This window comes from Chroicocephalus ridibundus, chromosome 2 (genome assembly GCF_963924245.1).
Source record: "Chroicocephalus ridibundus chromosome 2, bChrRid1.1, whole genome shotgun sequence".
Classification (NCBI taxonomy): domain Eukaryota; kingdom Metazoa; phylum Chordata; class Aves; order Charadriiformes; family Laridae; genus Chroicocephalus; species Chroicocephalus ridibundus.
Window position 1 is genome coordinate 34536481 of NC_086285.1, and position 72089 is coordinate 34608569.

Here is a 72089-nt window from a genome sequence, read left to right on the forward strand (position 1 = left end):
AGTGGGTGGGGAGGGAGACACAAAAAACCAAACAAAGCAAAAAAAAAACATGAGAAGAAGGAGTAAAAAATTAATTTTAGTGCAGGTGAGAAGGGAGGTAGAATGGGAGTAACAGTCTTCAATGAAAGCAAAAAGAGGAAAAAATAAATTTTGAGGAAGGAGAAAATGAAAAAACATGGGGTGTAACATGGTCACTTGATTGGCACCTAAGCAGGCTCTCGGCAGTAAGAGGAGATTACATACCTTTCTCAAGTACCAGAGAGAAAGGTAGGAGAGAGGCAACAAGAACAAAAGGAAATGGGTGGAGGTAAAGCAAAGAAAAACACGTGGAGTGCCAGTGTAATGTGGATAGTTTCAGCTCGCAATAATACAAAAAACATCTGATAAAAGTGCATGACAGTTGCTGAACTTCACAGTGGCTGTTGCTCCTCTGTAGAAATGAAAATGCTATTTGTTTATGTCACAAACTATACTTTGAAATGTATATTTTCAGAGGAGTTCAGCAGCCTTAGCGTCAGTGGATCTACACCTGCATCTCTCAAGAGGAAACCTGGCCTTGACCCATCCTCCATGGAGCTGGAACACCATACAGTTAGCATCAAAATTGTAATGACTGTTTTGGGGTGGGCTGCAGTCCTTTGTGAATATAAAGCTAAGCAAAACAATACACTCTCTGTTCTCTGTTAGTCAGTGAAGGAAAACAGTAAAAGGGCCCATAGATTAGTAACACAGGATCTGATCTTCAGGCTAAAGTCCCACTGAAATAAGGTTAATAAAATAACTTGTCTGCCTCACTGCCCTTCTATCCTATCCCTTCCAGAAATCAAGCCACAGTGCTTGTAAATCTATGATGTAATATCTGGAAAATATTAATGACAGCATTTAGAAGAACCCCAGGTAAATTTTATACTTCAAAGACAGGCCACAGGGGAGCTCTTCTGTCTGAAATCAGAAAGGCTGTCACAGCACACCACATGTTTATTTGTCAAAAGGAAGAAAACACTTCTATCTGAAATACCAGTTCCGTCACATAAAAAAGCATAGTGGAAGTACCAAAAGATCTTAGTGTAACAGTGTTCTTTAAAACTTTGCATGTGACAACAATTAAAGTGTTCTTCTTTCAGAACAGATTTGTTCAACTGAATATACTGGTGGGGTTTTTTTTAAGTAAATACTTCCAGAAAGAGATTATTCGAGCATTTCAATAAACAATCCTAAGCTTTGACCACTTGTTGCAACACATGTTTTTATGCTTTTGAGCATCTGAGTTGGACTATATTGACAATTTCTTCTGCTTGCTCGTTTCTAGAAAGATCATCCTACTCTTTCTTAAACAGAAGACAAGCGCACCTTCACCGAGCCCCCCCTCAATGCTAATTTACAGATCAGCTGTCTGTACTACAGATGTCCTAGGAAATGAGCGCCTCTATAGAGCTTAAAGCATTGGTTTTGACCTCGTAAACCCTAAACAGGCTGATACCTCCTCACCCAAGAAGCCACTGCTGTCTCCGTCTCAAACGGTGTAAGATGAGACCACAAGCTCATGCTGATCATTTCAGTTGAGAATCCATCTGAATGGCAATTTTTTTTCTTGCAATGGTGTGAAATATCTCAGGTTTTTTGTCTTACAACACACACTTCTTCAGTGGGCTTCTGGCAAGCACTGAAGCACACAAGATCAAGATCGGGGATTTCTAGAGGACCACGTGCTCTGTTTTTAATATCCAAATTTTAGAAATTTATTGGTTATATAAGAAAGGAAGAGAATTGTACCATTGGGGTTTTGCAAGTTCTGCACAGAAAAGCAGAAGGGAGGGAATATTGCTGGCATGTAGACCAGAAAAATCTTCATCTTCCATTTAAACCAATACAAATAAATGGTGAATAAGAACAACAGTTAGACACAATATACACAAATGTCACTAGGCTGAAATGTATGGAAAATAGAAGATGTTATTCCACCTGTCTCTGCATAACATTGACCAAACTGTTAAGAGTCAAGAAGGTAAATGATAAAAGATAATGCTTCAGACGTTGCCAGATTGTTTCATGCAGGCCTGCTGAAGCCACTGAAGTTGCAAACCCACCCAAGATTTCTAAGCCCAAATGAAACTTCCATGGGAAATCAATGAAAAACTTTATGAAAAGCTCTATTTAGAGTATTGGTCATTTTGGATTATTGTTTTTCCTTAAAATGCATCGTTTTCTCTTTATGCCATGAGCATCAGGAAGTTCAGTAGCGTGGACTGATAACTAAGGTTAATGAAATTAATGAAAAAAATAACGAAAAAAATAATGGAAAATACTATTTTGGGGAGTAAATATTCTATTTTGAAAGCTGACATTACTACTTTTCACAGTGAGTACTGAGCCTAGAAATGAGAAAGAGTGTACATAGTTTTAATATCTTATATGGAAATACATCACAACTTTGTCAAAATTACATTTGCTTAAAAATGTTGTGTATTGCATTGGACAGTTGGAATTTTATATAGAATTTTACTGGATATAAAAACAGCATAGGTAGATTGTTCATAGTCCGCACTGGTGGGGGAGAGGCCTATGACTCCTTGGCAATCTGTTTCTTGGGAACAGCTATTGAATTTGAATTGTTCCATCATTTAAAATTGATGGGTTATGAAAGATTTGCAAAATACACTGACTTCTTTATATGAAACAGATGCAGTTTAGATTCAAATGTTGTGTAAAAAAAAGAAACCAAGCTATAGCAAATGCAATTGTATCTGACAGACAAGCATGTGATCCTTTTATTTAGTTATATAGCAAAGAAACACAATTTGCATGTCAGTGGGATCAAGTGAAACTACCAAATCCCAGACAATTACCGTACTCCAGCAAGATTTTAAATTATTAAAATAGGAAAGTTGGAGGAACGTGTAATCAATTTAAGTATACCAAAATGCTTTTTATGGGGATTTTAATTGTGTCTAAGATGGCAAGGTAATGTAAGAAATCACGTGAAAGACTAATGAACAGATAATGCATTTTTCATTTGAAAAAAGTTTTGATATTAACAGTTGTAAACCACCATCACTCTTCCCTCTGCAATCTTGGTTTGGACTCTCCCCCATGAAATGGCACATCAAAGATGGTTGGAAATATTCGACCAAAAAAGGAACATGTTTTTTTGTAAGAAATGCTTTGGGGTTTTTGACCGGCTCTAGTGAGCATTCACTGCAGATGCAACATTTTCAAAACTGTTTCCTGAAAAGAGAGGCTATTCACCAACACTGTGATAGGCAATTATATTTTATTTTCAATAAAGCAAATGTAAATACTGGAAGGGATCCACAGTTATAACACTTCAAGAAATTTAGTACACATGTAATATAAGAACAGAGAATTACTTTCCACCATAAAAATTCATAGAATAACTTAGGTTGGAAAAAGCCCCCCAAGGCCCAACCAGCCCTCTGCTCAAAACAGGTCCAATTAGATCAGACTGCTCAGGGACTTGTTCAGCTGAGTTTCAAATATCTCCAAGGACCACCAATGGACTGGGACTTAAATCCAGTTCCAGTCGTCTTAAACTCCTCATTACAAGTCTCTTATGTGACCTTAGATGATTCAGTTTCTCCATTTGCAAAACCAGAATTAGTATTCAAATCTCCTGCATAGTGTTCTTTGTCAATTTATTCAAAGATGCTATCACTACAAAGTAAGTATTTTTAAGTCTTTGGATACCACCATGGGAGGAATGAAGCTAAAGAAATAGGGGGAAGCTGCTTTTTACATAAACCAGCAGAATAATTTGAACAGTTAGTGGCCTCTACTGATAGAAGCCACAACTAGTGGCACCTTCAGCTCTTGGCTTCTTTGTTACTGGTGACTATTACTGTTCAGGGTGCGCAGTTCTCACCCAATACTGGCATCCTTCTCATTATGCTCTCGGTATTTAAATTAATGACTAGAGTATGGTCATTTTGGTTACCTTATTCTCAGATTTTATGTGAAATTATTCATTTTTTTTCTGTACTGTAGATATTGTCTTTCTGCCCAGAATGCCAAATCCTTGGACATCATTCTCATCAGCCTGTAAGGACGCTGTTTCCTATTTGTATGGTGAACAGCCTACGCTTAGAAATTCGGAAGATAATTCATGCTGTTGAGGACAGAGCTATTTTCTTTATGATGCTTATGATAATTTAAGTTCTGATCTGATAAAGAGATTCATACAGAATATATGCATATGGAGTATTAGCTGTATTCTTCCTCCCATCAGCACTACTTAGACTATGCAGGTGAAAATCCCAAAGCAGAGAGATCTCAGTTTCAGTGACTTTTACTTCTGCTGGGATTTTATTCAAAGATATTCCCTTTAATTTCTTTATGTCTCATCCTGGACTCTTTTTTCCAGATACATTTGAATCAACATGAATTTGCAAAATCATGACCCAGGAGGTAGACACTATAGTCTCAAATAGGAGTAAATTGAGTTTAGTTTACCTGTCACAAGTGCATCTCATTTCAAAGAACAGCATCCAACTGAGCTCTCATGGGACATGTAGCTCACCACTTACATAGTTTGAAATTGTGACTTCTGAAATCATAGAGCTTTTAGGTCAAGAACGCCAAAATATTTGAAGTCATGTAGATGCTACCCTTTTATGTTACCATCACTGCACAGGACTTTCTCACATCCCGTATCCCTATTTGGGCCGTGGCTGCCTAAGGAATGACACTCAAATGTCCGAAACAGGTGATTTTTCCAAGATGAAGCAAAAAGATAATACAGTGTTTAAAAACTCCCAAGAGTGGGAGTATAGGACTGCTCCATTGCTGTTTCTTCCTCAGCAACCTTGAACAAACCCAGTGTGTGTTCAGTTTCTGACCTTTGACGTGCAGATGATAACCCATCCTTATCTCAGCTCCGCGAGGCAGAGCACAGGGCCTGAAAATGCTTCAGCAGCCTTTCATTCGTAAAGACTGTGAAACAGCACAGTATTTACACTGCTTGAGTTTGCCTTATCTATTAACGTTGTAGCCTGCAGAGGCAGGCTTGGGCGCCGCGTCGAGATGCTATTTTAGGATCCTGTGCCCACTGACTTCTGTTAGGTAGTAACAGAAATGAAGTGATGTCACCGTGATGGCTATGGCTGGCTCTGTGCTCAGCCCAGAGGCCCCAAGGCCTGAGGCCGGCACATCTACCCCCGCGGTGGGGCTTGTAACCCGGTGTGACAGGACCAGGTGCCCCAGGTGTGTTTCACCTACCAGGAAAATGCCACCCACCACCTCCTCTGGGAGTGGAGCCCTCATAGAATCATAGAATTCTCTAGGTTGGAAGGGACCTTTAAGATCATCGAGCCAAATCATAAACCTAACACTGACAAAACCACCACAAAACCATGTCCCTAAGCACCACATCTACCCGTCTTTTAAATACCTCCAGGGATGGTCACTCAACCACTTCCCCTGTGGTAGCCTGTTCCAATGCTTGATAACCCTTTCTGTGAAGAAATTTTTCCTAATACCCATACTAAACCTCCCCTGGTACAACCTGAGGCCGTTTCCTCTTGTCCTATCACCTTTTACTTGGGAGAAGAGATGGACCCCCACCTCTCTACAACCTCCTTTCAGGTAGTTGTAGAGAGCGATAAGGTCTCCCCTCAGCCTCCTTTTTCCCTCAGCCGCTCCTCATAAGACTTGTTCTCCAGACCCCTCAGCAGCTCTGTTGCCCTTCTCCGGACACGTTCCAGCACCTCAATGTCTTTCTTGCAGTGAGGGGCCCAAAACTGAACCCAGTATTCAAGGTGCGGCCTCGCCGGTGCTGAGTACAGGGGGACAACCGCTTCCCTAGTCCTGCTGGCCACACTATTCCTGATATAGGCCAGGATGCTGTTGGCCTTCTTGGCCACCTGGGCACACTGCTGGCTCATACTCAGACGGCTGTCCACCAACACCCACAGGTCCTTTTCTGCCGGGCTGCAAGGGGTTGTTGTGACCCAAGTGCGCTGAAACTAACAGCAGGAGAGGCGGGACGCGGAGCGGAGCGGGGCTGGGCGGGCAGGAGAGCGCACCTAGGCCCGGCGGGGCTTTCCTGGCCCGCACGGCGAGGTACTTTCCGCCCGGGCACGGTTAACCTTTGCGTTACTCCCACTTGGCCCCAAGGGGTGGAAACTCCGCGCAGAAATTACTCGGGGAGGGCGATAGGAGTGATAAAAGGAGGGGAGGTATTTTTAGGTAACGTGAAGTAACCGGCGGCGGCCGGGTGGGGGGGATGAGGGGGTGCGCCGTGGGAGGGCGGTTTGCCGGCCCGCACCGGAGGCCGGTCGCGCTGCCGGCAGCGGGGCGGAGGGGCGCCCCGGGAGGGTACATGGGCGTGTTTCTGAGGTCGGGGGCAGCGACGGGGAGGGTGAGGAGGTGGCGGGCGTGAGAGTGGCAAGAGCGCCCGGTAGCGGCGACCGGCTTTACACGGACCCACAACTGCCGGCAGGGCGCGGGGCTGCTGACAGGGCCGCCCGCAGCGGCGGCCGAGGGGCGGCGGGGCAGGACGGGCGGCGCAGCGCCGTGCCCGCGGCCTTCGCCCGCCTCCCCGCGGCGGCCGCTGGCGCGGCCGGGGGGGGCAGCGGCGGTGCGAACAATGGGCGCCGGCAGCCGCCGAACAAAGGCGCGGGCGGGCGCAGTGACTTCACCGCCGGGCCCGCCCCCGCCCGCCCGCCCGCGGAACCTGCCCCGCTGCCGTCTCCTAGCAACCGAGCGCGGACCCGCCGGCCCCGCGCGCACCGACCGCGGCGGGGCCCGACGGCTCTGCGGGCGGCCTGGGCGGCCTCCCGGCCCCGCGGCGCGGAGAGGCGGCCACGGCGGCGGCGGGTCGGGACGGCGGCGGGCAGTGCCCACCTGGCGGCGCGGCGGCGGCGGCGGACGGGGGGCGGCAGACGGGGTGGGGGGAGGCGGGGACAGCTGCCGGGCGGTTGTTTCCCTGAGGGAGGTGCGGTGCCGCCGCCGCTCCCCGCGCGGTGCCAAGTGCTTCCCCGCGGCCGGGCAGGGCGGGCGGCGGGGCTCCCCTTGTGCGCCGGGCTGGAGGCGGATGGAGGGAGCCGCTCTCCGCTCTCGGCCGGGGCCCCGCCGCTGCCGCCGGGGGGCCGCCCCTCGCGGGGCGCGGGGGCGCGGCGGGCGCTGCCCCTGAGATGCAGCGGCCCGCGCCCGCCCCGCCGCCGCCGAGCGCCCTACCTGTGCCGGGCCCGCCGCCGCCCCTCCCCCGGCCCCGCCGCCGCCGCCGCCCCCGCGGGGGCCGGGACTGAACGCGCCGCGGCGCCGAGACGCGGCCCCGAGAAGAGGGCGAGGGAGCGGGAGCGGGAGCGGTGCCGCCCGCGGCGCATGATGTGGGTGCCGCTGCTGGCGTGCCTCACCGCGGGGATCGTCTCCGTGCCCAAGTGCCAGCGCGGCCCCGGACCCCTCCTGGGGGCGGCCCGGCTGCTGGCGGCCGTGCCGGGACTCTGCCAGCGCCGTAAGTTACCGGGTCCCCTCGGGCTGCTCGCCTGGTTGGGGTTGGGGTTGGGGTTGGGGTTGGTTTTCGCGCGGGGGCCGTGCCGGGGCAGAGGGCATGCCCAGGTTCAGCGGCAGCCCACCGGGGCACGGCCCTGACAGCTGGGGCCGCCCGGTGCCGCGGGCACACACCGCCCCGGCCGGCCGGGCGGAGCTGGCGGGCGGAGGGTACCTGCGGGGAGAGCCCGTCTGGAGCGGCCGGCCCCCGCCCGAACTTCACGCTCCTCGAGTAGCGCTAGTGCCAGCCCGTGGTTTGCCCGTCCCGGGGGCGTCCAGCCTCTACCGAGCCCTGGCAGCTCCCCGGGAGCCCGCGGGGAGTGTCGAGGTCCAGGGTGCGGCGGGGTCCTGAAGTGCCCGGTCACCCTCTGCAATCCTCCGAGAAGCGGCACACAGACACCCCGGTGGGTGACAGGCTACGGATGGACAGTTCTTAGGGATGAAAACACTGTTTTTTACATCGTCTATATGGCATATGGTGACAGGGTTTAAAAAATTGATAGACTTATGGAAAAATAGTTGTCTCTCTACCTTGGACTAACGTGTATCCTGACAGTTCCCTGCTAGCCGTGGTACTGGTGGTGGCAAAGGCTCTGGTAATTGTGGGCAACACCTCAAATCGTGGAAGGGCTTCCCAAAACCCCCTGGCATCAGTTCTGATGCATGCAGGCTGAGGGCAGTCTGTGCAAATGCACCTTAGATCGTACTGCAGTTGATCAGCCAGAGCTATCAGGTTAGTCAAGTATTTCATGAAGGATCTTATTTAACTAGTAGTGGTCAGAAAAGCAGATCAAGTTGTCAATCACCTTTCCCTTTTTTTTTTTTTTGTTTCCTTTGTGGAATAAATGGATATTCCAAGTTTAAGCCTGGAGTTAATTTAAAATGTTAACATGTAACCTCTAAAAATAAGATTTACAATGGGAACAATGTATTAGTCTTAAGTTCCTTATTGCATATGTGACAAATTCATGCCTAATTCACTGGGATTTGCCCAGTGCTATTAAAAACAATGGAATAATTTGTTAACTTTCATAGGATAATTTATTTTGCTTTTTTGGCTTCATATTTTGAATTCAAAACCAAACTAAATGTCAATAGGAAAAAATAAAATATAATATTATTAAATTTCTTATGAAACATGACATCTTGTGTTTAGTATCCCAGATTCTTTTTTGTGCAGTGTAATTGAGTTGAAAGGCTAATTGAAACTTTATGGAGAGGATAGTTCTGTGCCTGAGTGCAGTGCTGTACTTGCTCATGAGTGTAACTCCTGGGTGCACACCAGTGCAAATAATGCGTGAGAACAGAATGCCATCGGGGAAGATTGTGCATGAGACTTTTGGTCCAGAGGATGCTTGCTCTCTTCATTGTGCTCAATAGTGAAAATATACATGGATGATATGTCATGGGTTATGTGTTTATTGTAACAACAGCTCCCAGATTGGGCAGCGTGTTAACTCAGATAGACCTTGTTTTTTCCTCTTCATTTGAAACCTCTGCTAATTCATGAAAGCTGAAAGTCACACTGAATTCTTTCCTTCATACATAATCACTTTACAGGCTAGAGCCACAGTTGAAGCAAGAAGAGTGTTTTGTGTTGTTTTTCCGTGAATGAATGCATGAATTTTTTCATTATTATTATTATTATTAGTGTGTGCTTTTTCCTTTGGTTGTGATAGCTCTATCAGCCAGTGCAGCACCACCTGGATTCTTTGAACTTCTGTGGACTGCTCTGAGAGGGACTCTGGGCAGTAGCTCCATGCACAGCTATTTGGCAGTGCAGCTTTGTTGAAGCAGCCACTCCTTTTTGCTTCTGCCATGACAGTGCTGGGCATGGAGAATAGCATCATGCTGTTCCCGTGCCATCAGCGAGTTCAGTTTATTTATATGCAGAGTTGTCAGAACCTGTGTATCTCTTGCACTGAATCTCCAGTTCTAAAAGAGACTGGAATTAATATGAAATGTACATGGGACTCCAGTTTATTCATTCTTATTGGAGCACTTGTGGCTCTTCTGATTGAAAAATGGACCGTTTGATGCTACCTGAGGTATTTGTTCTGCAAACTGCAGTTTGAGATGTGAGTTATTGCTTGGGGATAAGTGAAGGTAGAATTTGACCCTGGATTTGGAGTTACGAGGAGCGCAAAAGGAAATCTCACAATACTGTAAAGTTGCAAGTCCCAAATTGAAGGTTCTGTAAGCTCAGATAAAAAGGTTAGTGTTGCCGCCTTCTACAAAGGGTGCCTTGTTCAGCAAGTTTCACCAAAGGAAATTTGCAGTTCACTAAGCCAACTAAAACAAATACCTGACATAAGAATGGAGCTAGTTCCATAGTGATTTATGCAGATCCCAAATTTATGTTTGAACGCTAAAACCCGACAAACTCCTAAAGATGTAAACCAGCGAACTGAGTAAATGCTGGGTTCTACAGCAAGAGCACGTGTATGCATTGTGTTAATCAGTTGTGTAAGTGCTCACTTCAGTGAGACACGCTTGCCTTGTTCAGAAACTGAGCTGTTGAAACTCTTTTAGTTTTTATCTGCTGTATAAGCACATGGAATATGTAGGGCTTAAATACTGAGGAATGACTGATTGGTCAAGGATAACAGAAGCCATTGGTACAAAACTCAGCAGTGTCTCAAAACCAGTTTTTACATATATTAAAGTTTGAAAACTAAGGTGTTCGGTGCTTTCAAAACTATCTAGGTAGTCATTCCTGTATGAAGCTCATGTAAGCAGGCTTTGCTTGTAATGTGCACACAGGGACAGAATGGCATGAAAATCTTTATCCCTAATTTAGGAGCTGGAGAACTGTCACACAACAGTTCTGTTACATAGTCGTGGTTGCCAAATCTCTTGACCTTTTAAAATTTGGTATTGTCAGTCTTTTTTAGAGTATCATTTGGAAAGACTGGTTAGGGGTTTTAGGCAAGTAGAGGATATGTGATCATAGCAGGGACAATTGTTAATGGATTTATCCCAATAAGCATGACTTCTGATGCTAAACATAATTCGTTGATGTTCCCTCATCTGAGTCTTTGGTGCTTTTCCAGTCTCGTTACATCAGATTCCTATGTGTGTTCCCTCTAGTTAGAAAGTTTCATAAATCATTACTGTGTCACTTCTTAAAGGAATAGACAAAGTCATTCAAACCACCCATGGAAGAACATTTTTGAAGAGAGGTGGTGCAGGTCTGTCCCTGGACACAAAAAAAAAGTCAAATAAATGGAACATCATGGTAGCTTTAACTGGTGTTTGTCTGTTGATTTCTCTTCTGTGCTTGCCCATTTCCTTTTGGGGCTCAGTGGAAGAAGCTGTATTGTATGGGATACTCAACAATGAGACAGTTCTGCTTTTCCTAAGGCTTAAAACAACCCAAGAAGAGAAAAATCCATTTTTAATTTCCTGAGTCTGCGTGGGTGGTCTGTTCCCTAGAGGTATTGGACCATCGTCGGGAAAGCCAACCTGGGTGTTTGAGAGAGCGCATGGTTGTAGGTTGCAGTTCTGAGGAATAGCAAAGGGGAGGTTTGCTTATCTGCAGATTGCCCAAGGAGCATATTATGCCAATGGTATGCATAAATTTCCTTTGCAGATTTTACGCTTATCATCATCTGTTGCAATTTCATGTCTCTTCAGGGGTTTTATATGGTAGGGTTGTTTTTTTTATTTTATGGTTCTTGCAAGTTGAATGATACTGGTGGTTGCCTGTATAGTATTTACAATATTTCCATGCTACAGGTGTTTAAGATGTGGCGAGACTGGGAAAAGAGAGAAGATGGGCAGTTCACCAACTAGAAGAGCAATAAGCAAATAAGCATATTCTTGGTGCTCTGGGAAGGTTGTCTCTATGTCATTTAGGATGTGCAGTTGCTGAAGGAAGTTGTGAAGGCAGCCTAAAGATTGCATAAAGCAGGAATACTCTGTATAGCAGCTTGAAGAGGCAGTAGCTTCTTTTCTGGTCCTTAAACTTCTGAGGGCTGGAACTGCAACAACTAAGTAAGCAGGAATCATACCCCATTAGTCAAGAGGCCGGAATGAATATATTTGATTTTCCATTAAAGTACAATCTAAGTTTAATTTACCTCCCCAGACTGACAGAACTATGTCAGAGTGTGAGCTTTATGGAAGCTTAAGGAAATCTTCATCAAATAAGCCCTCATCTGGTTGTATGTTCAACAAGAGGACATTAAAATGGCAAATTATAATCTCCTTTATACTTCACAAAGTGCATGAATGCTGGTAATATTTTTCAAGTCCCTAGAAAGAACTCATGATGACATGTCCACTTTAATCGTGTCTTGAATTTGGGACAATTTGTATCAGTTACTAATCTACAGTAGGAGGTATGAGAAGAGAAACAAAAGATTTTATATTTACAAATTGTGTAAGTTGACATGTGCTGCTGGTATTTATCAGGACTGTTTCAGAAAGTCAAATTCATTATTATTTTTGGGAGTAAGTCCTTAGAAGCTAGGGATCTCCCTTCTTTAGAATAGGCCTGACGTAAGAAACATTAGCATTATTGTACAAACAATATGTACACTACATACAGGAATTATTTTTTTTATTGCCAATATACATTTTAAAAACTGCATATAGCATACTCATACTTCTTTGGTTTTGGGACAGGTGTATCTTAGGCAGTGATTGGGATTTAATGAGTTCTGTCAGGGTAAGAAGGACAAGCAGAATGGCTTTGTTTCCTGAGCTTTAATATATTAATCACACTAAGATCGTATGTTAATATTTTCGAGAATCATATATGTGAACTTATGAATTCTTATGGCCTAGGTGTTTCTCTTGCTTCTTGTGTCCTCCTTTCCAGCAAAATCTGTCTTCAAAGCTCTTGTGCATATCCATTACTAATTGCTGACTTCTGCCTAACCAGTGGAAAGATGTAATACTTCTTTCTGATCTGCTTAAATAGGCATAATTTATGATGGACAAAATAGGATATGGTCTGTTATTCTTTCCTAAGCACTTGAACTTTATTAAAAGATAATTTTTTTTTCTTTTGGCAGTTTACATAAATGGACTTGGGCTATTTAGTTTAGCTTTTGGGAAGGAAGTAGGGCTCTAATGAATTAGTTCACTGTCCACTGTAATGGAACCTTTCTTCAAGAAGAAAAGTAAGCTTCTTGCCAGCCATTCAGGATTCCCCCTTGTTCTGGTGGCAGAACAAGAATAACCCCTTGAGCGAAATGTAAGTGTTTCAGGATGATTGGAATTTACAGCATTAGAAAGCTGCCAAAAAAGCAACTTTTAGCTGAGGCTATATTTGTTTGAATTGAAAAGTTTGCAAAGCTCATAATTGACTTTTTTCTTCGTATGTTTTTATGCTTCCCATGACTTCATTGTCATATGCCTGCGGTGACTTCTTCCTGCTATTACCCATGGTGACAGTATTGAGTCTGAAGTATTTATAATTATCAGAAGATACTAAGACAGAGATTTTAACTACAGTTATTGGAGGAGGAAAATTCTGTAGTTTCAGGCAGGTGGAATGATGTTCCTTGATGCTTGATTTTTATTTTTTTTCATGCCCCTTCTCTGCCCACTGACTTGGGAACTAAGTTGTTAGCAACAGTATTTCATTGGGTTCAAATCTCGAAACCTTAGGTATTTTTGGTATTTTGCTGTTGTTGTATCTGTGTTATGAATACAGCTGCATGATGTATGGTGGCATCACAAAAGTAGTCCAAGTGTGATTAAACCAGTAACTGCCCTTTCCAAAATAAATTCTGTTCCTTCTCGGTGTTCAAGGGAATTAGGCTAAGTGAATTCCACTTGTTCTACTGTACTTAAGAGTACAATTTATTTCCATTTCACCTCTTCAGGATGACAGGGGTTAGTATTGTGCTGAGGACAGCTTGCTTCTCTCAGATGGGAGCTTCTTGCTGGAAAGCTGAACCGAGATCCCTTGTGCAAACAGGACTCCCAGGAAATAAGAAGAGTTGAGACAATCTACACTCTGGCACAAATGATGCGAAATTACCTAAATAAAACTAATGACATCAGCAAGCATGATCTTCCAATCTAAGCAAAACCATTGGGTTGCATTTTGCTGTCAAAAATGCTGTGGCATTACTTCAGAGCATTAAACCAACCACTACGTGTTTGAAATCTAGACTTTGCATGTTTGAAGGCTGTCCTTTCCAGAGCCTTGAAGCTGCACCTGCAGACCGTACGCATGTGGGAATACTTATTTGCAGAAGCACAAGCAGAAGCTTGAATTCAAACAGTGTATGTGCACCAGTAGTTATAGTGAGTATGCGAGTCTGCATATTTTAGAGCCTGCGGTCATGTTTTGTGCAATCTTCGCCCCCAAATTAGAAAAAACTAACAGGCTTATATAAACCTAAAATGGAGTTTGGCCAATGTCTGTTCCTAGACAGGTATGTTGAGTTTGGGGGGTGGTTTTTTTGAATGTTTGTGAGCAATGCATGTATCTCATATTTGAGAAACTAATTTCTCAGTATTCTCTTAGAAGACCCTTGTGTTCTTCCATTTTTTATCTATATATTCAGAAAAACACTGTAGTTTAACTCACCTTTGAAGGACTCATAATTCAGCTGTTAATCTTCAAATGGGATCATAAGAGTCTTTTGTGCTGTTATCACACAGTTAATTCAAATATGACATCTGTTGCTGCATTCAAAGAGTATAAAAGTAAGAAAAATAATTTAGAAGAAAATCCCAAAAGTTTTTACCACATTCCATTTGCCTCAGGGCCAATAACTATGTTTAAAGATTGAAAACCCTATTGAAAAGCAAATTACTGAAATAAATGCCAAACACTTTGTATTCCAGAAGGCAATAACATTTTTAAAATAGCCCTGCTGAATAACTGCTCCTCCCAAACTTGTGCATTAAATATTAAAAGTCGTTGAAGAGTGGTTGCTATCCTCTCTGATACCAGTCTTAGCTTTTTCTTAATATTCTTGAGGTTTCTTATTGTGAATGTAAACTATGTATTATGTGTTCAACGTTTTGTTTAATCGTGACATGTCTTCTTAATATACACATGCACACAGTTTTTGGTTTTTGGTTTGTTTCAGGAAAAACTTCTGTAAAAGCACAGTTCGGTTATCATTTTGTGTTTAGAATTGGAGGACTGGTTCCATTAGGTTTTGAGCTTTGATGATTATGATCTGAAATACAGAGTAGGTTTGTTTCAACTCCCAATGTATGCAGAGAAAAGTAAGTGAATTGAGCTGTTTGCATTGCTATGGACTAAGAACCTGTGGATCAGGCGGTCTATGATGACACTGACACTCTATATGGAAGAAATAGCTCTGAGCTGTTGTCCATCCTCTGCGCTGCTTCTGGGTTTGTGAAGGAAAGCACAGCGGCAAGAAGCAAGAACTTGGAGAAGACTAGATATGTGATAGAAAGGTAGATTAGGGAGGCAACTGGGAGGTTGAGGGCCAGGTTTGAGGAGGTGGAGCTATATGAGATGGTGGGAGATACAGCTTGGACTTGTCTTTTCTTCAAAGCTGAACTTCTTAAGGAGGCCAAAAATAGTCATTTGTGTCTGCTTTATATTCATCATGACCTCATATTTAGGTAAAGACTTTATAATATTCAACAACCATTCTAGGTGGTTGATGTGTTACTTGCTTACTAATACACTAGAAAATAAATTAGCAATGAAATATGGCAGTAGGCGTTCCAGGCTTTGCTCAAGCAGCATGACTGTATACAAGCTGGCCAACTCCGAGGGAGATTCTAGCAGCTGGAAATGACTAGAATCTAATGATTCCCATGCCCATGTTCCCTCCTTGGAAACAAGGGAATTAACACAGCTCCGACCATCCTGAAGTTCCCTTTAAATCAAGGGATTTAATAAAAAATGATTTAAGCTCTCCAGTTCCATATGCTTTGCATTTTTCTTGGTGCAAAGCTGTGCAAACAGGACCATCAAACCTGTACCATAAAAGCTAATGGCTGTGGGAAATGAGTCTCTTCTAACGATATAATCAGAGTAAATTGTCCTGTATGTTTTTATTTTTGAGAGACAGAATATGTTGGTTTCAGAAACTAAATAGTCTTTGACTTATTGTTTGCAGGCGTAGATTATATCAACAAAATTTAACCATCTCCCGTAAAAGCAGGAAGTTTCATAGAAAGGAGAGGCTGCAAGTAAAGTTGGCCAAGGAACAAAAATTGCGTGTTGTGAAAAATTTCAAGGTTACATTGCTTGTTTTCATTCTGTATTGCAGCTTGGGAACAAAGTCAGTCTGGAGTAGTCAATAGCTCTGTCTCCCACAGTCAAGGTCATGTTTGAGGCTGTGGTTTGAATGTTGTGTTTGTGAGTCCTAACTGCTATACCAGTAGCTATTTTAGGTAGCACCTTTTCCAAAATGCTGCTACATGCATATTTCTGACGAAATTTAAAAATCCTCTAAATTTATATATATACATGAAAATCTTGAGTTTGTATGCATCTGTGTGAGGCTTCTGTTTTCTAAGCTTTCCTCCTGAATGATGTGCAATATTCATATAAGTGATGGAACTTTTCAGAGAGATGAGGCTAAGGAAGACACGTGTAGGCCCAGAAGGGTGTCAAGAGTATCTCCTTGAGGCCTGGGATCTGTATCATTCCCTAATTATGGAAGTGTCCAAAGTGTCCATACACTGCTTGGGAACTCCATCTCCATGTGCCATTACACACCAGGCATTTGCTGTCCTCCAGCATCAGCTACGACTGTCCTTTTCTGCCAGGGTTTTCCTAGTGCTGTCTTGGTGGAGGTCTCCCCCTTTTCCTCCTTGCCTTTTGCCTTTGCCTTGTTCAGCTGATACCCAGCATCAGTTCTCTTGAGTGTTGTCACTCATAGCTTGCACCATGTGCAAAGAAGGAGGATCTTGGTTATTTTTGCCGCATAGTTTGCAAAGGCACGAAGTCTCACACAATGAGGCAGACTGCTGCATTACTTTGCATTTTGATGGCTTTTTGAATTATTTGTGTAGGTCTCAGTAATGCCCCTCGTTCATAGGGTACTGTGGTCACACGGTAATGCAGATTAATTGGGGAACCCCAAAAATATCAGGGAGGTATTGGCAGAATTAGGAATGGGAGCCCATATCTTCCATCAGGACTCGTTCACTAGTGGTGCTTTTCACTGCTTTTATCCAGATGTGCACATATACTTCTTATTTATGTCTCGTTTATATCTCTTATCTCCTCTGAAACCACATGATAGTTTCTGTCTTCCAGTATATTCCATTTTTCTTTTTAGGAACACTTGGTTTTTTATTTATTTATTTTTTAAATAACTAGTACAAAAAGGTCAGGGGTATTTTTTGGTTTGAGGTTTTTCTTGTTTGTTTGCTTGGTTTTTCTAATGGAAGGGTGCTTTTAGCCACTTGCCGTGTTTACAGAAGTATTTTTCCTTTTACACACTTGCCAGGTTTACAGAAGTATTTTTCCAGGGCTCAGGATTTAACAGCGCCAGTCATGTTTTACACCTTTCTTTTATATGTCTTCTTTTTTTAAGAAAACACACGTGTCTCTGACATGCTGAGTTTTAGTCTACTGCTGCTTCTCTTGCTGGTAAACGATATTTGCAAATCCCTGTGCAGCTTAGCTCCTGTCTGAATAGTGAAACTAAAGTGGGCAACCATTAATAGAGAAGTGAAATCAATTAACAAATCCATGTAATAGAAAAAAGGGAGAGGGAAGAAAAGTTGTCTGGTATTTTTTCTCAAGTAATCTTAGGAATTTATTATAAAGCATAATAGAGGTACGGTATTCGAGTTGAAATCTCCATTTCCGGGCAAGGGTGAGTACCTCTTAAAGCTGATTTTGAGGCAGACCTTGTAACCCTCTTAGGAAAACTGGTGGTGACGGAGTGTTTTTAAAGCATGGCCTTGTGCACAAAGGGTAGAGAGAATTATTGCTTGTTTGGAAAAAAAGGGGGGAAAAAACCCTAATTCCAGGTTTTAGGATTGGCAGTTAAAGCACAGGCATTCATTTTTTCCTTGTAATCTGAGCAAGTAAGTGTCAGACACAATAATCATGGAAAAAAAATCCCCCTCTGTAGCATTTTTACAATGCTTTTCATTGTATCTGCACATTCAGCCAAAGTGAATTGGGAAGCTGTGTGTTAGCTGGGGCAGTTACTGGCTGTCCCCTCTGCAGGAGTCCCCTTGCTTGGCTCCCCAAGACAGAAAGGTGAAGGTAACTGCAGTGTACTGCATAAAAGCTGCAGCTTCCCTCAGTCGTGATGCCACACACGAGTTACTGAAGGTCACATTATCAGTGGAGAGGGACAGCCTGGCTGATTGCTGCCCTAGAACAAGACTGGATGCAGAATTTAAGGAAAATAAGCTCTGCAGAGGCTAGGTAATTTTGGATCTTCTTGCCTTAACTAGTGTTCAACAGTCTGAGGACCATGATCAGGGAGTGTAAGCTGCTAGTTATATTTTGGCTTTCTCTTTTAAGAAAGCAAATGGTACATCCTCCAAAAACAGCACAAACGTGTACCAACAATGAAGTTGATATAAATCCGAATTCTTGGCTGTACTTGAACAAAGTGCTGTCTGTTTGAAAACCTGTTTAACATCTCTTCTCAAACGTCAGTATGTGTTATTGTTATTCCATCTCTGAGATAAATACCCTGATTGTGATAAAGTTATTTTCATAATAGGGAGGCAGGATATGATTATAACATATATGATATTTGTCTTGCCTTGATCCCTCTTGTTCCTGAGAGTTTAGGCTTGCCACACCTGTGATCACTGTAAATAGCTGCAGTTGTTGGAGCACAGTTGTATTTTGTGGAGGAGGCTAGAAAAGTGCGGTTTAACCTGCTGCACTCACTTTTTATTATATGCATATGCCTGCGCAGTTCCCAGCACAAAATTTGGCCCTTGTTGAAAATACCTTTTGGCATACATCAGTTATAACTAAGCCAGTAGAAACTTGCCCTTAGCTTTGGCTGAACTGTAACTCAGTCTTGTCTGGACTCTGTTTTTGGTGAAGTGGCAGGAAAAATCTCAGTTCTTCTTCGAGCCAACTCATAAAAAAAATTTCTTGCTTTAGCATATGATTTTTAAAAGAAACTGAAAAGTTTATGCTAAATCAGTTACAGTTTTAGAGTAGGCTTGTAAGTAAATATTTGGTGAATGAAAGCATGTCCGTAAATGTTACTGTTTTAAGGGACTATGTACTTGGGACCTACAGTAGTGATGGAGCCAGAATGTGTTTTGGGCATTAATAAACCTTTTTCAAGTTTCTCTTTATTCCAAAAAAATCAACTTTTTGAGCCAGTGGTACCAAGCTTGTCAATTGCCAATCCATGACTTCATGTTGCGAAAATGGAGCTCTTGAGACTGGCGAGTTATCAGCAAAGAGATTTGCATCCAGCAATACTGTGTATCTCATTTGTTAAAGCATTTCGTCTGCCATGATCACATTGAAAACCCAAACTGGATTTCAAGATCTTTTCTTCTGCTTTAGCAGTTTATAGAGACAACCTCCTCCCCCTGCCAATGTTTTACCAGACAGGCTGTATTGAGAAACTAAATCAAGCTTCAATAGATTCAATAAGACAACCATACAGAAAAAAAAAAAAGAAAAAAAAAGGGACAATTATGTTTTCAGTCAGTTTTCCAATGCATCATAGACACATACTTTTCTTTTTTTAGCAAGTGCATATTACAATAGATGTTAAAGTTTTGTTACATGGTCAATGCCATTTGATTTGGGAAATGTTTGTTATGCAGATAGGATTATATGTTTTAGGAAAGGAGTTTCAGACATTAATGCAGGAAATTAATTAGGCCAATCTCATTATTTAGTTTACTTTAGTTTACTGATTATAGCGACCAGGAATTAATTTGACTTACTACTTATCTGTATAACAAGAAGCACAGATCTCTCATTTCTTTCTGTCAACTATTTATTCTTATCAGAACAGCTCAGTGTCTTACAGTGGATGTTAACTTGATTGGTAACTTCAAAGTTTATGTCATCTCCTCCCTGTTTTGGCCCATGGTGGTCTTTAGCCACTATTATGCTGCAAATCAGCAATTCATATCTTTCCTTGTCCTTTGACAGTTTTACTAAATCCATCACCTTACTCACTTTTTCTTATAATGCCTTTCATCTCTGCTGTCTTTGGTATCCAGTGGAAGATGGGAGCGATGTTTCCGTGCCAAGAACAATTACATTCCTTTTATTTTTTCTCCTTCAACAACTTTTCATCCTGTGTCTTTGCGCTTTACCAATACTGTCTAGAAAGGGTTCTGTGGCAAGTTCTGTAACCCTGCGCATGTCGGTACCTACCTGGAATCCTCATACTTGGTCTCCTCTCCTGCAGTAACTTTTTCTATGGCCTCCAGGTCTGCTCTTTCAGACTGCAGAACGTAAAGTGCTGTTGCCATCTTCTTATAAATGCAAAGAAGTTATATTGTTTCAATGCCGAATGAGCTTGCTCTCATTTCACATCCAAGTCAAACTTGCTGTGTTTGTTTTTATAACAAACAAACAAAAACCTTTTGGGATTTTGTCTTGTTCTTTTCTCCCTCCTTAGTGACTCCTCCTTTATTTATCCCTGCCCACCTCTCCCACCGTTTCATCAGTTTTCCCTCTGTTCCTGGGCTGCTTTTCAGCTTATTGTTTCTATTGTATCTGTAAGAGTTTCTCTCCCTTTCGTATACATTTCTTTTCTCACATCCCTGCATGGTAAAAATTGAAAACAGCCATTTATATGAAATAGAATATAGGTCTGACCTTTGAAATTAATGAAATTGCCAATAACCTATATATTACCAGTATAATTCTGCAGTTGTGTTGTATTAGGCTTTTCTATCTTGTTAATACTGATAATGGTATATCTGTTGTTGATACTAATAACTTGCAAGCTGTGATTAGTTCCTTGGATCATCAGTTATTCAAAGTGACCGGTTGAGGACTAGCTATTCACGTGATACGGGATCTCATCTTTGAATTCACAGCTGAAAGCAGTTAAAGACAAAATAGATACTTTAGTACATGTTTTCCTAAGATAGCTTTTCACTGTGAGAAGTTGTTCTCATTACTCTAAAAAGAGAGATGGTTTCGCTATTGCAGATTGGAAAGAAATAATCTGAGAGGCAGTACATGTAGCCAAAACTTTGGATGAAAACCAAACCTTCGAAGTGTTTTGGTATGATGATAGGCGCATTATCACTATGGACAAACTAACAGATGTAGCCTTTCCGGTATACAGTAACTAATTTTATTTTGTTTCTAGTATATTTTATAGTATGCCATGCTGAATATGCCACAAAGCGGTGTTGTTAAACAGCACTACTACTGTGCACTGAAGAGTCATATTGTGCACCTTCCGCGTAAGTCTCGGCAGGTGGCTTCTGTCTGGTGTAGAGGCACGCTGGTCCTCAAGAGACTTGGGCTGAACGTGCTGAAAAGATACGCTAATGCTGACATTCAGGTTGAGCTGACTGAGTCCCTTGAAAAGGCCATCTCTTCTTCTCAATTCCAACTGCCAGAGTTCCATAGCAAAGAGTAGCTATGACCTATAAAACGAAGGTGTGAAAAGGGTATAAAGGACTTTGCTGATAGACCTGTTAGGCACCATTTTTGCAGTTGTTAGAACAGAATGATGTGTCTTCAATCTGTGACACACTAATGTTGGATACATTTGTATTTGCTTCTGGAAAAACAAAAAGAAGTCTGCCTCTTCTGGGAAACTATTCATTCCAGAAAATGCAGAGGGGGAATATTTATAGAAGGTGAGAAAATATCTTGGGTTCCATGCAGAGTGAATAATGAATAACTCAGTCAAGTGTAAATGACTTAAAAGGAAAATGTCTATGAAAAGATAAGCTACCTGGTAAATTTTTTCTGTTAGGCAGTAAATCAGCAAGGTACATGCCAAAGATAAACTTTCACTTCAAAATTATTCTAAATCAGGATCTTAAAAATTTGGCCTTGAGAATGGAGTTTATTCAATCTGTACATATAGTTCTAAACTGTAGATAAAAAAAATGCTGCGAGTATTCCCTCACCGGGCTGCCTTTGTTCTGTTTTACTTCTGTTTGGATACGTTGTCATCACTTTTAATCTGGTGAAGTAATTTTTGAAATCTTGGTTTAAAATTAGGTATTTTACAATTCCCACATATCATCATAAATCACAAATGTTTGGTTTTATATTTCATTGCAGCGGAAAACAGATGTGCCACTTCAAATGCAGGAACATGCACAAAGTGTCTTGCTTTGGGTCCAGAGTGTGGATGGTGTGCTCAAGAGGTATGGCATTTTGCTTATTTACTTGTGACTGTATATTTTAGCTGCTTCTGATCTTTATAAAGATAAAAGACTTCTAAACTGTGAAAATTATGGTGAGAAATGGCAAGAAAGTCTTTAAATGGCCTCTGGAGACAGAACCTGAGAAATCATGTGAAATATATTTTGTTTCCAAAGGAGAAAATACAACCTTTTATTTGGAAAATTGCAGTAATTTTAAATAAAGTGAGAACTTTTTAATGCGTTCCATCTGCTTTGTAGACAGCTTTGGCAGACTTATAGTAACTTTGAGAGTTCAACAGTTTTTGGCTTCAAAAGCAAAATTACTTATCAGTAATTTATAATAAGTCCTCATTATATATCAGAGCATGTCTATACGTATATGCCTATTGCATTTAGCAATTTTACTAACAGTGGAGTTAACTTTGACTTCACCATATATTATGACCCTGTCACAAATGGAAAAAATGATACTTTTCTTATTTTGACACTTGAAACTATTAGTTCTGAGACTTACACAGAAGATAGACCTTAGGTAGCAAGAATTATTCTGAAATTGTTATTGCTTTGCGAACTGTAGGAGTACAGGAATTTCTGGGGTTGTTTGACAGAAAAAAACCAGTTGATTACATGATTCGAGTAAGGCTGGACCATTTTGAGTGCTTCAGAGGAGCAAGGTTTTTAAGAATATCACTGGCAATTACAAACTCATACGCTCTTGAAGGTCACATGCAAATTACCTGTAGTAGCTCTCATTAGCAGAGAAGGTAGATAAATTCCTAGGGTGTGCCTGGAAGAGATAAGGAGTGTAAGGCACCTGAGTAACTTTATCCAAGATACTGTGTCTTGGAATGATTAACTTAGTCTGAAACAAATATAAGGAAAAGTAATGCAGTAGAGACATGGAGGGCTTGTTTTCCAAGAGGAGCCTTAGAGCACGTGTAGATGGCACAATGGATTGCAATGTGGAGTGGTCCATTATTGTGGCCTGATGTCCTATCTTACAAAGAGAACAATTTTTTCCTGCTACGTCTGTATTTATCATGGAACAGCCCTTCTTAGCTTTCCAGTGCCATGGAGCTGCAGTAGGTCTCCTTCTAACTAGGCGCTCAGATTTGACCAGGTTTCACTTCTGCCCTTCTTCGCATGCTTCACTTCTGATGTCTATCCTGAGAGTTGTTCATGGAAGCCAGGGGTTTGTCAAACCCTCCTAGACCATGCTTTGATAGCCGGTTCACCTATGCACCCGTCCATGGTTGTAGAATGCAAACCTGTATTAATGCAGGTAGAAATTTTCCAGAGTAAAGTTACAGGAGCGGTTTTCAGCTTGGCATGCCTGCTTTGCTAAACAATGTTTTTAATGAGAAAATCATCCCAACACTTGAGATGCTTTGACGTCGTACCCACAGACAGCAAATGCAGAAAATGCTACGTATCTATCAGTCATTAGTGTTAGCAATGAGAGTAGCGAAGTTCTTTATACATTTAAAAATCTACCTTTTCGAAATGTATATGCATCAAAAAGGCTATATAAATTGCAGTAACCTAAAAAAGTTGTCTCTGCTGTCTACATTAAAGAAGGTTATGGAAAAAATATATCAGAGATAGACTACAAAAATGAGTTGGAACTTGGAAAGCAAGGTACATGACTGTTGAATCTCATTCTTCAGGGGCTTTCTCTGGTCTTTTCAGGGTCTTGAGGACTATTCTCTAATACACAGTTGGCTGTATGCACTTTATGATTGTTTATTTTCCCCATCTGCCTCTGAAATATCAAAGACTGTCCATTGTTTGGTCTCCAGCTGTGGCTGGGATGGACCAATGCTTTGAAAGAGTACAAAGGATCTTGTCTTTTTTTTTTCCTTGCATGATCGGGATCATGTTAATCATCAGATTTGTGGTCAGGAAGGAATTTTGCATTGGATCATGTTGGCACAATTTTGGCAGCTTTGCCCTTTCACTGCAACAAAGGATGTGCCGCTTCTGAGATCATCCGGCTACTAATCACTTTTCTGTTGTTAAAGGGGCTTTTTTATGTTGGTGGCATCTTAAACTGTCCAGTCTTGTACTACATAGTTTCCTCTTTCTGGGGATTGAAATTATATTGGATCTGGTCTAGGGTATGGAGTAAAACTTAAATATCTGTGATAGACAAATTCAGGTTAGATAAATCTAAAGCTGACTTCTGCTGCTTTAAATACTAGCTTTAAATTCTTTAAATTCTGTACTTTTTTTTTTTATTAAAGCAGCTTTAAATTCTGCTTTAAATACTAGCCTGAGTAACGTTAGTAGTGGATTTCTCTGAAAACTAACTTTCGTGGTATAACTAACTCATAGCATAGCACAGAACTTTTTTTAGTGACATAGTGACAGTACATGGTTTCCTTTTTCTCCAAAGTCAGCTTGTTCAGATTGTGCAAGATCCTCTTTCTCATACAAAAGTTTTGTCCTTTGTAGAAAAAAGTCATTGTGGCTCTTAGGTTTACGTTCTAATGTAAATATTTGTCATTGCACTTATTAAAAACATATGGCTTCCATGAACTCATTCTACAATTTATGCAATTATAGTAGCATAGTTTATTGTTTCAAAGTCTATTATTTTGTTTTTCTCTTTCCTTTGAAGATATTACAGTTGTTTTTTTCAGCTCAGATTGTTTTGTACTTTTTGTCTCTTATAAAACAGGATTTCATGGCCGATGCAACACAGAAAGGACGCTGTGACACTGTTTTCAACTTAATGAAAAGAGGCTGTCAATCAGATTTTGTGGAAAATCCCACAGTTCATGTTAAAATACCCAGTGACCATGAAACAAATACACAAGTGACACCAGGAAAAGTTTCAGTCCAGCTGCGTCCAGGTTGGGTTGTCTCTAACACATTGATATTATAGTCAATTTAAACTAAATAAAGTACTACTCAGTACAGATATTTTGTGAAGAAGCCACTGGAATAATTATTTTAAAGAATGGTGCTATAACTTTATATCATAGGACTACGATGATTCAAGTACGGTCTTCAGCAAGAAGTGTTTCTGTCAAACACAGCTGAAGGTCAGAATAATGCAAGTAGTAAATGGAAAAGAAAAAATGCAAGTAGTTAGTCTTTTCTGTTTTCTGTTGTGGTTTCTTTGTTCTTTTTCTTTAGCCACTTACACAAATAGTTTTCCCTTACATGCATATAAACTGTATTCCTTACTGAACGTAAATCGGGCTAGAATTCCTAAATTCATGATTTGATAAGCTTCTTAATTATTTGGTTACTTTTAAGTGCATTGACTAGACAAGTATGAAGACATCAAAGCCAATATATAAGAAAGGACTGGATTCCTAAAGGACACTTAGGTATATTCACTGCCTAACATTTCATTTATAAAATGTGAGACACTTGGCCCTGATAAAATCTGCAAGTCCTTTTATGGATCTGAGATTTTCTAGTACATCTCTATTTGCCCTCAACTGAACTTGAGTTAAATCAATGTATGTTCTCTGTCTCTAAAATAGCTGTAGCTAACAGCAGAAGTGGAAGGTGATACAAAGGGGTGTGGGGTATGTTTCCTATCATAAAATTTAACTTATTTCTTTCTTTTGCAAACTATAGTTGGAGAAAGAAATATGTCATTTAAGAGGGATCAGTCTTTGGTAGAAAAACTTAAAGTGAATAGGAAAAGTATCTTGCTGATCTTCACTGTATAAAAGAGAATTTTCTGTCAATTATAGGGGAAAAAGGAAGGGTCTGCATGGGTGTAAAACACAAAGGAACTCTGGTTTTCAGTCTTTATAATAATAAAACTGAGAAAGCAACATCAGCACTTCTCCTTTCCTCACTCTCTTTCCAAATAAATGACAGATACTCTGCTTTGCACTGAGAAATGGTCTCAGGAGCTGAGGTAGCTCTAGAAGTGGTTGTAATCACATTTACTTCCAAAGGCATACTGGATTCACAGAAAAGACTTAATTTTCTAAATTTTGGTTTAATGAACCTTTTTGCCAGCAAATAGTGAAATTAAATTTGGGGTTCTGTATGCTTTGTGGAAGTTCTTGCATCAGGGAGGCAGAAGAATGAAATTCTGAGGGCTCCAGAATAATAACTTTTGATATATAGGCATCCTGCCCTTATTTTATTCCCCAGGGAAATAAACAGATATACAGCTATAGTTGTGCCTCAAAACAGAAATTTGATACAGTATAATCATGCAGACAAAGATGTTTTTTGTTTTGATACTGTTTTTTTTTGTCATTGTTTACATATACCCAACTGTCAGGATTTACATGGGAAAAAATAAGAGCTGCACTCAGCAGCTTGCCATATGCAAACTGGAAACCTGCAAGGGTCATTTACAAAAAGTCATTCAATTTACACTGGCAAAGAGGAAACACATAAATTACAGCACACTGAAATTCTGGTTTTTTTGTGCAAGACCTGATACAGACAAATCCTGACATTTTCAGGTGGATTACGTTCAAAGGCCACTGGAAGAAAGTACTTCGCATGTTTAACTTTTCTGGGTCAGATCTTTGTTATGTGTACCTTAATTATGCTATCTAGCAATGTCATATGCATCAGTAAATGTCATTAACAGATAAGTCACATTTCAGGTGGGGTTTCTTTAGGGAATCTCTTTTTGTATGTGTTTGGATAGCTTTTATTGAAAACCTGCATAATTCTTCTATAATGTCTCCCTTCCTCCTGTCCTTTGCTGTATTGCATAATACTGAATTACATTCTGCCCTCATCATGGAAAGATCTTCCTCCCTCATTTCTTTGTGAGCTCACACTTTGAGTGACGTAGAATAAAGAACAATTTGAAGTCATGCATTACTGTACCTATGCTGCCCATACTCCAGTCACTTCACTCTTTTTGCTGGCTTTGCAGAGTATTTGGCAAGCAAAAATGTAGGGACTATTTTTAGTGGCTGCCAAAGCATTAACATTTTTATTACATATGAGAACGTGATGGGGTTCTGTAGGAGAGACAGACATTCATCATCCTGAAATAAAAGATGATTGTATACACCAAAAGATGGATTTTTTTAATATTAAAACCTGGGGTTTTTTTTAATATTTTGATCCTACTGAGTTTTTTCATCGAATCTTTGGAAATAGATTGGTATAAACTTGAAGCATAATTTACATGAGTTTTTCAGGCTGTGCTGTCTGTATGGTACACATGAAGTTTTCGACTCACATGACAAACTGTTTGCAGGATACACTATGCCGTTAATTTCAGAGTGTGCAGGTAGTTAGAAGAGACCTTAAAATTAAAAAATTGCTGAACAGAAAATTGATTCTGTTTTACCTTAAACCAGGACACACTTACATACTTAGAAGTGTCAACCTTGAAGTGACTGACCACAATTTGTATGCAGATCTGTGTCCTTAGTGAGTCATAACTGCTTTTGGTGTAGTGCCAAAGGGATTGCATAACCAGGAATTTAAAAGAAAATAGGGAGAAGGAAGAATTTTACAATAAATTGCACAGTGCTCTTGCAAGAAAAAAAAAACACAACAAGATGTTTTATAAAGAGACCCTTTATAGCTTATTTTTGAACGATGCTTCAAGGTTTCATTTGCTCTTGGGAGGTTTTCTTGTTTGTTTTTCTGTTTGCTGACACAAACAACTTTGTGCTGAGGTTGCTACAAAGATAAACATATTTTTAAGAGTGTCCATTCAAAAATAGTAAATAAACTGATTTGTTTCCTTTGAATCAGGAAGTGAAGCAAACTTTATGTTAAAAGTTCGTCCTCTAGAGAAATACCCTGTGGATCTTTATTATTTAGTTGATGTCTCAGCCTCTATGCACAACAATATAGAAAAACTAAACTCCGTTGGATTTGCTTTATCTAAAAAGATGGAGAATATTTCTCTTGATTTTCGACTTGGATTTGGATCCTATGTGGATAAAACTGTGTCACCCTATATCAGCATTCATCCAGGTAGAATCCATAACCAATGCAGGTACGTAGTCTTTGCATATCTACTCTACCACTGAAAAATTATTTAATTACACAAATATGCATTATGAATGTTTATTTTTAAACCTCTTCAGAACCTGTCTTTGTTTCATTATAACTTGATTCGCCAACAAAGTTCCTAAGAAAATGCTGACAATTATTATACAATGATTACTTATGAAATGTCTGGGGAGTGACTTCAGAAAAAATGTGCTGTATTTTCTTTAGCAAAACAAGCCAAACAACATGCTGCTTTTGCATATTTGACTATGTTCTGCACTCAATTTTATAGCGCACTGTTGTGTTCTTAGTTATTTTGGATATATGTTGCCTAGATTCATCACAAATCTTTGTACTTTCTGACCTAGGCCTTCTCTTCTGGTGTCTGGTTGTGTATGCATTAACTCTTTTCTTAAAACTATTTTTGTTGATGTGATGCAGTTTCTTTCAGCTCATTTAATGTACAAAAGCGATCCTCTGATCTAATTCCACAGTTGTAATACGAAGGAACTCCCATTTTAAATAAGAAAGGTGTTCTGGCTTGCATTTCCTTTTTCATACCATGTCTTTTATACCTTGCGTTCAACACTTACTTAAAGTGAGGGATCACTTCCAAAACCCTCCGGAGAACGATTATTCACAATAAATTCCGATCTGTATAAACCATAATACTTGGAAAAGTGAAGATTATCTGTTCATACCTTCTTGCTTGTTGTTATCTTTCCTGGGAATACATGATCCAAAGTTCTATGAAGTCCATAAGCATCTTTTTTTGATTTCAGCGGTTTTTGAATTGGGCACTAGTAGGGGAATTTATTAGATAGATATAAATGTTTATGTATACAGCAATCATCTAAACTGTCTATATAGCGAGTGGAGATTAATTAGCACTTCTAGGACACTATTCTTTTTGCCTAAAAGTAGACATCTGGAGAGGTATTAATCCTTACAGTGCCGGTTTCTCTTCATTGACTGCCAGCTGAGTTGGGGGCGGGCAGGTTGTAGTCTGGATGCCTACACTGTATGCAACAGAAGTGAGCTGAAACCTGCTCGGCATCTCTGAATCAGGGGAGCACTTCAGCTTCTGCCATAAATGGGTCGCAGAGCAACGACTTGTATAAGTGCTGTGGCATTAGCTTACTTATATCAAACTTCATGCTTTCTCCCTTATGCATGATTTCAAAAAGTATCATTTAGAACTAAGATGTTACTGAAAATGGAGTTTCCCGTCCTTTTAATCACCTGTCACTAATCTCAACATTAATTTCATGTACATTTACTTACTGCTAGTAGGTGTACGAAGTTAGATTTTATTTTAGTTTTGATCCAGTAGCCTGTGTATCGAGCTGTTAAAGAATCTTAATGTTGCAGTGCGATAACCCCTTCTCAGGATAATGAAAAGCAAAGCTGTACCGCTCCGTAGACATTCCAAAAGGGATCATATACTCTCAGAATTTTATGGGTTAATAGGGATGTGGTATTTACATCTCCTTCAAATGGAAAATATGGAATGTCTTAGATTTCTGTTTTGTTTTGTTTTTGTACAGTGATTATAATTTAGATTGTATGCCTCCTCACGGTTATATTCACGTGCTATCCCTGACTGACAATATAGCAGAATTCAAAAATGCAGTGAATAAACAAAAAATTTCTGGGAATATTGATACACCTGAAGGGGGTTTTGATGCAATGCTCCAAGCAGCTGTGTGCCAGGTAAGGAGCTTATTAACAAAACACTAAATAGAAGTTCAGACATGGATATATATGTATAGGTACAACGGCACTCAGTGTTACTGAATTCAAAATGTCAGTTCTAGGACTGATAATAGTAAGATTTCTTCCTCCTTTTGCATTATTTCCCCCTTAGCTATACATATCTGTTTCCTGTTGAAACTGAAAAAGATCATAAGGATATATTTTTCAGTATTGGTTAATGATGTCCTTCAAATTCTGGCTGTGACCAGCCTAACCAACATAGCATGGACGATGAAAGCAACTGCTTCTTGCTTGAAACAACACATGTATTAATTTCGGTCGATTTCAAAAAAAGTTTCAAAATATTAAAGCCCTCTTTGTGTTCCTAAGTGAAGACGCCATTTGACATTTCTTCTACTTAAGAATGTATTTGACAATTGAAGGTTGAGTTACATTTCTGCTTGTGTAGATAAAGAAAACAAACGCACTCCAATGTTATCTCGGCTTTTAAAGAATCTATATCAAAAACAATACAAATCAATTAAAAAATAACTTTTTTATATCAATAAAATTTCATCAGCATCTCTCCCATGCAGAAGAGGATGGAAAAGATCTCCATCAGTGGTTCCCAAGCTATAGGCATATTTAATAATAAGAATTTTTTTCTTCTGAAGGGCTATTTTGCATGTTTTTCTTCTATGCATAGTACTGCAATAGAAAATTTGAAAGTTGGCTGATTCATGGGTTTGCTAACGCTCTACAAGATACTCTTTCTGGTCCTCTTAAAGAAAGTATTGTAACTCCTGTCCAAATCACATCTGTGTTCCACATCACATGTGTTTCTCATCTCTTGGGATGATGTCAGGGCAATTCTTTTATCTTGTCCATCTTCATATTCTTTTGTTTTTGAGCAGTAGAATGAGTCAAGGACAAAAAGTAATCCAAACTATGCTAAAAATTAATAGTTTGGACCAATTTTATTTTCAAATTTTGATGAGCTGTAAAACAGGTGAATAAAAGCCACTCTTCATAGACACCGTGATCACAGCTGTTATAAAAAAATTATTCTGGAGCTTTGGAAAAATTCTTTAAAATTCGGTGTTTCTCATTGGACACATTCCACACTTAAGACATGTGAACTGTAGAATAATATATGCTTCCGAAAACAATAGAATGGAAACATTCATGAGAACGAGGAGGCTTTCCTGCTAATTGAATTGTGAACCAAAATGGATGAGAACAATGTGCAATTCATAACAACCATCATGAACTCTGATTTACATTAATGTTCACTCATTTTGCCTACAACAGAACTTTATAACGTGCTGCATCTTGCTTTAACCAATACATCCCTGTTGCAAGCAGTAGCAGGTTAGGGCATGAAGCACTTTAAAATTTTGGTTGCTGTGACGTATGTAGGTAGGAGTCTTGAGGCGACAAAGTGAAATGATGGAGTCTTAGGAGCAAGAAGTTTCTGCGGTGCTGGAGGAGAATTTGGAACTATTAAGATAAAAACTGTTTATAAATAAAACTTAAAATACCCCTTCTTTAGGGGAATGCTGTCTAGGATTGTCTGAGAGAGGCTGATGCCTAACGTGTAAGCTGGAAAAGAGACCACACCTCTCTGTATTTATTATCCCTACTGTTATGGGATACTTAATCCCCATTCAGAGCTAGCAGGGAATGAACCTGAGAAGGGAGGTAAATCGCTCTCTGCAAGGCGAAGAAAGGAAGATAGACAGTAAGCCACAAAGCCTGGTTGAGTACATGGACTGTATTGCAGGTACACATTTCACATGAGATGAAAGATACCTGGTAGTGTTAAGGGCAATTAGGTAGAGATGAGACAGCGTTGTAGAAAGGGAAGCAAGGAAAGGGAAAAAAGGCATAAAAAATGAATTAACGAAGAAGAAGATGTAATAATTGGGAGGGGAAATAAGGAAAAAGATTACGAGGCAATTCATGCGTGCCTCTAAAGTTTGATTTAAAGCAGCCGTTTATTCCTTGCAGGGAAATAAATGTTATGGAAATATAAATTGGCACCTAACCCAATTTAGATATAAGTTTGCCCTGCTACCTCCTTGGCATCACTGAATTCCTAAAACACATTTAATTCACCCTTGCGGATGCCACTTTGCTATTAATCCCTTAAAATGGTGGATAGATGTAGTATTTTGCTGCATAATAAGGAATTTCTCAACTTGCAAGTGCATGAAGACACTCAAATTTTAGTGTATTGATTTGTTGATCATATGCCAATGTCCTTTCTGGAAAGCTGTGTAGGAAAAAGAAATTATGGAATTATGAGAATATAACGTGAATAAATAAAAAGTAAAAATAGAAGAGGGCACCAAATACCAATACAAATGAATGCATATTTATCAGTTGTAGTGCTTTTTGGATCCCAAAGAATTTTACAAATGCTATGCATTTGCATACACACACAACATGGCAGCTGTTACCCAAGCCCGCTATATAATGCATAACTTGTGTATATTTTGAGAGATCTTCCTCTAAAAAACAAAGTGGTAACTGGATCTCTAACTCGCAGTGGTAGTTTTCAGACGTAGTACATGATATATTATTTCCACACAAAATGCTTTAAATAGGCTGCTTTAAACTCAGTGCTGCTAAGCAGTGTAATATCTGAAAGTAGACTTCCACATTAATTTTTCATTTTGTTATTTATTATTTTAGAAAATAGGTAGTTCCTGCTTTCTTATGCTTAATTTTGGTTGGTTTTTTTTTAGAGCCATATTGGATGGCGTAAAGAAGCGAAGCGACTGCTTCTCGTGATGACAGATCAAACTTCCCACCTGGCCCTTGATAGTAAATTAGCGGGGATCGTAATTCCCCATGATGGAAACTGTCATTTGAAAGATAATGTGTACGTCAAAGCTACGAGTATGGTAAGGTATATGTCATAGATTCTGTGTTCAGAGAAGCAGTGTAAAACTGTGTAAAGGAGGTTTTTAGGTTGCTGCCAAAGCGTTGCTTTTATTTCAGTTATTAGAATAGTATTTTTCCAGGTAGGCAAGTCGTGAAATGACGAATTAATCACCTGGAAATGCTGACATTCTTTTTGTCTGGGATAAAGTATTTTGGAGTCTGGGACAACAATGCACAGCAGAGGAGGATGTGTTGCTGAGTTTGATGTGTTTTTTTATTACCACCTCATACAAATCACACACATTCTGTATAAAATATAAGTAGGAAGTGTCTAGCATGGTATTTTGCACACGAAGAAGCTGGTAATACGTAAGAATTGCACAATCCTGTTTATAAGGCAAAGGTAGTGGTCATGGTTTATGGTCAGAAGATGGAGAGATGCATTGATTGATTGAGAAGGCTTGGTAAAACAGAAGACGTACAACAGCAATGAGCTGATTCAACCATGATGGACTAGAAAATATTCTTGTGCCACAAAGCTTTGCTGTGGTAATGGAGCATGAAATACATTTGAATCTCACAGTATAAAGCCAGTGTGTGGTAATACATACCTGTGCAAAAAGTTGCATCAAATCTGCTGTAGCAAAATAATACCCCTTCAGCTGACATTCTTAGCTTTCCAAGTAATTTCTTCAAGAATATATAAAGTAGTCATGAGTGACTGAAGAAAGGAATTTTTTTGCTAAGATTTGTAATTTTTAATTGCTTTGGCTATTTCCTTAAATAAATATGAATCATTTCTTTAAGAAACATGAATCACTGCTTAATTGCCCTGTATTCACCAGAAAACAGAAATATGAACTGTGGTATCATTAGAGCATATTACAGTTTTAGCGCTAGCTGCAATTAGTTAAAGTATATAGCCTGTGTTCGAGCCAGCAATGTGCTGGTGAAGTCAGTGAGGGCTACGTGTAAGTCAGGCTGGACCTGAATTCAATCCCAGCAACTGGTATTTACGAGGATGGTGGGCCAGCAGAAAGTGGCTGCCGTATGATGTGTGATCATGGAATACAGGAGGTTTCTGGGAATCAGTGGGTGTTCGGGACCTTGTAGAGCAGAGGAGGGAGCTGAGCATGTGCTAACAGGAAGGTTGTTTGGATTTCCGATTATCTGATGTTCTTGCATTCATATACTCCCTCTGTCACCTCTTGGATATTCCCTCACAGATGTCAGGATTATTTATTTCTCTGTAGCCAGTCTGTTCAGTTTCAGTATTTCTACAGTGTCCCTGGGATAAAAACAACCCCTTCCTTTATTCTGCTTAAAGCAAACAATCCTGAAACTTTCCTTTCCCAAAGCAGAGCGTACTTACAGACTATGGTGTCCCTATCTCTCTTTTTCTTTCTTTCTCCTCCCCCGCCAGTTTCAGTGCTATAAATGAGAGGAATTTTGCTCTGCTTATTAACAATTGATGAAGGTAAAAATCTTATTCTGGTGTGCAGGATTCCTTTGGTAATAAAGATATTGTCTTTTTCAGAAAAAAAAAAAATTAATCTCTAAGGAACTATGACAGATTGATGGCTGACTGAAGAAAGTGTTTTCTGGATTCTGGGCTGAAAGATGATGATTTTACTGTCCCATATAGAATAAGAAATCTCCCAGATTATTGCAATTGATGCCTTTTGTGAAATAAGGTGGTCTTTTTAGCTACCCAAATGAAATGACCTTGAAAGATGCTTAGATCTGTGGTGGCACATTTTGGTTGGCCCCTGTGTTTTCTAGCCCATATCTTTTTCAACCACGGGCTAATTCTTGCATGCCCACGTGTAATAGTGGGCATGCACTTAGTCATAGAAAAGGGGTAGAACGGAAATCTTTCCCAGCATTGGATATTTTCTGGAGTAGATTTGACATGATAACACAATAGTGTCTGTAAGGGTAGGTGTACTGGTTTCCTGCTTTTTTTTCTTCTCAGTAGTATATAGCCTGTGATTATTTTTGTCATAGAGATCCATAAGGAAACTTCAAATGAACAAGTAAAATGGGGGCGGGGGGGAAGGCTATTTGATATTTAAATGAAATGTCAAGAAAGGCTGTCAGCTTTTTAAAAATTATATCGTCTGAAACATATTTTTGCTTTTTTTTTTCCTTATCAATGCAATTTTGTTGTGCTGTGCTAAATTGAAGAGCTGTCTGTAATCACATTGTTTTCCTACTTTGATTCTTAGCTTCTGGTACTCTTGGGAAGATTGCATTTTGGCATATATTTATTTCCTCCTTGTGCCAGTTAAGAGGACTTTGCTTTATTTATTGGCAGAAGCTTAACCTTTAGATCAGGAGTCTTTCCAGTTAGTCACTTTTCTGTCTGTTTCTTTCTAACTTTTGCTAAGCAGTCACACAGAGGCCAGCAAAAAAGCATAAGGCAGGAAAGAAATCTAGTCCATTTTAATTAGATCTGTGCTTGGTTAACTGCCTTTCTGAAATACTTACCATCTGTATTAGTTATCTTCTCAGCTTAACACAGTAGGTTAAAATAATAAAATGAGTGATGTGATTGGAACCAGAAAGATGATCTAAAATGAAAGTACATTCGCCTGAGCAGTAGTGGGAAGAGATAAGATAAAAAAACATAAAGTACAGCAAGGTTTTTACAGCAAGCAAAATGAGGCTCCATGAGTGACCAACCGTTCTTTATGTCACCTCTTTACATGCTTAAAATGAAAAAGATAGTGTGAGTCTATGGACGCTTTTTTTAAAAAAAAGTCTCTTCTAATAAAAACAATTTATTTCTAATCTGAAGTGAGACTTTAATGTACTACTAACTCAGCTGGACACTAGTGAGTTTGAGCTGGCAAGTATACTTGTAAGCAGACTTGGTAGTTGGGGATCTAGTCCCTGCAGCCCTTGCACATCATCTTGCATGTCATCTCTTGATTTCAGTAAGCTCCATCTGAATAAGTTTTTGTTTCACGAGGGCTTGGAAACCCATTTCTGATACCACTGATCCCAGAGTTTTGCCCTTAGTTGCAGAGATGCTGAAGGGCCACTTTGCTGGAATTCAGACAAGTCATGTGTTAAGCAGAAGACTTCACCACCACCTCGTGATGTCTCAACACTACCCCCATCTTTCACACATTTATAGTGCAGGAGGTATTTACAGAATGTCTGGCTTCACTCGCCTGTGTCCTGGGACCACTTAGTGTGTCTGTGTTCTGCCAGCCAGTTGCCTGTGGCTTGTAGGGCTGTGCAGCACAATGGAGGCCCCACCATTGTGGTCTGTGGTCATAGAGAAGGCAGGAGGCTGTAGTACTGTGTTGCAGGCTACTGAGAATGGCAACAAAGCCACTGCTGCTGCACTTCACCCACAACTGCTGTGTAGTGGGATGCATGCTTACTGGACCCTTGCATGTGGCACACTCCCCAGCTGCAGCTGTAAGAAGGTCCGTTTATTGCTGCCTTTCATCACTTATCTTAAGGAATATAATCTCTTATCAAAGGGTAGAAAAGATGAGAGAGGCCTGGACCCTGGCTAAGATCAAACCACAGCAAGAAACTCCTTTGTTCTTTCTATATGAGGCGCTTTATAATGGTGCGATATGATGGAAAATGGATTTTGCCCCCTTGCATAACTTTGTCTCAGCTGTCTTGGCATTCAGATTGCTGTTAGGAGAGCAGTTGACTTGCGGGTTGCCTTGAGTAACAAGTGGCACTCTGCGGAGAAATGAATTGTGCCAGGAAACAGAGTGTGTTAGTGCAAAAGAGAGACAATATGGGGCAGATGGTAAAAAAGATCAGGAAGAGAAAGACAGCAGAAGTATAAGGGGGAAAGACGTTGAAGGACCTGACGTAAATGGAGGTGTCCAGATGAAATCTCTGTAAGGGGAAACACAGGTCAAAGCCCTAGTCACTTCTCTATGTTTATTCATCAAATTAAAGTGTTGAATTTGCTTCTTGAGAAGTATTCACAGATGTATGGTAAATAAGCAGTGCCTTTCAGATACAGTTGGTTTTAGAGTATTGGAGCTGGAGGGATTTCACATAGCCCAGGTGTACAAAGCCCTCTGGGACAACACAGACACCCTTGTGCTTCCCCAGATCTTCGATGAAGGGATAGCGACACACCTCTTGTTCTCAAATCCATGTCAGATCTCTCAATGAGAAGTGTAGAAGGGCAGGTCACTGGCAGAGGACATGCTGTCATAGGTACTTCACCAAATAGAGCAATGTCATTACTGGGGAGAGAAGTGAAACTTCTTCAAGCACAAGCATGGTTAAAAAAATGTAGCAGGTCATCGCGGTGCAGGCTGGAAGCATCACTTCTAAGGCAGGTCTTGGACATACAAAGGAGAAAGCTGTCAGCCGTAAGTAAGATTTGTAGAGAATACTGACATTGCTAGAATCTGACCTAGTGGCGGCATTTAGCTGATGTGTCTGATCCCTGGTGCCAAAATACACATTTCTGAGAAAGAAAACCTTTAATTACTCACCTTGCTGTTCCCAAAAGCACACCTTATCTTGGTGTCCTCATGTTGTACTTTCTGACTTTTGCACAAGAACCCACTTGTCATTTTCAGGAATCTTGTTATTCTTCTAGATGGACCATGGACAACATCATATCCATATTTCTTAAGCATTTCTTAAGCAGACTCAAACAAACTAAATCGTACTGTATGAGTTAGGCCTCCCACCGTGTAGCACCCCTGCATAGTTGGCAACAGATAAGCCTGTCACAGTCTGGCTGATGCCCTGATGACTTTTTTTTCATAATCTGTTTATTTGGTTGGTCCCACTTCCCTTTGGATGTAGGCCTAGCATTGCTCTGTGCATTTAGAAATAAGGATTGGGGTGGTTTTGAAATCCTGTATTGCATCATGTGTGAAATACAAGGTTTTTCCCTGCTAATTTGCAGTCTTCTCTTTTGTGTTGTATTTTGCAGGAGCATCCGTCTCTTGGGCAGCTCTCTGAAAAACTGATTGACAATAACATCAATGTTATTTTTGCAGTTCAAGGAAGCCAGTTCCATTGGTATAAAGTAGGTTAGAAACCTGATTTCTTTTTCCAATTTTGAAAGCACAATATTTATATTAAAAATTAAAACTGCATAAATGATTGTATTTTTTGTAGGATCTGTTACCTCTATTGCCTGGTACTGTTGCAAGACAGATAGAATCACAAGCAGCAAATCTCAATGATTTGGTGGTAGAAGCCTATCAGGTATGATGACAGTGACAATGTTGTATGCCATATTTGTAGGGGTATTTTTCACCTTTCATAATCTCAATTTAGAATTTCCAGGATCTTGGCTTCTATCTGAAGTCCATGAGGATAAGTTCCCTACTTTTCTGAATGTCCAGGTTGCTGGGTGACACTATCCCACAATAGTTCTCAAATTCCCAGGCTGTTGGTGTCTCAAAGGCAAGAGCTAGCACTTATTCCTTTCTGAGGACGCTTCTAAATATGCTGTTTGATTCTCTGCACCTGTTGCTATGTAACTTCAAAAGAAATGTCTGACTTATTTGAATTTTGGCATCTCAGATCTTTAGTTACAGACCAGACACCATTGTCTAGGCACCATATAAATTCCGAGCAAAAAGATAGTGCAGTATCTAGAGGGTTTTACAGCGTAATTCTTAGAAAATGGACAACAAGTGGGAATTTAGAAGGAGGTAGTTTTACAACATTGGGTATAGTGGGAAGCGGGATTTACACTGCACAAAGCAGTGTAATGACTCAGGGTTTTGAGGCATGGCAGTGAGGAAGAGTTTTGATAGAGATTTGTGAGAGAACAATGGAAATGGCTTTGTGAACTCTTTCCTGGAGTTCTCAACTGAAAGTAATAGTATGGGAAAGAGAAAGTAATAGTATGGTAAAGAGCATAAAGTTGTTTTCCACACGATTGACAGAGAATGGCAGCTTGAAAGTGGAAATGGGCATCTTGATAGCGAATGAAAGATAGCCTGGTAAGAGGGGGCATAAACAGCTTTGAAAATGAAGCCAAGTAGTGTACATTTGATGTACTAGAGCATCGGGAGCAGCATCAAAATTAACGTCATGGGTTAGATGGCTGAATGCTGTTAAGGTGTGCAAGTTACACAAACACGCAAGTTCCCAAAGTTGAAAATTCAGTTATAAACTATATGCAAGGTTTCAGGATATATCACATTATTTTTCATCAGTTGTACATGGGAGGCTGAATTTATCCATTGTACTAGGTTAATCATCCAAATAGGGCTATTTGCTTTCAGAAAATTGGCTATAATGAAGAGGGAAGTCCCATGTCTGTTCCTAGTCAATAGCATGGGTTTGTGCACGTTTTCCTCACTGTCATGTTGGAAATGTGCAGAAGGCAAAGACATTCAAAAGCAGAGGAGATTAGGTGGAATCAAATTGCAGAGAAATTCTCACTATATTGTACTTTCTGTTATAAAATTGAGAAATCTAATTTTGAATATGGAGGTTTGCAGAAAATTGCTGGCAAAAAATTTTGTAGATCATAGTCCTTTTGTGTGCCACTTTTACACTGTCCATCCTAGATTGTGTCCGGTTTTTTAGAGCACAGTGCAGGGCAAACATTCAAGGAGAGGAAACGAAAATTTACAAAATAATGATTTAGTTCAATGAAAGATTCTGTGGGACTTTCCTGCTCCAGCCACCCCCAGTTTGCTCTTGCTTTATTTTCATTTTTTACACAGTATCTTCCTTCCCATCCTAAACTTCATTGGATTTGATACTTTGAGATTTTTATCATACTTTTAGGGGCTTGTAATATACAAACACACAGTGAACAGGGCTTGAATGTTTTGCTTTCTTGAAAGCAAAAGTACTTAGATAAGAAAATAAATTTAGTGTTGATGTTTGATGACAGTGGGCCTCTTGCACTCTTGTTCTAAGCAGGGAAACCTTAGGCTTATTTGTGGAAAACCCTGGCTGAAAATCCCTGGCTAAAAAGCCAAAGATGAGTCACTAATTTTCAAAAAGTTACTAAGATAAACATGTGTTTAGATTCATGTAATTAAATTTCCATTTGTAGCAGTAAAAATACCCACTGAACTAATTTTTTATATACTAATATGCCAGGAATTTTAATAATCTCTTTGTGCAATTTTCAGCTTGTCGGTTTGTACAGCTTTAATACATTTTTACAAATTTTTAAAAATTTAAATTTTAAAAGCAATATTCCTTCTTGGAAGGAAGTAGGATTTTAGAGCATGCAGTAAATACAACTTACAAAGTAGCTGGCTTTTTCGTTATTTTATATCGTAAAAAAGCCCTAATGGGAATCAACCAGTTGTTGATTTATATAGTCCTATCTGACCCAAATAAATCAGTAAGAGTAATCCCAATAGCCTTTATATCACCCTAAGAAAACGTCTAGTTTTCAGAGAAAAGTTTTCAGAGAGGATTTTTCCAAGACAGGTGCAAAATAGCAGAAGTTTATAAAGTGTCAAGTCAATTAGGAACCTTTTCTGCTGGATAGCAATAGTTGTATGTATGTTTACTGTTTTATTTTAAATGTGTGTCTAAAAGGCAGTGTAGTCTCCCAAACAATAAGCAGTTTTTGTTGTGTGCGGTTGTTAGAATAGATTTTCAAATTGCGAAAAGTACAGTCTCAAAACCATTTTAGAAAAGCTGAAAATGTTTTTATCTGGAAAACGTAATCCTCTTTATCAGAATTACCAGTTCACTGGTTGTGTATATTTGGAACGTAATCGGGTCTTTATATGGGAAACAATGCTTTAATTCATTCCTTTATTCACACAGACAAGCTTTCTTCATTTTCAGTCAGATACAGTAGCCGTACTTGGTGTTAGTCACTAATGCACATGCTATGTTGAGAGGCAAAGCGACTAAAACTTTTTTTCTGGTTACAGAAACTAATCTCGGAAGTGAAAATTCAAGTCGATAACCAGATGCAAGGTCTTCATTTCAATATCACTGCAATCTGTCCTGATGGAAGTAAAAAAACTGGCATGGAAGGATGTAAAAATGTGCGATATAATGAAGAAGTATGTTGATAGTTCTCGTTCTTCAAGGAAGTGGAATACTTGTTTTTCTGTTCGGTTGGGTTTCAATGGTGTGAAATCTTCTAGGGATTTACTTAAACTGAAAATGGATTTATGCGATTAATGACTACAGACTCTCTATTATTCTCCGGTTTTATTTTTCCTGAATCTTATTTTAATTCTCACTAATCTCATGGAACTAAGGCTCAAAGCTTTTCCTGAAAGCTAACGTCCATTAAAACTCTCCTCCTTTGTCCTCCACTGGGCACAATAGCCATGTTCATTGTGATGAAATCTGTACCTAAAGAGGCTGAAAGGTAATCACCCAGTTGAAAAGAATCACTGGAATTTGTGTTCCTTGGGTCTGTACTAAGACACCACCTTTCCCGGTCCTTTCTCTAGTAGTCTTCATGCACAATCAGGGTTGTGGTTAATTAGTTTATTTTATAAATCAAATTAATAAAATGATTTATCCCCTTTTGGATTGGTGCCATCTACTGAATGAAACGGATTGTAAAACTGGAGCATCATGCACCGTGAAAATGCGGGGGAAGATGTCTGGCTAATATAAGGAACATGATTTTCTTCCCAGAACAACTTCTCTGTGCCTTGATATATTTATTTAATTGCTTGGACTAGTAGAGTAATTAATTTAGCTTGCCAGGAAGAGGTCTGTGTTTCTGGAGTGCAGGGTCAAGGAGTTCTTTCCTTCTTGACATGTACACACATCTCAGCTGGTGTGATTTTACTTGTGCCTGTGTGTAGAAATAGCAAAACAAATCAGTAGATTAAATGTGTGAATTTTAAATATATTCATTTAGATGCGTTTTATGTTCTTCTGAATTTTGTCTGCATGCCCTGCTGATGATTAGCTTGTACAGTTTAAGGGAGGTTTTCTATGTTTTTCTTAACTCATCTCTTCTCCAGTGTTATTCCCTGTGCATGTCAGAAGAAATAGGACTGGAATTTGTTCTGTTTAATGAAAAGAAAAATATTTATATCTGTTTCTTTTTAATAAAAAGCCAAGCCAGCTGATTATAACAGATTGCATGTGGTCCTAACCCTCTACTGCTGTTGAAAATGAGCCATCCTCAAGAGATTAATTTATTTTAACCATAAATCCTTCTTTCAGTATTTGTTTACAGGCAAAATGCTTTTCCTTAATTCTCACATTCCTCGTATTGTCTAATCCTTCTTCCTTCCTTTTCTTACCAAAACACAAAGTGTGTTATATTCTGGAAGAATCCTATGGTTTCTTCAGAGTGCAAAACTAACTTTGGCTATCAATCAGCAAGTGTCAGTGTTCATGGTGTATTGTTTAGTTGCAATACATTTAATCTTTCTGCTGCTGTGTTCAGACCCATCAAATTTCATGACATGATTTGGCCTTCCCTCCCATTTCCCTGCCATTCCTCCAGTGGTGTATTGTACATGAAGATGGTGTTTTCTAGAAGGGCTCTGTCTTGAATAAAAAGCACATTCTGTAGCTGCAGCCTGTCCTCCCCATGTGATACGCACCTGCCGTATGAATTAATTAGAGCATAGCCACACTTCTGCCCCGTAACCAGAGGGAAGAAGTCTCATGCGCAGAGACCGTAGGCAACTGAGGGGTTATGTGTGTAGTGGCGCATTTGAGAAACAAGAAGAAGAAAAGCAAAGGGCGAGATAAAGCCTGTGTGCCCCCTCAATACAACATTAAGAAGCGCATGCTTCTGCACAGCATTCTTCTCCTGTTGTCCGTGTAGGCAGCCGCAGCCCCACTCGCCACAAAGCCACCATTGTCCCCAAGGGCTCGGCTGTTCTCGTGTGGGGGCGCAGCGGGAGGGGGAGACAGCGATGAGAAATGAATGGTCTTAGTCTTTGCGGGTAGTTTCCACCTCGTATGCAATCAGTTTCTTTGGGTTTCTGGGTTTCTTTTTTTTTTTTTTTTAATTTAGAAATCTTTGGTGGTAAAGAGTAAAGGTTGGGCTCCTTTCTCACCTTTTCCTCTTCATTATATTTTCTCTGTGAGGAGACAAGGAAGAGTCGTTTTCTGTCAGCATGCTAAATAGCCTTAGTGAGAATACCCTGTCAGAAACCTACTGGTCAAAATAAAAACCCAAAAAACAATTGTGAAATACAAGACTGCTATCCAGTGAAAGTATCACAGATGTCAGAGCTGTCAAAGAGTTTTGGTAGAGACTGACGCAAACTCTATGGCAGACATCTAATCACCAAAATGATCCAGGGTCCTGGGCCCGGACTCTGGAAAGCCACGGCGGCTGCTGCTGCTGCAGGGGGTACTGCTGGGGTGAGCACCTGGGGCATGGTGGTGATGGCCATGACATGGCCAGGAGCTAGGCACTTGGGTCCACTCTGAAGCAGTGCTTCATCTGGCCAGGACCACAGCAAGAGCAGCAAGACTCTCTTGCTTCATACGCATTGTAGGAATTGAGAAAAAAAAGCTGATACTAAGGTGTGAGCCATTTTAGTAGGAGTAGAGCCATCCAAAAAAACCTTTATGGTTTCTATTTGCACAGACCATTTCTGCACCAAGAACATTCATTATAGGTTCTTTTTATGAAGAGCATCTCTGTTTCTGTTTGTGTATTGTCTTGCTCAATCTAGTCCCAGTTCTCATCAGAGTATTTCTGTAATATAACAGAATGTGCGCATTAAATAAGATCAGGAGGATGATGAAAGTAATTGTGTTACTATTTAATTTGTATTAAACTTGTCTTCTGCAACTATGCTTTCTTAACATGAAAAGTAGATTGCTGTCAATCTTCTATTGTTAGGATTTAAACAAAAGGATTTGTGATGCTTGTCATTGCAAATATATCCTGTTTGACAAATGGCCACTGTGCATTTTGTTATTATTAGTGAGTGCACACTCGTATACAATGTAAGATTCTGCTTTATTTATGTGTTAAAATGTTAAGCAATTTATAGGAAATAATAATGATGTAAAATCTGTCTTTATTTCTTCTTAGGTACTTTTCAATGTATCCGTTACAATGAAAGGATGCGATACAACTGGAGGAAGAAAATATGCAATACTAAAGCCTATTGGTTTCAATGAAACCGCCATCGTTAACGTGGAGAAAAGCTGTGCCTGTCAGTATGGAGACAGTGCAAAGCACAAAAGAATATGGGCTGATGAAACTTTTTCTGATGGCCAACAGTCCCATTGCAGGGAAAACAATTGTAATTCTAATAAAGATACACTTCCTTCTGAGAGGTGCAGACGACACCAGGACCAGCCCATCTGCAGTGGCCAAGGAAATTGCATAGATGGGAAATGTTTCTGCTACAAAAGCAAGCTAGGCACGGTGTATGGCAAATACTGTGAAATGGATGATTTTTCTTGCCCGTATCACCAGGGAAACTTATGTTCTGGTAAGCTGCGGAGTTTATGTCTGTATTTTGTTTTCATTTTGGTTTGGTTTGGTTTGGTTTGGTTTTCTGAAGCTTATATACATGATGCAGCTGAAAACAATGACATAAGGCTGTCAAATACAAGAATTGTGTGTGCAGAATTAGTGTGTGAAATGTCCAGAACAGCCTGGTAGGAATTCACGCTCCTGGGCTTTCTTCACCACAGAGGTATGCACTGTCTTCGAAACTTTAGCACTGCTTTTCAGGAGATTTATTGAGCTTTTTCTAAATTTAGCTGTTGTAAGATTTAAATCTAAAACTTCTTCAGAGGTAATGATACTGATATCTTTGATAAAACAGTAACGTTATTTGAGAAAGTAAGTTGATACATTTCAGTCTAATGGAAATATGAGATACTCAGAGGTTAGCAGGAATCATAACTTCCAGATGCGGTTCCAGTTTTGTAACACCCTAAATCAGTCTTGTCAGAGATATGTGAGTGAAATGTGATTTCAAATACTGATATATATGCTAGCACTGTTCAGAACACCTGCTCCAAAAAGGAGAGTGGAAGTGAAACATAAACAGGGAGAGTTGTCAGAAATTCTTATTCTTTTTGTGGCCTACTTTATGTTTTTTAAAGAAAGCATATGAACAAAATACAAAACATGTACTTTTAAATTAGAGTTACTAAGGAAAAATGGGATTGAATCGGTTTCATTACTGTATCTCTACCCGAATTATTTTTTTCCCCTCAGAAGTAATGAAATATTTTAAAATCCACACTGCTGTCCTGTATCAAGTATACTGAACAATGAGTGAATTGAGGCACCAATTTTTTCAACCGCAGATGGATAAATTTTGAGTAATAATATGGACTTTAGCAGAGCTATTTTGGTTTTGCTCTGCTGATGGCTGTGAACTTTATGTAAAATGAAGAGAAATAATGTCACCTAATCCTTTAAATACTTTATTCCAACACAAAGAATTACCGTTCGTCTTCTCACTCCTCTCCCCTCCCCTCAGCCAACTTTTCAAATTTACTATTTCTTAACTTAAGGAGACCTTTGAAACTTAGAAGCTCCTAAAGCCTGTGGTGTGGTGCCCTGGTCAGCAGAGGAGACAGGGAGGTCTTTATCTCCCTGTTGTGTTGGAGATTGTCACATGCGATGGAGTCCTGCCCTAGGGTACCACAAGGGGAACCTGCCACCTGGGGCCGTGGCTGAGCAGTGTGCCTCTTCGTGGGATATTTTCCAGTGCAGAGCCTTGCTCTGAGATGTTCTATGATCCACTGCCCTATGATCCCCCCTCTATCTTGCCCAGCCCAGACAAAAAAAGGGGCAGCCTATACCTTGGCCTCACTCCCATTTAGGGGATCCCATCTGTTCCATGGGACTGTCTCCCTGCAGCTGCTCTGTGGATCTCTGGAGCACAAGAGGGCCGTCGCACTTTGTGTGAAACTTAGGTACTGCTGAGGCATAGCTGAGGAGACCTCATGAGATTTGCCTGTGCTTTATGCGCTTTCTATTTCTATATTTCCTAAAGATGCTTTCCCATGCTGTAATAATGTGGCTAGACATTACCAGCATGTCAGTTGTACAGCTGCCTAAACGTGCTACAACATGGAAAACAGATGGATTTTGCCCTACAGTTCCCACTGCTTTGCCTGGAAAATTGTAAAGGCCACCAGAGGTTCCTCATAGCCTTTGAATCTTTGAGGCTTTGCATTTTAAGTTCTTGTTAAACAACCTACGTTTCATAAGCACAGCATACCCACCTGTGCAGCTCAGTCATCTGCCCTTTAGAAAGGCAGAAAAGCAGCACTATCATGCGTGCTTCCGAAAAGAAAAGAAAAAAAAACAAACCACCTGGCATGTGGACATGAACTTGATACTTCTTCCTCCACTAAATTGCGCTGTTTATTTGAACTGAATGCTTTCTTGGCAAAGAGAAGTTTGTTTAGTTTGCCTGAAGACTGTTTTCCTGGTCGTTGTATAATTTTTAATCCCCACTACTTTGATAACGTTTGAGGATGACATCAAGGTAGCAGCTTTTGCTGAACTTAACAACAAACAGCAGCCATAAATATGTAACATGGTTTTAATTTCAGCCCAAATTGTTAACCTAAAAACTTAAAGCAAGCCAAGGTCTACATTAGCTCTGCTTAATGTAAAGCACCAGCAATACAAATGTATGCATATAAAAATGGGTTTTCTATGTTTTCATAAAAGCACAATGACTCAAGCCTGTCTGATGTTGTAGGTAACGGTGAATGTGAAGCTGGTAGATGCAAATGCTTTCCTGGCTGGGAAGGTGACCGTTGCCAGTGCGCATTACAATCAGCAAAGCACTGCCTGAATTCAAAGGGCCAGATTTGCAGTGGAAGAGGAAAATGTGTATGTGGAAAGTGTGAGTGCACAGATCCAAGAAGCTTTGGCCGTTTGTGTGAATATTGCCCAACTTGCAACAAAGCCTGTGAAGAAAACTGGTACGTTTCTTGTGATAGACTTGACTTTTTAACTCTGTAGTGTTGAAACAAGGAGAAGTATTTCTGCTTGGCTAGTTATGTGCTATATTTTTTAGATATTTAGATTGTAGGAAATTGGAACAATTCGTACTTGAGACTTTTCTCTATGTAGCTGAGGGGTTCACACTGGCAATTAAGAGAATTGTATGTCCATCTGTGTGTTCAGCAGTCTGTGTCCAACTTTCAGCTTTCTGAAGTCAAAGGAGGTGTGTCCTATGAGTATCTTTTTTTTCATGTATTTATTAAAAGATGGTTCTTCATGTGAAATCTTCTAGGTAGGAAATAAAGCCCATAAATTAGGAGTTCTAAAAATGGACAGTAGATCCTACTCTTGAATGCCACCAACTCCAGTTCTCCAAGTTTGTTTCTGCGCACTCCTTGTGCTTCTCAGCTGAAAGAAGGAGATGTGGAACAGGAGTGGTGCCTGCACATTATCGCTGCTGTCGGTCAGCAGAGCAGAGCTGGTCTTACCCAGAGAACAACGTTTTCTGTTACTCAGTTTTAAACCACTTAGTCTTTGCTGTGCTAGTTTTAAAGCATGCCGTTTTTCCTTACCCGTGTAAAGGAAGGGACAGCGTGGAGGTTTAAATGAGCAGCCCAAGGAGGAGAGAAGCTAGACCAAGCTGTCAGTGGCACGCTGGCTGGTGCTGGCTTAAAGAGTCAATGAAACCCTGTCTTTGGGCACGGCTCTTCTGCACCCTTCTGTCAGCACGTGTAACCTTCTGCATCCCACTGCGTCAGAGAGGGTGAGAGAGCAGCCTTTAGTTGAAAAGGGAATTGTCATCAAACCAGAATTGTTTTTTATTCAGTTTCATTTGAATTATAGCTCGTTTGGTGAATATACTGGAGAGACAAGCTGGGCCATGTCTGAAAAGATGACTGCTAAGACTTCACTAGATAAAATACAGTTAGCCTTGCTGGCTTACACTTGCTGAAAGTTGCTGTGAAATGCGCACCATTAATAAATTCAGAAGATAGCATAGCTTAGTTTAAAAACTCAGTCACGGCATTTTCAGGATCACTTGTGACGTCCATCTTCTGCAAAGCTGAAAAGTGAAGACCGCAAGACTGACAGCACTGCCTCCCACTGTGCTGATGACCCTCTGAACTGCCCAGCAGCGGCACCTTACGTAGCTTTGTCTTAAGAGTTTTTTGGATGCTGTGTTAACAAAGCTGTGTTTCCTACACCTATCCCTTCCCTTCAGTCCCAGCGTGTATGCCAATGACATTGATTAAGAAAGAAAGACTAGGGCCAAACTAGAGGCTGACAGCTGGAGAAAGGGTGCTGGACCCTTAGCTACACCCCCTGAAGAGTACACATCACAAAAGACAGAGCAGGGGCTGGAGGAAGGTGGTTCGAAGCCAAAAAGACATCTTTTACTTTACGACTTCTGCCTGGTTGGTTCTGAGAAGCATCAAGGGGATAAAATGCTGAGAGGCATCACATTTCAGAAAAAAATAAATAAATGTCGCAATGTTTTTACTAGCAACAGGAAAGCATTATGTGCAAGCGATACGTCAGCAAATCTCTTTAAGGAGCGCGCGGAGAAAGACATGGGATTTTAGTTAAATTTTTATTTTACAGGAACTGTGTTCAGTGCCATCATTCTAACAATGCATCTCAGGCTAAACTTGACCAGTGCACGACCTCATGCGCTTACCTGCTGCATTATATTGACCAGACTTCAGGTATGTGACATATTATAGGTAATTTCAATAAAAGATGAAAATCTGTTCAGATTAATAATTGAATTCACCGCTGTTACAGTGTCTTTCAAAAGGGTGTCATGTTATTAAAATAACAAAGAAAGCAGGAAAAAGAGAAAAATCACTCATAGCTTCAGGGAAAGTAAAAGATAAATAATAACAGGAAATGTGATTGGCGAGCATTGCTAAATCAGATTTCCGAGCTCCTTGAGAAGTCACATCTAATAATAATGAATCCTGCCTGAGCAACGCTTAAAGAAATATTTATAATATGGCATCTGCATGTTTTATTACTTTGGATATGCTTACATTATTTGACATTACCAGAAATGAGGAAGAATGAAGGAGAATGCTTACCTCACATTCAGTAATGTTTAAATATTCCTTTCAAGTATAAAAAACTGCACAGTTATGAGGGTACGGAAGAATAACATCTTTTTAAATAGAATCTCATAAAGCTTAATCAGTCCACGCTGCAACAAAAATGGAGGTAAATGGTTACCTTTTGTCACTTCACATTTTTATACGTCTTTTTATCTTACAGTTGTTCATAAATGAGAAAAATAACTGTGAATACTTTTCTCATAACTTCAGTATTAATTAAAGCGAAGCTTGCTGTGTGAGAGAGGTTTACCAGTGAGGAGAGCACTGGACAAAGATTCAAGAAACCACATTTTCTTTCACATTTTGCCAATGACCTGTACTGTAATCTTGTGAGGATTAAACTGTATTGGACCCATACATCTCTAACTACTCATCCTCTCTATTTCAGCTATAAAGTCACCAGTTTACAGAGAATTTATGGCGGCCAACACAGTGAAGCTTTAGTCTTAGTTCTGTAGATTAAAGGAATAATAGTTTCACCATTTTTCTACAGTGGATCTTGATCAGAATTGCCTTTCCTGACATGCCCTACTTTAAAAGCTTGCATATGGCAACTGTTACCCTTTAACTTCCCTTAAGTTATTTTCCCTTAAGTTTTATCAGGCTCCTGTTATATTTATGTGACATTACTATGCAGTGGTAGTTATAACTGTGTTTCAGGGGTGTGCCTATTCCATACGTTAGGCTTTACACTTGTGTTTTCCTTTCGTTGCAGAATGTTTCTCTGGCCGAAGCTACTTTAGAGTCTTTTCCATAATCTTTATAGTTACCTTTCTGATCGGGTTGCTTGTTGTCCTTATCATCAGGCAGATAATTCTGCAGGGGAGCAGCAATAAAGTTAAATCTTCAGCTGATTACAGAATATCTGCAACAAAGAAGGTAATTGATTTCAGAGCCATCGTATTCAGTAATCTTTTTCTTTCACATAAAAGTTAGCTAATCATTGATAAAAATTGTGTCTTCTCCTTCAAGGATAAGATGTTTTTGCCTACTGTTTGTACAAGAACAGTAACATACAGACGAGACAAACCAGAGGAAATAAATATCGACATCAGCAAGTTACGATTAAATGAAACTTTCAAGTGTGAGTTCTGAAGACGGTGTGTTTTCTGCAAATGTCTATTTCCATCATGCTCGACTTTTAAAAAGTTACCTTTCGTACTCTGTCGGACTCTTGACTGTTGCCGTTCGGTTTTGTGTCGTGCATTTTGGTGAATACTGTTAACAAAGTGACATGTAAGCATATTCACATAATGTGACTATGTTTGAAACTATAGCTGCTGTATTATTTTTTTTTTTTTTGAAAGAGAAATGTGCGTTACTACTGTTCAGGAACGTTAGTGTTGATGTAGCACTTTAGTGTATTCTAATTTATTTAGTTACGGCCTAGAATGTAGATATGAACCGGTCTGACAAAGCACTGATCTCACTCTACATGTAGCTAGTACTGATGTGCTCTGTGGGAATGGACAAAAACTGTGACTGAAATATTAACATTGCTGTATATTATAGCAATAGATAAAACTATTCAAATGCTCTTAAATAGAGTAAACGGTACTTTTACAGTTCTCTCAGTTGACTAAATTCCACTGATTTGTCTGCTTTAGCCTCTTAGCTTCTCCTCATTACTTAATAGAAATGACTGGATTAAATGAGTGCTTAGATACTGGTGTGAGTGTATAGTTGTGCGTGCATATGCACACACATGCGTGCACACACACACAGGTAAATTATATATATAGTTTTTTATACATTGTGATGTCACTTAAAGATAATTTATATCTGATAAAGAGTAATTTTTAGCTTTTTTACTTGTTTCAACATATAAATCTATATACGAATTTTATGGTATTTGGAAACTGATTGGCTACACAAAACAGGAGAGTTCCTCTGTCCAACAGCGTAGTCTACACGATGATCGCTGCTGGCTGACCTCACCTTTGGAGTCAGCAGCATCAACTCCATTGCAAGCAGATAAATTACACCAGAGCTGTGTTTGGTTTGCTAGCTACATGTCAGTGTTTTGCCAAATAAGGGCTTTGTTCTTTTTGTATGATGTGAGACGTAAGTCTGATTTTACATGCATGCTCTTTTTTCCTATGTAAATGAGTTGACAGGATTAGATTTCCTGAGTCCTTACGTAACCACTTCAATTTTTGTGACTGTATGACTGTACATTGAGAAATGTGTCCAGTGTGATGTGGAAAAGAACCTGCAATTTGGAAGAAGGTGAGGAAAACAGGAGTCTTTTTCTCAAGAGAACACGTTCATTGACAGCATAAATGTGGGATCAAATTCTGCCTTTAGAAATGGGCAAAACTCTTCTAAACTCAGCGGGACCAATATGAGCTTATCTGAGAGCAGAATTTGAGCTACAAGGTCAAGCAGAAGCATTTTCTTATCCCCGAACCTGGCTATAGTGGTAGAAGATGTGTTATTGTTATATACTAGTTGGAAGAGTCAGCCAACAGTCTGATTTACTAACTTTATGCTGCCAAAACCCTACGAAAATATGATCAGCCTCTAATGCACTAAGATCTTGCTGGCAAAAAGAAAAAATCATCTCAGAAAGTATGCAGTGTATCATTTTAGCAACGTTAATTACTGATACTAAATATTGAATCATAGAATCAGAGAATCGTAGATTACCAGGTTGAAAGGGACCTCAAGGATCATGTGGTCCAACCTTTCATGGCAAAAGCATGGTCTGGACAAGATGGCCCAGCACCCTGTCCCGCTGAATCTTGAAAGTGTCCATTGGTCTGTACTTGTCATAGGTAAGAGTTATAGAAACAAAGCAGGGCCTCTTTATATGCAGTTTTTAGAAATTAGTATATATACATATTTCCTATTCTGTATTTCTTCTGTAAATTCCCACTGGAATCTGAGGAGTACACATGTGAAAGGAAGGCAGGACAAATGATAAGTGTTATGTGAGTTTGGGTCATGGATCAAGTGGGACTGAGAAAAAATAATTTAAAGACAGCCGGCCTTCCATTAAACTGCCATAAAAGCTTTAGATTTTAGAGATTGGGGGTTTTTTTAATATAAAAAATGGACTATTAAGTGTTTCTAAAGCAGTCTTCAAAGTAGTCCCTGAGCTTTCTACAATATAGGTAAAAGTGCCTCATTTAAAGAAAGGGGGGTTTCCTTACACTCACCCTGATTTTAGTGATAGCTTCATTGTAGTATCTTAATTATAGACTAATTCTGTAATCTGGCAAGTGTACCTTGAACTTTCATTTTCTTTTAAAACACATAGAACCATTTTCCTCCTATGTAAATTAACACATTCTAAACCATTGATTTCAGTGGTATCAAGATGAAAAGTCGATAAAAGTTTACCTCCTACTGCCCTTGTCACAATTTGTTGGTATTAGTAAGTGAGTAGGAAACAAAGTCTCTGATTATCTGTTTCACTTAAAACAAACAAAGAAAATCAAAAGCTCAGCGGAGATTATCTGAGTATATAACAAAAGATGTGATTATGTTCTTTAAACAGTGCGCGAAATTTTTTTAACAAAAAAGGTTCCTCAGATGTATTCCCATAATGGCCTTTAAAGCATTTACTGAAGTGATAGCTAATGTTTTTTTTTTTCCCTTAGAAATTACTTTTCATTGTTAGAGGGAGTTAAATTATGTGGGTAGGGGATAATGGAGCTGGGTTCTTTGTGGAAGAACAATTTGAGCTGTAACACCCATCTTCCAGACACATCACACTGCTGCTACTTTTCTTCTGCAGTGCTGCCTGTGAAGGGGCACGGCCAGTATTTCCTTAGCAGACACCTGCCTGAATGTTTAAAACGCCCTGATCAAATAGAGCAGGCTCACAGGACAAATGGCACTGGAAGATGCTTGCTGTCCTGAGGTTAAAAAAAAGTGTATTTAAAAAAAAAAAAGTTTTGTCAGGAAAAAAAAAAAAAAAGAAAAAAAAAAGCTTTTCTTGCATCTCCCTCATGGCTTTGCTGTATTGTGGAGGAGGCTAGTGAAAAAGAATAAGCTGCTGCTAATGTGACAGGTCAAGGCTTTTAGAAAGCCCATGGGGAGCTTATACAGAGCAGGATCCTCGGGAGGAGGCTTTGTTTCTAGGGATGGAATCTATCCATGAGAAACTCTGGCTTTGCTTGGTACTTGTTTCCCTCTGCCTTTGACCATGTTTTTCAGAAGAGCTGCTGCAGGAGATGAATAGCCCAACAAAAGCCTCACTATTTAGGGAGCTGTGTTCCCTTAGCACATGACCTTAAATGAGAAAGCAGCCTGTAATTCACAAGGAATTTCCTCAGCCATTGCAGAAGGACTCTGCTTCCTATAGTGCTTAATGTGGGAGATATTAAAGACGAATTAGTTCATATTAGTTTTCAATGCATTGTGCGTCAAAGATGCTCGTAAAAATAGATGAAAAAATATCTAGCCTCAGAATAGAATGTTCCAAACTTATTAAATAAAACTTCTTATACTGGGCTTCTTCAAAAAATGAAAAAAAAAAAAGTCAATAATTCGACTGCATTCCTATACCCCAAAATACAACAGCAGATATTGTTGCATCTCATCATTGGGTTTGGGAGTTGTTTTTAGATTTGCTTCCCCAAACAGCACGTGCATGACTTTTCACAGCAGATTTCTTACTGTTAAAATCCATTTGTATAATTTTCAAATTCTGATCCTACTTTTTTTACCTGTAATTGTTTATTTGTCTAACATTTCAGAAATTACGTGTTTATGCAATTAAAAAGCATGCATTTTACTTCAGATTCTTCCAAAGTGAAGAAATACTATGAACTGATTATTTCCAACCATCATGAGTACGTTAATAACATTGCTACAGAAGCGTGTGGGAAAATAACTGTTTCATCCAGAAAACGTGTGCATGGTATGCGAGGAATTTTCATTGTGCCCAACTGAAATTCCCTTACGTTCACAAGGAATGTTGAAAGTGAACCTTAAAAAGGAAGGACGTTTGTACAGGCATAGTTTACATTTTATCCATTATTTATCAACTGGATTTATTTTTTCCTCTCCACGGTGTCATGAAAACCTGCTATGTCAAGTATTCTTCAGACCGCAATGGAAAAAATTATTTTCCCAGTCTGATCATATGTATTTGTTTCCTGCTTAGCGTGCATACCTAAATGTACACGTGTTGCGAACAGCGGGAGTGAACGTGTGAAGCAGCTTCAGGCAACCCTTAGTCCTGGAAGTAGCCATAAGGCCTAGTGATGGCCAAGGCAGAGAGATGGAAGGGCACTGCTGCTTGTGCAGGGATTTGAAGAGGGATGGCATCCTGAGCAGGCACAACGCGTCCTACAGTTCCCAGAGTTGGGAATGATCCTGCAGAGACGGTGCTCTGAGACCACACTTCTCCATTTCTCGGGGCAGGAAGCATCTTCAGAGTGGGTTGGCTTGGCAGAGATGGGGCAGTTTCTGTCTTTGGTGCTTGGCCACACACTGTCCTCAGCACTGCGGGCTTTTCGCATCTTTACTCATCAAAAAATGCTTGCGTGTAACATAGCAAGGCACCACCGGTGCCAGTACGTACTGTAAACCTGGATGCTGCAGGCTTCCACTAAAGCTTCTGGGAAGTCTTTGGGCATCTGCCCACTGACTTCCCACCAGCCCCAGGATTTCCACCAGCCAGCCTTAAGGAATGTAAGCTGTAGCTGGGAAAGGGCACTTCTCATAGAGTCATTCGTGCTGAGTCAGTGCTGGGTGACACTTACTCTGCTCTGGCTGTGAGCGAAGCGTAGTGCCAGTGTTCTGGCTGTCCGTTTGCAAGAGAGGGGGAAGATTTATTTGCTAAGCAGAAATGGAGCAATAGTTAAGAAGAACACTACTTTTTAATGATGATCTTGACACTGCTGCGACACAGAGGCATCTCATGGATCTTACAGAGAACTGAAATTTGTGGAAAGGGAAAAGAGGTTAAAATTAGCCAGCGTGAATGCATTTCTATAGCGAGCCAAATCAGTGGGGTTTCACTGAGTGCGAGCCAGCTCAGAATAGTTGGCCTTTCGGGGGGGAGGGGCAGGAAGGGGGAGAAGAAAAAAGAAAAAAAACTAAAATTAGTAGATTCAAGCCTTAGAAATGCTGCTTTGGATTGCATGTTCTCTTTGTTTCCTTTTCTGCGCACTCTCTTAAAAAAAAAAGGTACCTACTTATTAAAAAAAATAAAATTAAAATGTCTGGCATTCGTTAAAATAATGGCTTCTACCCAAATCCTAACGTTTCATCCTGATACCTGTATCGTGTTCGGGCTCTTTCAGTTGTATTTTGAAGGGAGATGTTGGAAAGATGAAAGATTCTTTTGAGAAGACATTAATGTTGGATGAATTCACTGTGCTAACGTCTTCTTCACTTTTGCCTACTACTGCTTCAAAAAGTAAAAGCTACTTTAAAGTGTCTTATTTAGCAATGGTGTGACAGCTATTAATACTACAGTTTTTAACTTCCTATTTAACATATACTACCTTTTGTAAAAAAAGTATATACAGATAAATAATGTTTCTCTAGATTTTTTTGCATAGAGAATGTTAGTAAGGGAAGAGGTTTTAAATAAATTTATAACTTCTTACTGTTCATTTTACATTTTAAATGATACTTTTAAATCACTACTTTTGTTTGTCTGGAAATATACTGAATATTTTATTATTTAAAATAGTATACTTTTATAGCTGTTTATTAATTTCAGTTGACTACTAACTTCTATTTTGATATTTATTAATGAGTTGACACTGTAGTATATTGAGATGTTTATTTTTCTATCAGAGCTGTAACAACTATGACATAGCATTATTTTAATGCAACATCATTGTACTTGCTCTCTAAAAAATAAAATCAATATTTAATCCATATGAATTCTTCATATTTTTAATGTTTAATATGTCTGTGATAAGGAAGAGATGATCACCTCCTTTTAAAAATATGAAGCACTTTCATTAAGGTGCACAAATGTCTGCAAAGGGAAGCATATGATTACAGTCATATTTAAATGGAAAGATGGAGAGGTAAAATACGAGGAATACTGTGAATACCGTGTTTATCAGATGTAAGGCAAACAGATGAATGCACATTCAGGATGAACTTTGAGAGGGTAGGAAGGAACACGATAGAAGTTTGGAGGTGCAGCTGGTTTACCTTGCCCAACCCAACTGAAACATGAATGCACCAGGAGGTGTTAGCACTTTGCAGGGGACAAGAAGATACATGTTGCAGCAACATAATCTATAGATTGATGGGTGGTTACAATGGCCTTTCTTCTGCTTTGCTGTGTTGGGTGGTAGAGGAGCTGGTTTTCTGGGAATGGCTCAATCTCTGCAGATGCCTCATCTATGCCACTCACTGCAGGCTTAGGTTGCTTGGTGAGAACGCATCACTAGGTTGGGAAGGTGACACACATTCCGTCCTTGAGCGGAATCAATAGTAGCATTTGCTTTGCATAATGCCACAAAATTTCTCATGAAAAGGACTTTGGACATGCTATGTGTAAGGACAGTCAAAATTTGTGTGTGAGACTACGATGCCACAGTGAGAGACAGATGTGGCATTAAGACACCTGGGTGACTTCACTGGTAAAACTAGCTGTTCGTGCTTCCAACATGAGCCAGTTTTCGCTCTGGGGCTGAGAGAACACGCTAGAATCAAGTGACGACTGATATATGCTCAATCACCACAACTCTTAATGTCCAGGACTTAACAATACAATAGAAAACACCTGGGAAAAGGTGTTGTCGTGGTTTGGGCCGGACTGGCCAATGACAGGTGACAGATGCTCTCCCCCCACCTCTCACTGCAAGGAGAGAAGGAGGAGAGATAAAAGAGATTTATGAGTTTCCTCAAACCAGGATAGGTGTACAGCAAAACTAGAAAGAAAAATAAGTAAATATTACAGGGACGATCTGTTCGTCTTTGTTGCTTCTTCTATCAAAGCAAGGAACATAATCTCAATATGTGCCCGATGAGATTGAGGCTGAGAAATTTCCTTTCACAGAGGCAGGAGTCACCATCCTTCGGTGACACACAGAGCAAGCACATATCACCGGTCCTACAAACTGAGAAATACACATTTTCCTTGAAAGATCTTTATTGAGGGAACATCAACGTTGTCACCAACTCAGAGTAAACATAAAGCTAGATCTGAATTTCAGACATATGATTTAAGCATATAACTTGAGCTACCAACGTAGGCATTCATTTTGCCCTTTGATAGTAAACTTGAAACTAAGGTTAGTGTTAATGCTTAAGTCTCCTACAGACAGCAATCCTGGCATCAAGCTGTGTTGGCTACGCTGTATGTTGTGGAATGATGCTAAGTGACCTGAAGTCTTTCTTTCTTTCTTTCTTTCTTTGTCCTTAAATCCAGCAATTAAATCATGCCTATATAGCTTAAAATGTCCATATAGTGACAGACAGTTTTTGACACTAGGGGCATTGTATTTAGCCAATTTTTATTCGCATCCAGGAAGGTGCCAGTGGGTGCCCTAATTTGGCTTTAATGTAACAAAACTGCTATTTTGTTGCGGATACCATTGACAAGAAAAAGGCTTGACACTTTGTCCCTCCAAAGAGGAAAGAAACCTAAGTTGCAGCCTCTAAAGCTGGAGGAGGAAAGAGATCCTGATTTCAGCCACTTTTTTGGCACCACTCATGTAGGTGCACGCTATTACAGAATTTCCCTCCCTCCATGGTTCCCTTTGTAGTAGGTGCAGGTTCGATCCAATATACAGAGAGGATGGGAGGAGAATAGTTCAGCATTAGGGATAGTTGGTTTGATTGAAGATCTCAATTTGTATGATGATAACCAAAAGGCAATAATTAGCATTACGAATAAAAACTTTGTCAACAGGCTGATTGTAACTAGTAAGGAGTTAATCTGAAATGTGTGTGGTTTCTTCTGCTTTCGGGTCTACAACAAAGACAGGAAACATGGAAATACATTCTTGCTACCCTGGTTTTAAAATAAAATAGTTTAAATGTATTGTATGAATTACATAAAAAAGTCTAGTTTTACAGAAACCCAAATGGTCTGAAGCTGTGTTTAGAGCACGGGTACTCTCAGTGTGGTGCAGGTGCTTCTGGCTGTTCATCTTCTGCTAGGGAGCCTTGGGGTGGTCCAAGTTGGGTTGGACTGCGCAGAATTCATGTCACCCAGACATAAGGTGCCGGTCTGATTTATTTGCACAAAAGAGGCCCCGACATTATCATCTCCTGACCCCTCATCCCAGGGAAAGAGTGGTGGGTGGCAGAAAGCAACGTCCCCCTTTTTCAAACCATTCTATCATCTACCCAGCCCAGAGCATAATATGGCCTCTGATTATTTTCTTGGCCTTGAACTGCATGACTCATGAAGGACAGTTACTGTTTAATAAAGTTGATGTGTATGCAAGCTGATAAAACTAAATGATTAACCACAAAAGCATAATATTGCCAAGTTATGTCACATATGCTTATTGAAATCGGTGCGTGTGATGTATTTCTTTCAGCTTTGCAGCTTGCCAAGTCCCCCTTTTGGGGCCCTAAGCCTCTTGTTTATGCCTTGGCAATCTGGAGAGCTCAGGACCTGTTCCTCAGTGGGGTTTCTCTGCTCTCAGAGCTGCTCACAGGAGCAGCCTCTCCCACAAGCCCCCTTCTGACTCGTTAGCCTTTGACCATAGCCTTAATGGTAGCCATTCTGAAAGCTTCACTGAGGCTCCAAGATTTGTGGCTGAACTGCTGAGGAGGCAGGGGACATGTCAGTGACCGGGTTTTCCACAGAGTTTTTGGACATACCTTCTCTTTACTCCGCTTTGGACAAAGTAGGAATTTTGAAGACTTCTACAACTTAGACATGGTGCGCTCTACCTAGATTGTCTTTGTCCTCAGCAGCATTTAAGGTGTACAGCTTGTGGTTTGGCTTCTGCCCTTGAATTGTTTTCTCATCTTTCTCAGCTTCTTGTGCATGTCTCCATATCTAAACGGGGCTGTCAGAGAAAGTTTTCCTCACTGTGCCTTCTTTGAAAATTGCAATGAATCAGAGGGCTTCATCAGTGAACAGCTGATGAGGAGAGCTTTTTTTATTTTTTGGGCAGACAGCAACAAGTTAGCGTCTGTAGCGCAAAGATAAACAGAGCATTTCTGAGCCTGGTCAGATGCAGTCACATTCCTCTGCCCCTTTCCAGTGTCGAGTAGTCAGGGCTATTTCTTGGTGAACTTGCCAGTCCTCAGATACTCCCAGGAACTGTCCTGCTGTAAGCTTTAAATCCGGTACCCTTGCAGCTTCTGCAAGGTATATGCAAAACACAAACCCCAGAGACGCATTTCCCTTCCGGAACCACCATTCTGATGGCAATTGTTATCAGTTGTAAATATTTCTTCATGTGTGTGTAAGTGTGTGTCTGCACATTCCATCCAAATTAACTTCTCCTCAGCATCAAGAAGTTCATCTCTGACTGCTAAATAGCCTGTCGGACCAAATTATATAAATAGATGCAAGATATATACACATGTAGTCTCACATACCTTTTTTGTATATATTTAAAATGGCATTCCTCTCCTAATTTCTCATGCATTGCAGGATCTTCCTTTAAAATTTCTATACGTATCCCAATTTCTGTTAATAGTTAGGCTGCTATCATGTTGAAACCGCGACTTGAAGCGTTCGCCAGTGTTCGATCTCCTTGAGTCTTTGTGCTTTTGTCTTTTTTGGCTGCTGCCTTGCACATTAAACCTAAAGCATGGAAAACGGACACAGCAACTTACACAGGGACTCTTCCCCCTGTACTCGGCACTGGTGAGGCCCCACCTCGAGTACTGTGTTCAGTTTTGGGCCCCTCGCTACAAGAGGGACATTGAGGTGTTGGAGCGTGTCCAGAGAAGGGCTACAAAGCTGGTGAGGGGTCTGGAGGACAAACCTTATGAAGAACGACTGAGGGAGCTGGGGTGGTTTAGCCTGGAGAAGAGGAGGCTGAGGGGAGACCTTATCACCCTCTACAACTACCTGAAAGGAGGTTGTAGAGAGATGGGGGCTGACCTCTTCTCCCTGGTGACAAGTGATAGGACGAGAGGGAACGGGTTCAAGTTACATCAGGGGAGGTTTAGATTGGATATTAGGAGACATTTTTTCACTGAAAGGGTTATTAAACATTGGAATAGGCTGCCCAGGGAGGTGGTGGATTCACCATCCCTGGAGGTGTTTAAAAAAAGGGTAGATGGGGCACTTAGGGACATGGTTTAGAAGTGGCTTTTGTCAGGGTAGGTTAATGGTTGGACTTAATGATCTTAAAGGTCCCTTCCAACCTCAGCAATTCTATGATTCTATGATTCTATGATTCTTGGTTCACAAATAGGTTCTAATCGTGATGTTAAAAATAATAAACGAATATTTCTTTAGCCAATTTATTCCTCGTGCCTTTGAAAGTGAGGCCTTGCTTTTTAAAAAGGAAAGAAGCATTAGTTCAAAAGAAAGAAAAGATAATGTATCAGACTGATTGTTTTGCAAAGAAAAAAAAAGTGGCATTCTCAGAAGGAAGATTTATTGTCATATGACAGACTGAGAGCGTTTCATGCTGCCTAAAAAGAAAACCAAGTAGATTAATTTCCAGACCAAAAAAAAAAAAAAAAAAGAAAGAAAGAAACTTCAGTTTCAACAATTTTGTCCAAGGTTCAATTCTTTGAAATTGCTGGGCCCTTGTGGTTCAGCTGCAGATTATATTAGGAGTGAACATGCTGCGCATCTTTGAATATCAAGTCCATAAGGTCCCCTTTGAGATCAGATATATAACAGATTAGGAATGTTAATGTAATATGTGTTATATTCCTTCTTCGAAAAAAAAAAAGTTATCTTACAGAACCTGTTTGGCAAGCCAAAACATAAGAATCTTTATTTATTGTCTTAGCTGATGTTCCCTCTTAGATCACAAAGAATTTATGCTAGCAACTATTGTGGATTATTCTTACATTTTCTATTTATCCCCTTTTCACTCACCAAAGTAATAGTTTGGATTTGAACTACCTGAAAATAATGCAATGTAGAATTCACTGTAAATTCCTGTACTACCCAAGAATTTTGCTTCTCTAGTTAGCTGGCTTTCTGCCAAGTGTATTAACATACTCAGTTATTTTTGAGGGGAAAAAAAAGAAAAGGAAAATCTAATAAATGGCTGTCAACATCACTTGAAATGTCTTGAAGGAAATTGTGTTACTGAGTTTAATTGCTGTCATTTAAACTATTTGATACACTTGGTGACCTAGTTCCTATGGAATTCAAGTGCTTTTACCTTGCCAAATTTCACCGCCTACTTGGTCAGTGCCCAGTTACTGCTGCTTTCCTCGGCCAATGCAGGTGCTTGCCAACACGGTGAAGTCTGCAGTGTCCTTTGAACCAGCGAGATAAGGGAATTGTTTTTCCTGGGCACACTTTGGCAAAGAAGAGAGTATTATAATTGTGCTATGATTACAACACCTAGGTTATTGAAGTTTTATTGGATATAAAATTTATAGTCAATTTATACACAGCTACTCCTGAAGTCACCGGTATCGCATACCTGAAGTCTTGCTAATTCTAAGGATTATTGCATGAGGGAATTGCTTGAAGAATCCTTTTTTTTTTTGAAACTGGAATCTTTTTGAGATGTTCCTTGGAATGATATTTTTCGCCTCCCCAGGGTGCCTCCCTAAAAGACATTAAAATATGATTTAATTTACAGTATTCACAAAGAATGTGAGCGGCACTGTGCCTTCCTTACCTTAGGGATACAGAAGTGATGAGTGCTCTCACAGCACCAGAACCGTGTTCTGACAAGAGTACTTACTTTTTATACCAGTCTTCCATGAGAAGAGACAGATTTTTTCAGACCTAGAGTCCATCTAGCCCTGTGTAGCTGTCTCCAACGGTGGAGTGTATGTAACTCCCCTGAGTTTCCCCCCAGTCATTTTTCAGCTTAGGGAATTTTCTACATCTTATTAGTCTGTTTAATCAGTAACCCTCACTTTCAGGTATGTGCCATTGAACTTAAAAAAAAAATAAAAATCCACCAAGTTTGGAACTGCTGCATGAAAACCTGCTTCCTTTTGTTTTGAACCCAGCACTTTGCTTGGTGGCACACAGCCACCTGCATTCAGCGTGGACACTAAGCCCCAGACTCTCTTCTGTAGATCTTGTCACATCTCCCCACGTCACCTTTCCCAGACTGCAGAATCCAAGGTCATTCTTTATACCAAAGCCTTTTCTTATCTTTGATCATCTTTGCTGCCCTTTTCTGACTCTCACCGTCATCCTTCTTCCCTTCCTTAAGGATGAGGGAGTAGAAATAGTTTGAATATTCAAAACGTAGATGAACCACCCATTTACATAGGGACTTGATGATGTGAGTCTTTTCCTATTGCTTTTATAATACTATTATAATTTATTTATTTCCTAAACTTTGTATGGCTTAATTTGATGCAGAATTTTTAATTCCTTAACAGAGGTCTTATACCGAATTACCATCCTATCATGTTTAGCTCTGAAACCGCTGCATGAAGGAAAGCTGATCACTCACAGCTATCTTGAATGCAAATACCAGCGGTTTGGTTCACCTTTGGGTCTCTCCCTTCTTCATAGCTTCTGCTTAGTCTGCAAGTATCACCATTCCTACAGAAGCAGAAATCTCCTCCAGATAGTACCCTCCTAGCACTACAGCTCTGCCTTTCTACTTCTCTATCCAGTCCTGCACAGGGTATGGCGAATGTTTCAGAGAACGTTCCCACCAAAGTCCTGGTCTCCAGGTTTTTTTTCAGAGAAAAAAGTTTTGCCTCTAGAATTTCCTACCTTCCCTCTTCTCTATGTGGTTGATACTCACCTTAATACTGCTTCTGCCTCTGAGGTTTACCAGCTTTGCATTAAGTAGGCAAATTGTATGTTTGTATGTCTGAACCCCTGTACATTTCTTTGCTGGATGAGAACATCTTCCCCCTCTTCCCTTCCTGCTGGACATCCTGATTCCAGAAGGGCACTCACATTAAGAGAGGGCACATATGTATAATCCGGCTAAGAGAAACCTGTTGCAGTAGTCATGTTTCCTTTCACTTGCCCGTATGACATTCCTGGATATCTCCTCTGTCAGCCTAGGTCTCAGCAGAAGAAAATTTTTTTTTTTTAAGACTAAACTGTTCAGCAACCTCAATGCGTCCTCAGTGAACATCTCCATTAATCTACTTCCCTCTGGGTCAGCTATCCTACCCCTATATCCATACACAAATCTGCTGGCTTCCCCACAGGGCGAGCACTTTTATAAGTCTCTCCCTGCAGGAAAAGTATTGCCAGTGTTCTTCCTTCCTTTCACCTTTGTGAGTAGGTGCAAGAGCAATTCCTAAAGGACTGTCTTTTGCCAGATGCTCCTTATTCCATTAACCTCCCACAGCACAAAAACCAGAAAGACACCAACCTCTTCTGCTCCCGTCTCTCTGCAGGAGTGAAAAATATTGTCCACTTCTTACTTACTTCTTAGACTGCTACTCACTCTGTGCTAGAGCTGGCCTTCACAGAGGAAGGCATCCTCGCCTTGCCTCTGCCTTCATACCTGTGGCTGGCCGGCCTCCTCCTACCCATCCCTCTCCAAACTTCCCCAGACTGGGTTGCTATTCTTGAATGTCCTTGGTTGGCTACTTGATTGGCTAATTAGCACCTTGGCTATATACAGAGGGTTCTTGAAAAGGGAATTTTTCTTAAACGTGATATTGAATTAGTCCTACAACCCGCAGAGTTGTGAGAGGGATGCGGAAACGAATTTTATTTAAGGAGATCATAAGATTCACAACTGAAAGGATTGCAATACTTTTAATTTTCCTGTAACATAACTAAGTTCTTTAACTCCTAGATCAGCCTGTTACTTCTTTTTAGCTTGTCTACCTACTAGCCAGTCTACAACTTCCCACAATGGGAAAAGTACCTATAAGATCACAACAATTGCTCAGCAAATGTGCTGCCTCCTGGATAAATTTCTCTGTCCATTCCCCATGCTTCATAGCACAGGTCCTTGGGTGCCTAAGCCTGATTTCCTGCGGATTGATTCAGCACCCTTTTGGGGTCTATCCCTTCCTATCTTCAGAACTTCTGCAAAAGTATTTTTCTGGGAGGGGGGAAACAAAAAAACCCCAACTTTGATCTGTGGTTGGGTAACTTAGATCCAAACTCAGTAGATCTTAGAGAAAGAGTCTAGAAAGGCTTCAAGGTTTGGGGGCCAGAGTTAAGGGATTATGTCTGAGCCGCATAGAAGATGAAGTTTTTATATATGGGCCCTAAACTCTCCTGCTGTAAAATATATCATCTGTTAACCAGGTCATTTGCTAAGTGAGGCTCCCTGATTTATAAGCTAATTTTTAATTAGGCACAACTATGTCAAAGGGAAGGATTGTTTCTAAGACAAAAAATAAAATGAGACAGAAACAAGGGTGCATCTGAAAACAGTTAAAACAAGGATTATCATGTCCTCTACTATAGTGACTATCACCTTAAAAATGGTCTTTTGAGGGTGGGAAATCCTTATTTCACTCCTAGGCTTTGTTCAAAGTCTAAAGTTCTGAACTTAAAAATTTTGGCAGAGATTCCTCCAACTTTTGGCACAGTACAGGCCCAAATGCACTCCTACATTTGTTGAATCCCAAGAAGTGGAAAATTAAAAAACAAGAAAAGACTACTGGGATAACTCCGAGAGTAAGAGTCAGCACGGCAGAAATATATTAAGATATTTTCCACGGTATGAATCTCTAAGGCTTTTCCCCATGGGGTGAGCATTTGCATTAAGGTAGACATCTTGACAGGCTGGAGGAATAGGCCAACAGGAGCCTCATGAAATTCAGCAAGCATAAATGCCAAGTCCTCCACCTGGGGCAGAGTAACCCCTTGCACCAATCCAGGCCAGGATCTGCCTTGTTGGAGAGCAGCTCCGCTGGAAAAGATCTGTGAGTCCTGGTGGACACAAGCTGAACGTGAGACAGCAGGGGGCCCTGGCACCCAAGCAAGCCAACAGCATCCTGGGCTCTATTAACAGGAGTATAGTGAGTAAAATGATGGAAGTGACTGTCCCCCTTTATTTAGCACTCATTAGACCACATCTAGATATTGCATGCACTTTTGGGGCCTCGGTACAAGGAAGACATTGAGAACCTTGAGCAAATTCAGTGGGGAGCCACAGAGATGATTGGGGTTGCAGCATTTGCCCAGTGAAAAGAGGTCAAGGGAGCTAGGCTTGCTTAGCCTGGAAGGAAAGACAGCTTCAGGGCACCAAAGAGCAGCCTGCAAGGGAAGTTATCAAGAAGATGGAGCCAGCTTCTTCACTGAGGTCCATGGTGAGATAATGGACATAAGTTGAAACAGGAGATTGAGACTGCGTATAAGGAAGAATGTTCATTCTTAGGGTAATTCAGCATTGGAAGAGGTTGCTCAGAGAAGCTGCGGGGTCTCTCTCTTTCAGTGTTTTCAAAACCCAGCTGGACAAAGCCCTGAGCAAACCAGTTTGATGCAGTGTTGACTCTCCTTTGAGCAGGAGGTTGGACTAGAGACCTCACAAGGACCTTTCCAAATTGAATAGGTCTGTGAGTCTGTGATAAATGTGGAGTCTGGTTAACTCTCAAGAAGACATTGTTTTTTCCTTCCTTATTACCTGCATTTACTTCAAGAAGCTTGCTGTGTGCAACTGGCAAGCTGTACTACTAGCAACATTTTACTAAGAATCTGCTGGGAAGGAAAAGCTGCAATTTTCAAACTCCTTTACAAAGCAGACAGATCTTCTTTTGTGAAGAAGGAAACTCAATACAGTGAAATTTATAGCATACGTTGATTTTCGAATGTGTATTTCTCATCTGGCCATGGAAGAGTTTTGCCATCTAAAGCAAGGGACTGTATTCTGCTCTGAGGCATATACAAATCCCCTTAGCTTCAATGGGAATAACACACACATAGCTGAGGGCATGGTTTGGCCCAGGGTCAATAGCCTCCTAAAAGCTTTTTTCCTACATTTTTTTTGTTTCTTGCAGTATTCATCTTTTTTCCTTTCCAAAGGTTCTGATGTCATTCCTGTTGCTGCACTTATAGAGTTCAATTTAGTGGGAACATCTTTGAAGTCTAATTAGATTTCTTGAGAAAGACTCACAAGATTGCTTCAGGCCAAAACTGTCACGCAGCAGTATTAGACCAAATATTATGCAATTGTTCTGTAATTCATGCTCTCTTCCCACTCATGAGTTGGGTTTGAAAAGCTTGTGGGATATATATGACATATCAGAGAAGTGCCAAATATTCTTCATATAGTCCATTCTCATATTTCCTATGGAAAATGCCCCTTCTCGCAGTCTTCCCCTTCCCACAGTAAGCTGAAGTTTATCCATTACACCAGGGTAACATCATCCATGTCCACGAAGTTGCAAAGCATAGCTTGGTTCACTGCAATTTAGGAATACTGTGAAGGGTATTGTTAATTTGTAGAGAACTTACAGGCGATATATTGCATGTGTATGAGAAACTTCACAACAGAGCGATGTCCACCGTATGTCAGCGATGCATGGAGTACCAGTGTAGAAAATTTTCTGTACAGTGTCAACATTGGCCAGAAGTGGAGACTGCCACAAGGCATAAGAAAATAACAACACAGGACAAAATGCACTTAGACTTTATCTCACCAGGGCTGGTTCCATGGTGATAGTACCTGTGACCTTCCCAAGGAAAGCCTCGCGTGTACATGAGATCTGTTATGACTGCAGCATCCAAGGCCAGGTATAGACTGCATCCATAGAGCTAGCAAGATAAAATATTATACAAAAACAGAGTTCTGGCATCGATGCCCTTTTTCTAGATATGTGTAAGTGATTATGCAGAATTATTCACATACAACTATAAAAACTTGAAAATTGAACCTGACAGCCATTCTGAACCAGTCCTGGCCTTGTCCATCTGCCAGTGTGTTGGCAGTGGGTGTGAAATGGGGTCTGATTTGCCTTTGGAGGCAGGGGCAGGGGGCAGGGAGAGGAGGGGATGAGTTTGCACATGCACATGCCCATGGTTTGCTCGGGTGGCCCCTCACAAGGCTCACTGGGAAGTGCTGGGGCGTGGGGAGAGATGCTGTATCCCACCTTCTAGCATCTCAGCACTTCCCTCATGCCCAACAAGCAATTGCCTCTGCTGTGCAGCGCAGAAGGGAACGCAGCATGGACTGCTTTTACTCTACAGCAACATCTTGTTTACAACTGCAACATTTTCAGCCCGGAAGATCCTGAAGCGTATTTACAAACTAAGCTAAGATTTACTCTTAGTAACTTACTGTTAAGCCGTATTCTGTCTTCAGTGGACTAACAATAGCAAAGCGTGTGTCAGGCTTGTCCCGAGCCGTGACTGTCTCTACGGGCTGAGCTCAGCCATGTTCATCTTGAAACACCATGGCCACCTAACACAGCCTAATGCTGCTGCGCTTCAGGAGGGGGTGCTATGAAAAAAGGCTCTCCTGGCTGAATTGTGGCAAGAATATAACTAGAGAAATTGTAATGCCACAAGATGAAATATCGGTGATGCTCTGGCTTCAACCGTCCAGCAGCTGAGCAGAGAGCAAGGGACCTCGGTGCTGGTGGCAAGTGCTTGGTTTATGTCTCCTCAGCACTTGCCCCCACTGCTCTGCCAGGGACCCCAGGGCCACCTCCTCCCAAACCCTCACTTTCCTTGGAGGTTTCTCACTGAGGGACCAAGCAGGCATGACCCTATTAAGATATGAGGAGCCTGTAGCCCATGGTTGTGTGACCACAAGTGATTATTAACACGGACTGAACAGACTAGGGAAAAACAGTTGAGTTTTCCATGTAAAAAACCTTGAAGTGATGCAACAGAAACCATAAAATGCGTATGCGTGTTGCTCAAGGTCATACAGATATGTTTGTTCTTGTCTGTTTGTTTGTTTGGTTTTCCCCCTCTGGGCATCTATAATATTGGGATGCAGCAGTAACATTTTTCTTGTTAAACTGAGATCCTAAGGGGAAAACTCTTTTCATAAATTTTTGAGGTGAAAACAACTGCAGGGATGCCTATAACTGGGGGAGAGACTTAAGCCCTTAACTGCTGACTGATAGTTTATAAAAAAACAGAGTTTGGCAGGCAAAAGTATGATTATGAGAAAGCTTAATCCACTGTCAAATATTTTATTGCGTTTCAGAATCAAATTGCAGGCTCCAAGCTATTTTAAATATTAAACAGAGGGATATAACAGAGAGATTCTATAAACAAGGCAGAATGTAATGCCACTCACAATAACTTTAGGAAGGCACTCTGATGCTTCAGCAGTGAAGGTAGATTGATTTCATAGGGGAAAAAAAAGGAAAAGACACTAGATATATGTATATTTTTATTAATGGTTTTCTTTTCCTGTCAAAAAATTGATTGACAGTCTAAAGTGAAACTGCAGTAATGTTTATATTTCAAAGAAAGAAGATTCCTCAATCTGGTGTTAATTTCCCATTTTATGAAATAAAAATGTCAACAATGAGGCTAAAGAAAAGTAGTGTTGAGTTTAACTTAACTTTTGCATCTGTGCCTTGTCTGATGTTTTGAGATTGCTTTTTAACTTGTTTAACACAAGAAGAGAGGTAGAAGTCCTAGATTAAACCAGAAACTGAATATATTTCCAAAAATATGCATAATTACCTTGATTTCTAAAGGATGTACAAAACATTCTTTAAAATAAATTCTAAACCAACCCAGAGTCATTTAATCTTCCTTGAAATTCAAGATATAGTAGAGTATATACCTGTAGGAGTTGGAACTAACAAAAAATAGTTACAATTAAATTTGCATTGTTTAAAGTTAAAATAAACCAGACCAGCTTTTGGTTACTTTATGGGCTATATATTTGTAGAAATACATGTCATCAACTTACTGTCTTATATTTTCCCAGATTTTCAAGCATGAGTGCACCAGCTACATCTGACAATACTTCATCTCTGCAAGTACTCCTGGCTAATGGGTCAACACATATTTCCTTGGGCAGGGTCTGCAGGGTGAGACTTAGAGAGGTGACCGATGACCCACATCTTTATCAGCAGGTCGTGATGATGGCAAACCACATGGTTACAGTCCATGATATTTCCTTTCTTTAGTGAATATGAGGAAGTTTAAAATCCCAGAAGATACCTGGAGGTGGGGTGGTATTTTAAAAAAAAAAACCAAAACCAAAAAACAAACACACAACTTTTTTTTCTTACAACTTCATCCTGCAATAGGTTATGTGCTAACCTGGGAACAACGGACACAAACTACTCCTGAGACCCATGTTCTCCATATTGGCAAGGTGCAGGTTCTGATGTCTGTGGTGCTCGCTTTGCACCAGGATAGTAAAAGGGAAGGGCGAAATCTGGCAGGACTTGAGTCAATAGCAGATCTCTTATGTCAATAACATTGTGTTTTCATCAGGTTTACAAGAAACTCAGTGTTCCAACCTGGGAAGGTAGCCATCTTCGGGACAGGTCATACTGGTTTCCTTTGCGTTCTTTTGTCAGCGGTGTCAGAAGACCCCTTTGTGCCTCCAGCCAGGATGTATGGCTTGTTCACGTGTAAGCTGTGCAGCACTCACCTGACATTTTGGCATTGCAGGAAAGGCAATAGTAGTGTGCCATGAGTAAGGCTCTCTCCCCTCCTGGGAAGCAGCTTGCTTGTTTCAGGTGGACATGTGCCATCTGGGTGACCAGGAGAACATGGCTTCAGAGCAAAACATGAGAGACATTGGCTTGCCAATACGGATGCCTCATAAGCTTCCTATGGGTGCCGTATTTACATCCCACAAAGCTATCACACAATTAAGTCTTCATGTGACAGATTAGCACATCACAAAAAATATTAACTATCCCAAATACGTTGCCCAACACTTTTATTTTATAACATATTCCAATTCTTAGTCCATAGTCACAGTCCTTCTCTTAGGCAGCAGTAGGAGACCTGCAGTGCATTTCTTCTAGTGGACTCATGCCCGTGAATGTTACATTCAGCTGTTATTTTTTTGACAGGTAACAACTATGATAGTTAAGGAAAAACAAACAGTTAAAACATTAAAAAGTGAGATTCATCTAAGCATCGCTCTAATGTTAGTCTAAATGCCATTTATAAAACTGGAGTTATGCCATAATGAATCAGGCCTCAAAGCTATGCGCTGTAAACAGATTGTTGTAACCAAATACAAGTTTTAATTCACACGAAGGGATCTGTTGCTGTTTGTGGGTTGCAGGATCAGTAAAGATTTGAGAATAAATTAGGGGCCTACACTGTATTTATTCTATGGGGTCTATTCTCTTGACAATTACTTTAAATTCTTTATGAGAAATAAACACTGCATGTGCAGAATGGAAGGCTTTTATCCACAAAGCTTTAATTTCAGAGACAGCAAAAAACTGCTGATTTTGCCTGTGGATTCAGTAAGTCCAAATAACTCCGTGTGTACCTTTACCTCCATTCAAAGTGAGGTTATTGGTTATACTGCAGGAGCAGCCAAGATCCTGGTTACTCACCCATTGTGCCATGGGCAACGTAAGCCCCCCCAAAAAAGACTGTCCTCAGCCTGGGCATCCACTGAAGCCAGGATGGTCTGTTTGGGATGCTGTAGACAGGAGGAGCATTGGTTTGGGGGCATCTGGTGGTCACCCCAGAGTGACAGAGTGGGAACCCGCTCTCCATCTTTGCGTAGGGCCAAGCAGTTGGGCACGGATGACTGCGGAGCAGCAGGGGGGGCAGGAGGGTAGAGGGCTAGGTAGGACCCACCCAGTCAAAAAGCCCCTGGTTGGACCTCTCTGACCTATCGTGCTTTCCTCCCTGCCCTCTGCAGCAGATTTATAAATCAGGAGGGGGATGAGAGCAGCAGTGCCAGGGGGCCGGGCCCAGTGAGGGCCTGCCCTCTCTATTAGTGTATCATACTCCTCTTCTTCTCTTTTTTCTGTATTTTAGATGCTCTGAGGAGAAAAAATTAAGATCCCTAACTCATATGCCTTCTATGGGTGAGCCAGCTTGTGCGCTGGAGACTGGTGGTATGACAGGACTTCCCTTCTCCTTACAGAAAAGTGAGCTCTTCTTTTATGCTCGTGCCTTGGGTTTGTGTAGGAGTCTTTGGTAATATTAAGTACAGGCTTTTTTTCAGTTTCATCCAGCGGTTTTAGGTCTCAGGGGTACTACTCATTTCCCCGTCAAGGGGATCCCTCCTCCACACATGAACTGGTCAGCTATTCATACAAATAGTGTTTATTCTTCTGTTTTTGAATTATGCCTATTAAAGAATTTGCTTTGCTGCGAGAGCGGCGTCCCTGGGATTTGGAACTGGCCACATGCCACTGTTTCCACATGCAAACCCTTGGAGCTAGTATCAGCCTTTCCATCACAGCTTTGGCCTTCTACAGCCTTCACAGGTCTTGTTACTTATTTATTTCTTTGTTTTTTGATGCGCGTCTGAAACCAGGCATCTTTAAAACAAGTAAAAAAAGCATGAGTGGTGGATCCGATGAAGTCTGGTTGCTCTCCATCCTCCAGAAGCCTCCCCATTGTTCCCTGATAACCCCAGCACCCTCTTCCCATGTCCCCGTTTGGCTGGTTGGCAGAGCAGATGTTGAAGTAATGCATACACTGATCGGTAGGCTGCTGTGCTGACAGGCCAGCAACAGCCAGCTTTCAGAAATGGTAAGGGGGCACTGCTGTTTCCATGTCTTTTGTCCCCAGGTACCATTTTGTTTCACCCCGAACTGGGAGAAATTTCTACATTTTAGAACTGTAGGCTGCTGTCATCTTTCAGAAGTTATTAAAGGCAAGTGGCCAACTCAAAAACAATGTGATCGTGCAAAACTCTTTCCTCTGTTTTTTTTTTTTTATTGTTATTTTTTTAGAAAACCACAATAAAAGTTAAATCAGCAGTTCTTAAGCTTTTTTCTGTGGTTGATTTGGGCAAACAATGGTGCCCACCCACGTTGCGGTTGTCACTGGATTTATATCCGCCCATGAAAAAACAGTCAAAATCACAGCTGAAAATGGAGCCGGGGAGGAGAGGTCCCATATGAGCAACAGGCTACCAGTAAAGCCTATCAAAAGGACAGTGCTGCTGTTGCTGCGTGTTATTATTGTACTACCAAGGTTAAATATCAGCTTTATATGACTGCTTTATTCTCGAAAAACTACTTGGTTAACTAGTAACATGTCTCACTGGAGGAAAACAACATATGTCATAGCCTTCCATGTTATGACTTATAGAAGTCTTCCCTACTTTTCCTCAAGGGAGGAAAAAAGGTGTGGATCCAAAGAATGTCTGCAAGAAAAAAATCAGGCAATTACAGTACACCCAACACCATGAAACAGAGGCCTTGAAACAAAATAGGCAATGAGGTTCCAAAAAACTCAACTGGGAAGTTACAGACACTTCCATAATTTTAATGTTTAGACCTATTAACTATAATTTATTTTTAAAACAACAAGTATTTGATGAGGAAGTTTAATTTCATTTTGTTAGACGTTTATACTTCTACATTTTTAGCAATTTTTTTTTTCTTTTTTTTTAACAAATTTGAAGACTGGAGCTGCTTAAACAGGAGAGAAAGCAAAGTTCAGTGTAGTGACAATTGCTCTATCAGTTGTTTTGGTGGATTGATTTATTAAAATAGTAGTGTTTGTGAGACATCATTAATTGCGCAATGACAAACTGTACTTCCTACTTGGTGCATGACTTTGGTTTTCTAGTTTGGTTTATTACACTGTAAATAACTACCTTACATCTGGATTGATTTGTTTATTCACTTGCATCTGAAGAAAAAAACAACCCAGTTTTGCAATAGTTAAATAGAGCAATTGTGCCATCCAGTGGCTAGCT

At 40.3% G+C, this 72089-nt stretch overlaps 1 protein-coding gene across 2 annotated transcripts; it reads left to right on the top strand.

Moving 5' to 3' along the window:
- The first annotated feature begins 5998 nt into the window (after positions 1-5998).
- ITGB8 (integrin subunit beta 8) lies at positions 5999-54892 on the top strand. 2 transcript variants are annotated; one of them, XM_063324984.1, is made up of 14 exons: positions 5999-6075; positions 21674-21759; positions 24440-24614; positions 27466-27712; positions 29256-29421; positions 32154-32312; positions 37229-37324; positions 37417-37506; positions 40164-40298; positions 43268-43673; positions 45915-46140; positions 47765-47868; positions 48986-49149; positions 49243-54891. In XM_063324984.1, exons 3-14 carry the CDS (start codon positions 24446-24448, stop codon positions 49363-49365), a joined length of 2085 nt encoding a protein of 694 aa, XP_063181054.1. In that variant the 5' UTR covers positions 5999-6075; positions 21674-21759; positions 24440-24445; the 3' UTR covers positions 49366-54891. The 2 variants fall into 2 exon arrangements, with proteins under 2 accessions (XP_063181054.1, XP_063181053.1); XM_063324983.1 differs by lacking the exon at positions 5999-6075 and adding an exon at positions 7182-7468 and having other exon boundaries at positions 49243-54892.
- Positions 54893-72089: the final 17197 nt, after the last annotated feature.

Excerpts from the sequence above, each read along its gene's own strand:
- ITGB8 (XM_063324983.1), top strand. The coding sequence starts at position 7,339 with ATGATGTGGGTGCCGCTGCTGGCGTGCCTCACCGCGGGGATCGTCTCC. Across the intron at positions 29,422-32,153 it reads TCCAAGCAGCTGTGTGCCAG|AGCCATATTGGATGGCGTAA; the intron begins GTAAGGAGCTTA and ends GTTTTTTTTTAG. Across the intron at positions 32,313-37,228 it reads ACGTCAAAGCTACGAGTATG|GAGCATCCGTCTCTTGGGCA; the intron begins GTAAGGTATATG and ends TGTATTTTGCAG.